At 45.4% G+C, this 58946-nt stretch overlaps 2 protein-coding genes across 4 annotated transcripts; both read right to left on the bottom strand.

The window, feature by feature from the left end:
* Nucleotides 1–594: 594 nt before the first annotated feature.
* NFAM1 (NFAT activating protein with ITAM motif 1) lies at nucleotides 595–55158 on the bottom strand. Its single transcript, XM_006120502.5, has 8 exons — nucleotides 55040–55158; nucleotides 28849–29220; nucleotides 25844–26194; nucleotides 24904–25016; nucleotides 21354–21455; nucleotides 11910–11996; nucleotides 5002–5094; nucleotides 595–3419 (listed from the first exon to the last, which is right to left on the bottom strand). Exons 2-8 carry the CDS (start codon nucleotides 28901–28903, stop codon nucleotides 3363–3365), a joined length of 858 nt encoding a protein of 285 aa, XP_006120564.1. The 5' UTR covers nucleotides 28904–29220; nucleotides 55040–55158; the 3' UTR covers nucleotides 595–3362.
* LOC102460336 (suppressor of cytokine signaling 1-like) lies at nucleotides 49244–55163 on the bottom strand. Of its 3 annotated transcripts, XM_025183294.3 has the most exons (3): nucleotides 55040–55163; nucleotides 53045–53335; nucleotides 49244–52279 (listed from the first exon to the last, which is right to left on the bottom strand). In XM_025183294.3, exon 3 carries the CDS (start codon nucleotides 52211–52213, stop codon nucleotides 51488–51490), a length of 726 nt encoding a protein of 241 aa, XP_025039079.1. In that variant the 5' UTR covers nucleotides 52214–52279; nucleotides 53045–53335; nucleotides 55040–55163; the 3' UTR covers nucleotides 49244–51487. The 3 variants fall into 3 exon arrangements, with proteins under 3 accessions (XP_025039079.1, XP_075791754.1, XP_006120561.1); XM_075935639.2 differs by having other exon boundaries at nucleotides 49244–53335; XM_006120499.5 differs by lacking the exon at nucleotides 53045–53335.
* Nucleotides 55164–58946: the final 3783 nt, after the last annotated feature.

Here is a 58946-nt window from a genome sequence, read left to right as displayed (position 1 = left end):
CTTTAAACTCTGTTCTAGTTCTAGCCTTCACAGCCTCCTGTGGCAAGGAGTTCCATAGGTTGACTGTTTGCTTTGTGAAGAAGAACTTTCTGTTATTAGTTTGAAGCCTGCTACCCATTCATTTCATTTGGTGTCCTCTAGTCCTTCTATTATGGGAACTAATGAAGAACTTTTCTTTATGCACCCTCTCCACACCACTTATGCTTTTATAGACCTCTATCATATCCTCCCTCAGTCTCCTCTTTTCTAAGCTGAAAAGTCCCAGTCTCTTTAGCCTCTCTTCATATGGGACCTGTTCCAAATCCCTGATCATTTTAGTTGCCCTTTTCTGAACCCTTTCCAAGGCCAAAATATCTTTTCTGGGGTGAGGAGATCACATCTGTACACAGTACTGAAGATATGGCGTATCATAGTTTGATACTTCCCCTCCTCCTTCTTCCTCTGGCTTCCCCCTTCCAGCTCCCTCCTTCCAGGTTTCTCCCTCCCCTCTCCCACCCTCTCTCTTCCCCTCTCCCACCTCCTTTTCCCAGTCTCCCCAGAGGTTAATCCCCCCCCCCAGTTTTGTTAAATAAAGAGAGTTTCTATTTTTGAACACACGTGTCCTTTATTTTGTACATCACGAAGGGGGGCTAGGGAGGGGTAAGTGGAAGGAGGTGAGGGAGGAATGGGGTACGAGCCCCCGATGGGGAGGACTGGGGTGGTTCTGCGGGCTCAAAACTCTCCTGCAGCCTCCCAATTGACACCCCCCCAGATGGCAGCCTGCGGCAAATGCAGCCGGGTTGATGGCCGAGTGCTGTGATGTGCCGAGTGTGGGCATTCAGGGCACTCCAAGCCAGGACTGCTTTGCTGTCCCTCATCGAGGTAAACAAGCAAGTGGGGAACCCTGAGAACTGTCTGTCCGGGGTGGGGGTCGGGTCCCTTTAAGCACAGCCCTCAGCTAGCCTGAGACAGCAGCTCCACGCTCTAAGTCCTAACCTGATGCCCTGCCGGCACCTGTTCCAGCCAGCCTTAACTTCGGTTCAGGGTCCACTCAATGTGGACATGCTAGTTCGAATTAGCAAAATGCTAAGTCCAACTAGTTTTTAGGTCTAGATGCACTAGTTTGAATTAGCTTAGTTCGAATTAACTAATTCAAATTAAGTTAGTTCGAATTAGTGCTGTAGTGTAGACATACCCCCACTGTGCTGCCAACCCTTGGTCTACCATCTTCTGACCACAGTACTGAATGAGAGAATTGTGCTATTTTACAGCCCCTTCTTTCAATTAAATTTTTATAATTTTTTATAACCCCAAGTATATAATATAGAGAGTTGGTCAGAGCTAAATATAGTTAGAGAAGAAAAAGCATAAAAGAAAATGATGAACAAGAGACTGAACAGAGAGAAGTTATCAGCAGTGGATTACAGAATCTTTGCAAGAAATTCCCAGTGATACATGAATTATTTAGTGATTATAAAACGCCATATTTCAAACAAAATTACAAATCCTTTTATTTTGGTAAGTTTTAACTCCTTGTCTAATTTATCAGCTCATCCTAAAGATTTTCTTGCCACATTGCACTCAATTTATATAATTTATCTTAAAATTTGGCAAGGACCTTTTTTTACTATAATTGCATCAATTTTGCAAATTCTTCAAGTCTATACCTTTCTGTTTCTAATTCATGTTTCCTGTGTCAAGGGAAACATTAAAACTTGGTGACTCTCAAATACTTATTTTAAAATTCTTTCACAATATGACCACAGGCATATTTATACATGGAAAAACAATTTAAATGGATCCTTGCCTCAATGAATTTCTAGACATTGGTAAAAGAAAAATATTTATCAATAAAGAATGTACAGATTCCACATTTGAAATCTCTTCTAATAAATGAGCAAAGCAATATGAGGATTGTTTCTCAAAAGATAGTATAGGAAGGCTGGAGGCCCTGAAAATATTTTCCATGGCTTTCTATCTTTGATATATAGCAACGTTATCTACAACTAGAGGGGGTCCTATGACATGCAGATCAGTTTTAATTTGATTTTCTTCTTTAAAAAGGTTTGTATGATTCCTCTCAGTTTATTCTACTGATTATTGTTTTGTTTTTTAAAAAATCTGAGGTACAACATCTTTGATCCATTGTTTAGATCAAGTTGCACAATATAATGCCATCAGAACTACAATGCATGTAAGTTTAGTGTTTTGGCTAGATCCATATGATGGGAAAGATAAGAGCTTGGATGGAAAATTCATGTGCAGGGTCTCCAGTCCATATATAATTAATTTGATAAACTGGTCTAGTTGCCTAAGTAATTTTTTTTATTACTACCCTAAACACCTGGCCCTACTGAAGTAAATGGCAAAACTCCTGCAAGTACTGACTTGAATTGGGTGAGAATTTCTCCCTAAGATATGATATCTACCCATGCCAGGGCTTAAAAACCCAATCACACCATGTAACAATACCTATTAAAAAGAAGGCTGTTAATGCCTCCTCTGAACACCCTTCTTGGAAGGGACATAACCTCAGGTCAGGGTTCTATACAGGACAGACTCCAGCAGGGCAGCTGCTCTTGCAAGCCCTGTCTCCCAATACTTTATCTTGAAAGGTACATCACCAGTGGGACATGTCCACAAGCCAGCAAGACTCCTGCTTCATTTTCTGCTTTCATCTTTTTTCATGCGGTCCCTCCCTATCACATGCTGTTGGTTCCATTCAAAGGAAAATACTCACCCTGCACATCTGCATCCAACAGACTGTTTTGGAGCAGCACAGGGCTGGACTGTACATCTGGCAGTGACAGCATAGGGTTACCAAAGTCACTTTGCTTCATGCCTCAGCATGTTTTAACCTGTTGTTGAGAAAGGGAACACAGGGAGGGGGTTCCTTGGCTCCCAACCAGGTCCTCAATAGACACATATTAAGTTCATATTGGCATGATGGGGAAGAGCTGAGGGTGGGATAATATGGGCTATATAGGTCAGGAGTGAGGTGCGCTGTTGAAATAGTGGCGTCCCTGTGTTGTACAACAGTGGCTATCAATCAGGACTCAACTGCATCAGAATAGCTGGAGGAGGGAAACTTGCACAGAACCTGACTACACTATCTCTAAAAGTCAGACCTATAAATAACTGAAAGCAATATTGTCTGAAGGAGCACCCATGGAGCCAGTGCCACTCTGAGATCAGAACCGAAGAATTCTGAGGTCAATAAGGGACAGATTAGAAAGAGAGTGGGAGTGGGGGAGTTAGTCAGGGCTCTGCCCTCAGTGTGCTGCGAGTCTCTGGAGAACTCAGATGGACACTAAAGAAGAAGTGAGAGGGCAAGTTCCCTCATACTCTGAGATGTGTAGTCCAAGCGCGATCAGTCTTTCCCCTTAGATATTCTCATACAGGGCATCAGAGAGCACTTCTGGAGTTTCTTGCTGAGATTTCTAAAAAAAAAAAAAAAAAAAAAGGGTAGGAATTAAAAAAAAAGAAAGAAAATTGTTCCAAAGAAGCCAAGCCAATTCTTAAGAACTATCTTGTGCAACTCACTCCACTGTCACGGTACATCTATACGGCAGGGCAAAAGTCGAATTAAGCTATGCAATTTGAGCTCCATAGCTTAATTCAGCTTTTGGCACTGTCTACAGAGCAGGAAGTCAAAGGAATAACACTCCTCCTTCCACTTCCCTCCACTGAGGCTTACAGGAGTCGGAGTAAGAAGTCCTCCAGCTCAACATTATTTTGAAATAATGGTTTGCAGTGTAGATACACTCTGTGTTATTTCAGAATAACATCAGTTATTCAGAAATAACACTGCTGTGTAGATGTACCTCAGCGGCCACTAGTGATTCACGGAATGGAATTCACTCAGTCAGCAGAATGCTGCTCCACTGGAGAAGAACATTAATAATAACCCTGTTCAAGGCATAAAAGTTGCTTCCTATTTTCCACTGTTCCAAAAAACCAAATAACCTGGGAAGAAAAAGGGGATTAATCTTGGTGATTTCAAAAGTAAAAATAAATCATTCTGGATTCCGTAAAAGAGGAATATCCTGATCTCCCCGGTTCTGTTTCTTCAGTAGCTGAATCTTTTCCACACCACTGTATCAGGCATAGACAAGGTACCCACAGACACAATGGTTGCATGTACAGCAGAGAAGCGACCTATTCATTACTAGTTGAACTGCTGGATAGTGCAGAGGTGCCGTGCTCCCATACTAGCCTTCTAGTTATGGGTGCCTGCAAGCCCTGCATCCACACATTGCTTTCCTTGAAAACACTAACACTAGGCTGTGGTAGCAACAGTGTGCACACTGGTCTAAACCAATCACTGGCATTTTATCCTCATGTTGCCTAGAAATGCCATTAGCAGGATTACTGGAAAGAGTGGTAAAAATCACTGGCAGATACTGACTACTAGCCATCCCACTGTTACTAGCATCGGTGAAACACTACCAGTGCTAGCGCTATGGAGGGTGAATCCAGGACAATCCTCAGTGTCAGTGCAGCAACAGTGGCCGGCCTTGGTCAAAGTAAGCGCTGTCCTAATCGCAGTGCAAATACTTGTGGAGTATTAATTGTAATGCCATGTCTGGGCATGTGATGCATTACAGGTGAGCTAGGGGCTGCAGTGGTAGGTAGCACATCTAGCACAGTGAAGGCAAGAGACAGTTTGGGCCAAATTTATCCACACTGTCTTTGAGGGAATTACATCACAGATTAAACCTGCCCACCATGTTTATCACAGTTTTCATTCATTCTTTTGTTCATTGCAGACAGAGGCTGGCACATAAGCAGGTGGGAGCTCCATAAAACAAACCTTCCCATTCTATTCCTAACATTGCACCTGCCAAAGAACCACCTCTCTACCCTCAGCCGCTCACATTACTGAGTCTGGACACAGGGCATCTGGTAAGGGAGATTTAAAACATTACAGCAGTGCTCAGTTCTTTACTTTCGGAATGATGCAATCAGCTGAATACAATATATGAGACTGCTTTTGATGGTGGAGAGCCAGAAGGCGCTTACCTTTTCTTTCTTCTTTTTCCTCTTCCCTGTTTTCTCGTAGTTTTCATTTCTACTGCCAACTGTGTCTGGCTGTGAGCTGATCATGTCTTGAACCTACAAGAGATATACCAACATCGCTCAGCAATAGCAGGCCATTTTGCCCTAGCGTCCACTCCAAATGCTCTAACCTCCAAATTAAATGGCTCGCACGTGGCAGTGTCAGGGTTCCAATAATACATCAAGTTGCTCCATATTTAATCTGGACCAACATGATGAATACACAACATCTCCACCCCCTGACTGAATCATTCAGATTGCCCAAAGAAAAGAGATTGGGACTAAAGAAAGGGATCTAGAGGACATAATGGACTACAAGCTAAATATGTGTCAACAGTGTGACACTGTTACAAAAAAAAAAAGCCAACATGATTCTGGGATGCATTAACAGGAGTGTTGTGAGCAAGACATGGGAAGTCATTCTTCCGCTCTACTCTGCGCTGATTAGACCTCAGTTGGAATACTGTATCCAGTTCTGGGCACCACATTTCAAGAAAGATGTAGAGAAATTGGAGAAGGTCCTGAGAAGAGCAACAAAAAATATTAAAGTTCTAAAAAACCTGAGCTATGAGGGAAGGCTGAAAGAATTGGGCTTGTTTCGTTTGGAAAACAGAAGACTGAGAGGTGACATGATAGCAGTTTTCAGGTATCTAAGAGGATGTTACAAGGAGGAGAGGGAAAATTGTTCTCCTTGGCCTCTGATGATAGAACAAGATGCAATGGGCTTAAACTGCAGCAAGGGAGGTTTAGGTTGGACATAAGGAAAAACTTCCTAACTGTCAGGGTGGTTAAACACTGGAATAAATTGCCTAGGGAGGTTGTGGAATCTCCACCTCTGGAGATATTTAAGAGCAGGTTAGACAGACATCTATCAGGGATGATCTAGATGGTGCTTGGTCCTGCCATGACGGCAAGGGACTGGACTTGATAACCTCTAGAGGTCCCTTCCAGTTCTAGTGTTCTATGATTCTATGAAAATCTACAGAAGAATGAATGGGATAAAAGGTAAATTGCAACCTCCTGTGCTTCCTGACTTAAAACACAAGAATAAGAGTTCATCAATGAAATTGAAAGGTGGCAAACACTTTCCGTAAATTAGTGTATATAACCCGCACTAGTGTATAATCCGCACCCGTGCATAACCCACGTTTTTTCCTGAATGTGTAAAAAAAGTCTTAGATAACCTGTGCACGTGTATAGCCCCTGGGTTATATATGCTACTTTAAGGTACCTGGTAATTGCACATACCAGTTGCAGCCTCCGGGATGGGGGAACGGAGAGCACAGCACAGGCAAGCTGGCCGACTTGAAGGAAGGGAGCCGCACTCGCACCCAGGTTTCGCGCAGCCACAGCCAGGCGCAACCCACCCTCCTCCAGGAGGGGGGAACGAAGAGCGCAGCGCAGGCAAGTAAAAATAAACTTGTATACCCCGCAGACATGTATACCCTGCGTGGGAGGGGGTGGGGGTTGTGGGGTTTGTAAAACATTGTTTAACCTGCGGGTTATATGCGCTAAAACACAGTAAGTGATAAAAGGAAATACTTTTTTACACAGAGCACAATTGGTCTGTGGATCTCACTGTCCCAAGATATTACTGAGGCTAAGAGGGCTGGTGTGTAAATTTCTGAGGTTACTGGATGGGGCTCACGCCAGTTCTTTGTTGGATGGGCAGAGAGGAATCCTCAGAGATTGAACCTGGCCCTGGCTGCTGGCAGAAGGGTTACAATAGTAAATAGATTTTTAACATAAACAAGAGTTTGCAAAGGATAGGACTACTTGTTTGAGGCATATGCCAACCACTAACTATTTGGGGAGAGGAGGAAATGAACTCATTGCTGCCTATTGCAGGGTTTCTCCCTCTGAAGCTGCTGCTGCTGCTTGTTGAAGACAAGATATTGGACTAGATGAATCACTGGACTGATCTAATATGGCAACTACTATTATGCCATGTTGCAAAGTCAATATGCAGTTGGAGGTCACACTCAGGCATTATCTACATTAGTGTCCACCATCAATCTAATCTATGTGACCTCAGCTACACAAGAAGCGTAGCTGAAGTCAACATACTTACTACAGCATCTTGTGTGCGGTAAGGTTGGCAGGGGTTGCTCTCCTGTTGACACAGGTTATGCCTCTCATCCTGGTGGAGTATCAGCATCAACGGGACAGCGCTTTTAGAGATCATTTATCACATCTGAGCAGATGCGATAAAGCGATGGCCAGCGGATCGATCACTGCAGCGTCGATCCCTGGCGTAGTGGAGACGAGCTCTAATGTGCCAGCAGTGGATTTAACCCAAAGGCACTGTCCATGTTACAGTTTTCAACTGACCAAAAAGGTTCAGACCCAAAATGTTTAGTAAGACAAGAGAATATGAATATAAATACTTCAGCTACAAAAAATAATTTCAATAATATTAAGAGTTTTGGGGCGAGGGATTATTTTTACAACTAAAAACTTTCCTCGTATCCTTGCAGCCCAAACACAGCAGTGCCAAGATTAAGAACTGGGGTGAAGGTGTGTGTGGTTAAGGCATCTGAAATGCCCAGCACATTCTAGATGCAAAGTTCCAGAGAGTCCGGCAGTGGAAAACAATTGGTGTTAACTGGATTCCGAAGATAAAAACAGAGCAGGCTGGAAGTAGTTTGTAAACAGAGGCCCTTTCACTCTGCTAACCTGATTTATTTTCATTGTTCCTTTCTGCCCCTGTTTATTGCTGTATTATTGTAGTTAATATGAGACATTATTTACTTATTGGATCCTGGACACACAATATGCAAAAGAATAAAAAAGTAAACACAGCTAGAAATGAGGCAAAAGTACTCACCAAACCTTGTTTCAAGACTTCACACAGAATGCAAAAGGTAATTGCAATGGGGTGGACCACCCTCACATTGGAGAGAAAAGGGGCTGCAGGAACAACTCAGGACCCACAAACTCCCTTCTCAGCAGGCCTGCAGGGCATACTTTAATTGGAGGAGGGACAGCAAGCCATGACACATGCCAAGGAGGGACAAGATGCAAGAAGGGCATCAACTGGACCATACATAGCAGATGCCTTCCCTTTGGTGCCCAAGAATGCCCTAAGTCAGAATCTAGTGAAGTAGGAGAGTCTGGGTTCCTGTACCCCTAACCACTAGGCAAGTGGGCCACCAGAGACTAACTGCCAAGCAGGGGCTCCACCTTCCTCACAATAATAAACAACAACAAATGGGAAATGTCATTGAATCCAAAGTATTTGCAGTAGCACAAATAAGAACCTAAGCCCACTCCAAAAAAATCAACAATAACCACCCAACCCACACAGTACAGGGAAACCTGCACAGGAGTGCACCAAAGGAAGTCTCTCTCTCCCTTTGAGATTGCTCCAGAATGTCTCCTACCATAGAGATAGGGTCAGATTGACTCTCCCATGGGCCCAGGGCTATTAGATTTTGGGGCTCCTGTATACAAGTATTTTTCCTATTTTAAAACAAAATTATCACAATTATGCCATCAAGGTTATTAACTCCTGCTAAACTTGCCTTTTAATGAACATAAAGCCATTCTGTGGTTACATTTCAGTCTTAAAACACGTAGAATATAGTTAATTCAGAATAGCCCACTTCTTACCTTAGAACAGCTATTATATTAGTGTCTTTCTGGGTGGGAGGTTGGGTGCAGGAGGGGGCTCCAGGCTGGTGCAGAGTGCTGGGGTGCAGGAGGGGAGAAGAGGGTGGGCTCTGAGGGGGAGTTTGGTGCAGGAGGGAATCCTGACCTGTGGCAGGGGGTTGGAGTGCACAAGGGGGTGCAAGGTGTAAGCACCTCCTGGCTGGAGTCATCACAGGCAGCTCCCAACAGGCTGCCTGCATGCTGTGGCCCCACACTGCTCGCAGAAGTGGCTAGCTGCTGGCAACATCTCTGTGTGCCCCTAGGGAGAGGGGGACAGCATGTCTCCCTGTGCTGCCCACTTCTGCCGGGCCTGCTCCAGCAGTTTCCATTGGCTGGCTCCCGGTCAAGAGGAGCTGTGGGTAGAAGCAGTGCATGGAGCCAACTCCCACCCCGCCAGGCATCCCAGAGACATGCTAGCAGCTGGCTGCTTCTGGAGCAGCATGGGGCCACAGCATGCAGGCTGCCTGCCCGAGACCCATGGCACCACTGGTCTTTTAGCAGTGCTGAGATCACAATTGACTGGCAGAGGATCCAGAATCGATCAGTTTATTATGATCAATGGGTTGGTGACCACTGATATAATTATGGATTTATTGTTATGGGAGCACTCCCCTGGTACCCTGCACTGCCCCTAAAGCCCCTGCATGAATCCAATCCTGCATACAGGGCACAATTCTGCTCCACTTTTATTAAACCACCTATAAAAAGGGAAATAAGAACAAACCAGGAAATTACAGCCCAGTCAGTTTAAATTCTGTGCCAGGAAAGATAATGGAGCAAATAATTATAGAATCAGTTTGCAAACATCTAGAAGATAATAAGGTGATAGGAAATAGCATGGATTTGTCAAGAACAAATCAGGTCAAGCCAATCTGATAGCTTTCTTTGACAGGGTAACAAGCCGTGTGGATGGGGGCGGGGGAAGCACTAGACTTTAGTAAGGCTTTTGATACAGTCTCACATGACCTACTCATTAACAAACTAGGAAAAAACAACTTAAATGGAGCTACTAAAAGGTGGGTGCATAACTGGCTGGATAACCATCCCCAGAGAGTAGTAATCAGTGTTTCACAGTTATACTGGAAGGGCAAAACGAGTGGGGTTCCACAGGGGTCGGTTCTGGGTCCAGTTTGGTTCAATATTTTCATCAGTCATTTAGATAATGGGATAGCGAGTACACTTATAAAGTTTGTGGATGATACCAAATGAAAGGGGCTTCAAGAAGATAGGGTCATAATTCAAAATTGTCTGGAAAACTGGAGAAATGGTCTGAGATAAATAGGATAAAATTCAATAAGGACAAATGCAAAGTACTCCATGCAGGAAGGAACATACAGAATGGGAACTGGCTGTCCAGGAAGAAGTACTGTGGAAAGGTATGTAGGGGTCATAATGGACCGCAAGCTAAATATGAGTCAGTGTGACACTGTTAAAAGATCCTGGAATGATTTTTTTATCAGGAATATGTAAGCTAGACACAAGAAGTCATTCTTCTGCTCTACTCCATGCTGATTGGGCCTCAGTTGGAATATTGCATCCAGTTCTGGGAGCCACATTTCAGAAAAGATGAAGACAATTTAAAAAAAAAAAAAGTCCAAAGAAGAGCAACAAAAATGATTAAAGGTCTAGAAAAGAACTAGGTTTGTTTAGTTTAGAAAAGAAGAGACTGAGGGGGGACATAATTTTCAAGTACCTAAAAAATTGTTATAAGGAGGGAGAAAAATTGTTCTCTTTGCCTCTGATGATAGGACAAGAAGCAAAGGGCTTAACTTGCAATAAGGGAGGTTTAGGTTGGATATTAGGAAAAACTTCAAACTGTCAGAGTAGTTAAGCACTGGAATAAATTGCCTAGGAAGATTGTGGAATCATCATCATTGGAGATTTTTAAGGGTAGATTAGATGCACACCTGTCAGGGATGATCTAGATCAGGGGTGGGCAATAATTTTCACATGGATAATTCATTCACTTAATGAATTTTGGTATGTGGTCACAAGCCTGTTCCACCCCTGAAAGGGATGGGTTCTGGAGAGGAAGGGGCAGGATTGGGGACTAGCCTCCTGGGGCCAGAGGCTTTGAATTACAAACACAGCAACGGGCTTGTGGTGCTGCCACTACTGCATTGCCTGGCAGCTGCCCATGGTTGCTGCGGCTATTTAAAGAGCTCGTGGCTCTGGCCCCGGCCCCTCCTGGGCTGGAAACCACAACCAGAAGCCATTTAAACAGGATCCTGCTGGCTGAGGCACCCCTGGAAATTTGGTTGCACGGGCAGAAGAATATAAATAGAGAGTGGATAGATGCTGTCTGGACCAAAGTGTTAGGCGGGCCGGATCCAGCCCCCAGGCCGCATCTTGCTCAGCCCTGGTCTAGATATGGCAGGACCCTGAACTTGATGACCTCTCAACATCCCTTCCAGTCCAATGATTCTGTTAAGCAACTGAGCTCTTGAACAATTGCTCAAGAAGCATTTCACTCACTGTGGTTTTCATTTTAGCAGTAAAGGGGAAACAAATTATATGGGGCTCAGAACACACTGAGCCCAGTTTCCAGGGCTAGCTGACCCACTCTCGTTATAAGACCAGAAATGTGGCTGCACAGTCCCTTTCCTGGATCCCCTTGGCTGCCAGGGTTTGCATCAACCCTGGAAGAATTTAGAGCGGTATCAGAGCTGCTTTACACTTTTGGCCCACGGTAATGGCCCTCGGGGGGCTGTTGCATCAGTTGGGGATGGCTGGAGTATCTCAGCCAAGCTCCTATGCAGGGATTTCTCCATGCTGGATGAATCGTCAGCTGTCTGATCTTGGCACTGCCTGAACAGTCCAAAAGGGCCATATGGGAAGCCCGGACCAGTCCATATTCCACAAAGGTCTGGTCTCCTCTGCATACAGGGAGGTTTCCCCTGCTAGAAATGATCTCAGATCTCCCACCATTCCTCAGAGCAAATCTGACAACACAGCACCTATATCAACCAGGCCTCCCTAAATGAATAATGTTTGATAAAATGATGGTTTAACCAGAGAGAAGCGAGACTGGAAATGCATCATCCCAGACTAGGAGCGGGAGGAACTCAGCCTTTCCTCTTCTGGGTGGGAGGAGTGGAAGCAGCGGTTAGATTTACAGCCTTTGTAAAGCACTGCAGCTCTGTGGCAGTTTCTATGCCATGCCCAATTTCAAAGGGAACCCCCAGCAGGGCAGGGTCAGGATTACTTGCGAGGAGACTTACCTTAGCAGTGGGATTCTTCTCAAGCGACAGGCTCTTTGTGTCATTCTCAAGGACAGAATAGACCTCAGCTTGATGGGATTCTAGGCACTAGAGAGGGGAGAGAAGAGGTTTGTGTCACATCATATAGTGCATAGTGCAGTGCATATAGGTTAAAACAGGGCTACTCCACTTTGGAAGCCCCAGGGGCCACGATGATACTCACAGCACATGCCGAGGGCCACAACTTAAGTGTGGTTGCATGTACATGCACATATATATGCAAATAGCTTCTTTCATACTGATGGGCATGAATATAAAGATTAAGGCAAGACTACATAACATGCAGGCTCCATTCAAGTCATTTCTGCTGATATTAATAAAATGCAATATTTACCCAATTTCTACCCATATGACAGCACTTTTCATGAGTAATGACAATCCAGGAATTTAACTACTAAAATGCATATCAACAGGAGGCCATTATATTGACTTGTCATTGTGTTCCCAGTGGAGGCCATGTTCAAAAAATCCCACCCACGGCCACGTGTTGAGCCCCACGTCAATACAAACCGCACCGCAGGCCGCAAACAAACAGGCCGTGGGCCGAATGCAGCCTGTGGGCCACGTATTAAATAGCCCTGGGTTAAAACATGCACAGTTGTCTGTTCTGGTCAGGGAGTCCCCAACATCCTAAATTTAAGTTCTGACGAGCTTATACCCTGTGTCTGCAAGAGATCCTAAAGTCTGCAAAAAGCCTGTTCTAAATCTGGTTGAGATGAAATTGCTTCCTCCCCATCAGGGCAGCCCCATCCTTGTCAGGATTTTGCATCACGGAAAAAAAAATTTTCTCCCTAGCATATAAATGTAAGAAAGCAGGACCCCTCCCTTCTGCCTCTCACTACCCCAAATTCTTCACATAATGCAGAACAAGACCCTCCAGTATGGGGGACTTTCACTGCCTAGTTGTAAGGGGACTGTTACCCCTTACTAAAACTCTGTGGGAGTTTTTTGGTTTACCAGCTTCAGAAGGGGAAGGGTTCATGAGACTGACAGACCCCAGAGACAATGGAAAGCAGTCAACACTCCAGCTCAGCCTGACTGGCAGGTTGTAAGTGGGGATTGTTCTGGCTCTCTCTCTGAGCAAACAGGGAGCTGAAAGAGCAGAGCGAGCTGTGTGCAGGAGAGGTCCTGCAAAGACAGAGAGCTGAGAGAGGAGTACAAGAAGAAGTCCTGCAGTGACAGAACCAGACACAGACAGGCCAAGCAGTGCAGACCCTGTGTTGAGCAGCAGACTGGCAGTGCTCAGAAAGCCAAAAGGAACAGAGAAGCAACACAAGAAGCTGGAACTGGCCAAGCAGCACAGCCTGCAGCTGGATGTGGTGAGCTACTGGGACCTGCAAAGTGTGGGGAAAGGCTCTGGACTGGGAGAGGGGTCTGGCCACTTAGAGACTGAGGCTGTGTGGTCACTGCCAGTGCAAGCATGTCCAGCCTGCAGCCCCTTGCAGCACATCCAGGGCTTCTAAGGAAGAGACTGTGAACTGTCCTTACACTCTGCAGACTGCTGTGTTGATGTCCCTGTGCTACAGAGCAGGGCTGTGTGTTCTCATTTAACCATTCTCATTGTTTCTTATTCTATTCTCTTTAATCAGTTGTTGTTTAATAAATTGTATTTGCTTTGAACCTTATGAAGTGATCACTGGGCCAAGAAGGCCTGCAGTGTAAAGAGAGCACCTCGGAGTGGGGACACCCTAACTCCTGCCCCTAGTGACTACAAGGTCAGGGATTAAGCCCCAGGAAACCTGGGCCCAGCCTTGTTGGGGTTTCAAGGGCTCTGCTACTCAGGAGAGTGGAGGGGGAGCCCTCAGGATCAGGGAGCCGTGGGGTAAAGGAAGTGGGAGCGGGGACTCAGATCCTTTCGCTGGTTCATTTCACCGGGGTGTATAGAAGCCAGGAAAGTTCCCCACAAGAGCGGGACCATTCCCCCGCTTACATAATTGGCGTCACGAACAGGATCCCATTCAAAGGGTCCATCCCATTGGTTTATTTGTTGAGTTCTGGTAGCACCAGCCAGGCCTGGTCGAGAGCACTACCATGGCTGGAATTGAAGAACTACAGACCCAGGTTGCTGAACTTCAGCGCAGATTATCAGACCAAAGTGAGGCATTACAGCAAGCTAGAGCGGAGCATAGAGAAGCCTTATCACTTGCCAAGGCAGTTATAGACCAACAGGCAGCAGAAGCTAAGAAACCCCCTACTATTTATGTCCCACGGGAGCGGAAGGTTGCAGAGTTTGGTGGCTTCCCAACTAGGCCAGGAGACATTACGGTAGAGGAGTGGGTGAAGTCTGTGAAGGCAGCTCTGCATGTGCTAAGAATACCTGAAGAAGATCATGTGGATTTCATAGAAGAGCACCTCAAGGGCCAGGCCAAGGCCACAGTAAAGTTTATGGCAATGGCAGACAAGAAAGATGTGAAAAAGGTATTTGAACTCCTCCTAGAAGTGTATGGAGACAAGGTACCTATTGGAATCCGGCTAAAGGAGTTCTTTGAGCGAAAGCAGGAGCCTGGTGAAACTATCCGGGCATATGCCTATGAACTCCAGGAGAGAATGAGCAAAGTGGAGCGGCGAGACCCTCAACGAGTTTCAGATGCAGATATGGCGCTGAAAGAACAGATGGTGTTTGGGCTCCGGGATGACTCCCTCCGCCGTGAAATGAAGAGAAGGTTGAAGGAAGAGCCTGGGAAGAAGTTCCCTGAACTCATGCAGGCTGCCATTATGTGGTCAGAAGAAGAGGAGGCTCCTTTGGAAGAGACCGCCAAGCCTAACTCCCGAACACGGAGTGGGGGCCTAGTCAGTGCAACTACTGGGGAAAAGGCCCTGCCCCAAACACAGTTAACGTTGGAAAGTTTAAGTGAAGCTATCCAAAAACTGGCAATCCAGCAGGGGGAGATGCTGAAAGTAATGACTGAGGTGGTGAAAGAAAAATCCACCTCCTCCACTACTTGGCCAAAATACCCCAGGACCCCAGGGTCCCGAAGACCCCCACTAAAGGATGAGCTGGGAAGGTACATTTGTTACACTTGTGAAAGACCAGGGCATACTAGTCGAGATTGTCCACTGAAGAGGGGACTGGAATCCCGAGCGTCTGGAATCCAAGAGACACCAAGATCGAGTAGCACATCAGGGGAAGGCCAAGCGGGGACAGAAGGGTTCCTACGGCTGTCCCTCGGAAAAGGGCAGCATGCCAGCAGTAAGGAAAAGGACCCCGATGATGCTAGTGCATTTGATGACTTCTGTGGTCGAGCTTTTGGGGACTGCTTGACAGTGATGGTAAAAGAGGTATCACAAAACCTGGTAGAAGGTGAGGATGCAATAATCTCAGGGTATTCGTGGGAAGAGATTCGCACCCTGCAAAAAGAAGGGGACCTTGGGCCAGTCTTAGAGGCAGTCATGAAGCGGATGAGGCCAGACCGGAGCTTTGGGGACAAATACCCTCAGGCTAAGAAGCTGACCAGACAGTGGGAGCGACTTAGGTTGCACCGTGGAGTGCTGTTCCGTGTAATCTGTCATCCTCGTGATGGCGAAGAAGTGTGGCAGTTAGTGGTGCCAGTGTCACTTCGCCGACAAGTTTATGAAGCCAGGCATGACCATGGAGGGCATTTTGGAGACAGAAGCACTCTTGAGGTGATGAGGAAGAACTATTACTGGCCTACAATGGCTAGTGATGTAACAGCATGGATCCGTCAGTGTAAGCGGTGTGCCCTAGCCAAGGATGTGTTTCCGCCCACTCGGGCCCCTTTGACCTGCACTAATGTGACTGCCCCAATGGAGGTCTTAGCAATGGACTACACTCGGCTAGAGAGATCTTCAGAGGGGTTTGAGAACGTACTGGTTCTCACAGATATGTTTACCCGATTCACTGTTGCAGTTCCAACTAGAAACCAGACAGCGCAGACAACGGCTGAAGCCCTCCTAAAACACTGGTTTATGTATTATGGTTGTCCAGCACGGTTACACTCAGACCAGGGGAGGAATTTCGAGTCAGGGGTGATATCAGCATTGTGTAAACTGTATGGCATAGCCAAAAGCCGAACAACACCCTATCACCCACAAGGAAATGCTCAGTGTGAGAGGTTTAACCGGACAATGCATGACATGCTCAGAACACTCCCACCGGAAAAGAAACGAGCCTGGCAGGAGCATCTCCCTGAGCTGGTGATGGCCTATAATAGTCACATCCATTCGTCGACAGGGTATTCTCCTTTTTATCTCATGTTTTCTAGAGATCCCAGGTTGCCATTGGATATTCTGGACAGAGAGGGCCCTGAGGAAGATGATGTGACCAATCTGGATGACTGGGTCAAAAGTCACCATGACAGGCTGAAGAGAGCCTGTGAAGTTGCTCTCAGTACGTCTAAACAGGCAGCCCAAAGCAGGAAGAGGACTTATGATCGCAAGTCCAGGGGGGCTCTCATCAGGCCTGGTGATCGTGTACTAGTTCGTAATCATAGACACCGGGGGCGTAATAAAATACAGGACAAATGGGAGTCGAGTCCTCACATTGTAGTTGCTCATAACAATCCTGACCTACCAGTTTACACCATTCGACCTGAACGCGGAGGTCAGGAAAGAACAGTTCATAGAGACCAGCTAAAACATTGCACCTTTAGTTCAGTCAGGAATCCTAGGAGGCGTAGATCGGGACGGCCTGAAGAGACTGAAAGGAGTTGGGGAATGGTTCTAGTCCCACAAACTGAATACCAAAGGGAACAGAGGGTAGCAACCCCAGTCCATAACGAGGATGACCAGATCCCTCAGGCTGACCCAGTATTACCCGAAGACAGGGAAATAGAAAATATGGGTAATGAACCACCTGTTGTAAGAAGGTCCCAGAGAACTAATAAGGGTGTATTGCCTGTTAAACTTAGAGATGATTATGTTATTGGTCCTATGTAATGGCTTAATGAGTGTCCGCATGTCCAGTAGAAATAAGATGTTAAGTATGTGAAATGTTTTTGTTAATTGTTAATGTTTTTTATATGGTGTGAATTTTGTGGCTGTGGTAGAATTCTAGCAAGGGGGAATGTAAGGGGACTGTTACCCCTTACTAAAACTCTGTGGGAGTTTTTTGGTTTACCAGCTTCAGAAGGGGAAGGGTTCATGAGACTGACAGACCCCAGAGACAATGGAAAGCAGTCAACACTCCAGCTCAGCCTGACTGGCAGGTTGTAAGTGGGGATTGTTCTGGCTCTCTCTCTGAGCAAACAGGGAGCTGAAAGAGCAGAGCGAGCTGTGTGCAGGAGAGGTCCTGCAAAGACAGAGAGCTGAGAGAGGAGTACAAGAAGAAGTCCTGCAGTGACAGAACCAGACACAGACAGGCCAAGCAGTGCAGACCCTGTGTTGAGCAGCAGACTGGCAGTGCTCAGAAAGCCAAAAGGAACAGAGAAGCAACACAAGAAGCTGGAACTGGCCAAGCAGCACAGCCTGCAGCTGGATGTGGTGAGCTACTGGGACCTGCAAAGTGTGGGGAAAGGCTCTGGACTGGGAGAGGGGTCTGGCCACTTAGAGACTGAGGCTGTGTGGTCACTGCCAGTGCAAGCATGTCCAGCCTGCAGCCCCTTGCAGCACATCCAGGGCTTCTAAGGAAGAGACTGTGAACTGTCCTTACACTCTGCAGACTGCTGTGTTGATGTCCCTGTGCTACAGAGCAGGGCTGTGTGTTCTCATTTAACCATTCTCATTGTTTCTTATTCTATTCTCTTTAATCAGTTGTTGTTTAATAAATTGTATTTGCTTTGAACCTTATGAAGTGATCACTGGGCCAAGAAGGCCTGCAGTGTAAAGAGAGCACCTCGGAGTGGGGACACCCTAACTCCTGCCCCTAGTGACTACAAGGTCAGGGATTAAGCCCCAGGAAACCTGGGCCCAGCCTTGTTGGGGTTTCAAGGGCTCTGCTACTCAGGAGAGTGGAGGGGGAGCCCTCAGGATCAGGGAGCCGTGGGGTAAAGGAAGTGGGAGCGGGGACTCAGATCCTTTCGCTGGTTCATTTCACCGGGGTGTATAGAAGCCAGGAAAGTTCCCCACAAGAGCGGGACCATTCCCCCGCTTACATAGTGGGTCAGAGGGGAACCTGCAATCAAGATAAGGTCTGGATGGTACAATATGGTATTGGAGTCCAACTTATTCCCAGGTTCCAGTTGTGATCAGGCTGGGCTTTTGGGGGTGAGAAGAGAGGCTGAGCTGATGTTCTGATGCCTAACAGGAGAGCAAAAGGCAGGAATTTCATAGCCACTTAAAATGGGGACAATTTGCATTTGTTTTTCACACCAGGAACTATTCTTCCTCCTTAGAATGCAGAAATAATATCAGAACAGATCCCCCCTCCCCCACATCCACACACTGCCTCACTCACACACTCCAAATTACATGCATACTTACATACATACACCCACACACTCCCCATGAATCAGGGCTTTAATTCAGCCAGAAGGCTCCAGAGTGGAGCTCTGGCAAATATTTTTAAACCTCTGGGAGGCTTCAAGCTGGATCCATAGCTGTAGCCCAGAGCCCCAAGTCCCAGCATGTGAACCCCACACAGCAGAAGCCACAAGACCCAGGGTCCCCCTCATGGCTGATGCCCCACAACTCTGGTGCACCTCCCCATGGGGCTAAAGCCCTAAGACCCTCCCACCCCATAGATGAAGCTGGAGCCCTAAATGGGGAGGTTGGGCGGGGGAGGGCCCCTGGGAAATACACTGTGACAATTTAAGCCCTGCCCGGAATGTTCACACATATGTACATGGAGAAAGACACAGACACACACACGCATCCTACGTGTGTGCACCGCTCCTTGTCCCTCAAATAATCGTGTCACTAAAAATGCATGTCAAATTGAATGATGCTCCAGATCTGCCTGCAGGTTCTAATATAACAATCAGAAGGACTTTTCCATGTGTATTTCAAGGATGACAGCAGGTTGCCACGGTGGCTGTTTCTCTGGCAACAAGAGGATGGGAGGAGCTTTGGCAGGCAGGAGGGGCTGGTGCTCTTAGGGAGGGATTGCGCAGTGAGTGAGGCTGTCGTGTCCCATTAATACAGCAAAGAGGAAAAAAGCAAATTGCTGGGGTCGATCCTGAGAGAAGCTGAGCATATATCACCCTATTCGTTTCCCTGCAAATTACAAATGTTCAGACCCCCTCAGAATCAGGCTAGAAGTGATTATGATTTAAAGGAGAGCAGGGTGTGTTGGATGACCTCCTGAGGTCTCTTCTAGCTCTATGATTCTATGAAGGGGGATGAACAGCTTGCCCTGGGACAGAAGGGGAAGTCAAAAAGAGCCAAGCATCATGTGGTTCCTACCCCCGCTCACACTTTAAAAGAGACAAACATTAACAGTTATTTCATCTGGCCACTTAGGCTACGTCTACACTGGCATGATTTTCCAGAAATGCTTTTAACTGAAAGTTTTCCGTTAAAAGCTTTTCCGGAAAAGCGCGTCTAGATTGGCAGGACGCTTTTCCGGAAAAGCGCGTCTAGATTGGCAGGACGCTTTTCCGGAAAAGCACTTTTTGTGGAAAAGCGTCCGTGGCCAGTCTAGACGTGCTTTTATGCAAAAAAGGCCCGATCGCCATTTTCGCGATCGGGGCTTTTTTGCAGAAAACAAATCTCAGCTCTCTACACTGGCCCTTTTGCGCAAAAGTCTTTTGGAAAAAAAACTTTTGCCCAAACGGGAGCAGCATAGTATTTCCGGAAAAATCACTGACGATCTTACATGAGATCGTCAGTGCTTTTCCGGAAATTCAAGTGGCCAGTGTAGACAGCCGGCAAGTTTTTCCAGAAAAGTGGCTGATTTTCCGGAAAAACTTGCCAGTCTAAACGCAGCCTAAGTGTCTTCAGCAGCCCCTTGTTCAGCACATACACACATGCGCACGCCCAGAGCGCCCCTCTCCTCTTCCTTGCTCTCAGGTCCTTTTCTGCAGCTGGTCACAGAGTCTCTTGCCCTGGGCATTTTTTTCCCAGCAACGGAGCCATCAGGCTGTGTGCACTACTGTGCCGTAACCAGCTCCAGCCCCACACAAGCTTCTCAGAGCGAAGATGGGACTAAAGGAGGTGCTTTTGGCCCTCCTACAACATTCCTTTTCACCTTGTCCTGGGAGATCAGCTAGATTCGCACCCACAGACGCCAGGGAATAGGAGAGCAATCTGTACCCCGGGGAGCTTTGCTGGAGGAGGAATTCATTCCAGGTTAGTGCCAGCGAATGGCACCTTTACGTTTTGGCCAAGGTGTCATAGGAACCTCAGCAGCTAACGTTTCCCAAGAGACATTAAATGAGTGCCTCTCCCACCCAGGGAGAGTAGCCTTGCTCCATTTAAAGCCAATCCCAACTATCTCTTAGAGACTGCCCTGGACAGTTTCTAGCTGCCCATGGAGCAGGAGCAGTGGGAGCCCTGCACCATCATGCCCAACAGCCCTTCCTTTCACAAAGCTGACCCAATGTTTAAAACTGTTCAGTTCCGGCCTGTTAGACTGAGCTTTGTGTCGGCATCTTCAAGAAGGTAACATGATGGAATGTGTAATTCAAATGGAGAGGAGGATGCCTGACAATGCTGACTGAGCAAGAAATTGATTGGAATATTTTGTTAATCTCCTTGCAGAAATCATCCACTTTTATGGGAAAATTCTCTATCTTGACTAAAAAGTTGAAATAAAAAGAGATTTCTAAAAGTAAATGATTTATCAGTTTAATTCCCCTCCCACAAATTATTACTCTGATATTTCCTGCTGGTTTTTTAACCTCACTTCCAAAAATTAAGAACCAACCAAACCAAACTCTATTCACCTCATAAGAACCATTGAAATTTGAGCTAGAAAAGCACTAGCTAGTCCATGCTCTTGACCACAGCAGCATCCCACGTTAGCTTTCCCTCTGGTAAATTCTCCAGAGCTTTGTCCAATCACAAATGATTCATGCAACTGAGCTTCCATCTCTCCCCTTGTGAGACTTATTCACTCCGTTACCGATCTCATGCTTAGAAAAGGTCTCCTGATATTCAGCCAATACCCGTCTCTGCTCACTTTCACCCTTTTGCTCCCCCTACATTTGCTCTGCTGACCATCTGAAGCAATTCCTTACCCACAGAGGGGAAATCAATGCATTGCCACAGTCAGGCTAGGGGAATGGAAACAACCACCCTGGGCCAGTTTCAGGAGAGTTGAAAGGATGCCAATTTTATTCTGAGTAGAAAGTTATTGAGAGGAGATGGCATAAGAAGATACCTCGCCTCCTCACCAGCCCTCTTTTTGGAATCAAATCCTCTCTTATACTGAGGTGAATGGACTGCATTGTCTCTCTCCTCCACCGCCCTCCTCCCCCCGAGATCATGCTGTTTCTATGGGTGTCATGCTGGTGTACACATGGGGTCCAGCAGTAGGCCACACAAGATTATGGTAATTTGGGTACTCACAGTGTAGACAGAACCAGATGGTTCGGAGCTTTCTGCAGGGACTTGGGCTCCAGTATTTAGGACTGGGTGCATCTGGAAGCGGCTCCTCACAGGACACCTCACCTAATTAGGACAAGAGCCATGAGACACTTAACGCCAGGTCTGCTGTAAACACATGGCCTTCCAAAACATGAAATAAATGTTTGCATAATTCTTGTACTTAACGGAGGGCCTGTGATCACTAGTGAATCACACTTTCATCACTATGAGAACAGTAGGCTCAACCCTCTTCTTGCACCAGTATAAACCAATGAAATCAGCCGAGTTACATTGGCATAAAGCTGTGTGACAGGAGCACCAGACTCCCTGTTTATGCAAAAATGATGACGTCTAGCACTGAAATACAGACATCTCTGGGGTGGAGTTTGTACCTGTTTAACAGCACATAGCAATGCTGTAGGACAGGAAACAAAGAATGCCCATCCCTCTTGTAACTGTAGGGAGAAGGTTAGGGGGCAGAATGCAAGTACAGTACTTAAAATGGAACTTGGTCAGGAAACTAGGGCTAACATTATTACAGTAGCAAGAGACCTTTTATGAGTCAGCAATACACTGAGGCAGTGGTCCAGTACTGATTTAAAGACAGATGTCCTCTTCTGGAATTTCCACCACCGTTTCCTACAGCAAATGGGTTTTTCATAGAGGTCTTGCATTCAAATATAGACCACACCTAACCCAGCTTAGTTTGTGAGATCTAACAAAGTCATACCCTCAGATACTGTGTACACAAAGGGCAGAAACAGAAGGTACAGCATAATACACCACAATATTGATCCACTTGATTCATGACTTTGTGGAGGGGGTTTGCTTTTGTGAAGGAGAGTGTCACACTACCAACATGGGACAGGGAAACCACCACTACCACAAATACACTCTGGGTACGTCTACACTACAGCGCTAATTCGAACCAACTTAGTTCGAATTAGTTAATTCGAACTAAGCTAATTCAAACTAACGCGTCTAGAACTAAAAACTAGTTCGAATTAGCATTTTGCTAATTCGAACTAGCAAGTCCACATTGAGTGGACTCTGAACAGGGCTTAAGGATGGCCGGAAGCAGTGCCGGCAGGGCATCAGAGGAGGACTTAGAGCGTGGAGATGCTGTCTCAGGCTAGCCGAGGGCTGCGCTTAAAGGGTCTCAACCCCCATCCCGGACAGACAGTTCTAAGGGGTGCCCCGCTTGCAAACCAGTCCTGGCTTGGATTGCCCGGAGTACCCACACTGGGCACATCACAGCACTCGGCCATCAGCCCGGCTGCACTTGCCTCAGGCTGCCATCTGGGGAGAGGGAGCAATCGGGGGGCTGCAGGAGAGCTTCCACCCCCAGAAGCCCGCAGAGCCAGCCCAGTCCTCCCCATCGGGGGCTCGTACCCCATTCCTCCCTCACCTCCTTCCACTTACCCTTCCCTAGCCCCCCTTCTTATTGATGTACAAAATAAGGATAACGTTTCTTCCAACATTGACTCTGTCTTTATTGAACAAAACTGGGGGAGACTGGGAAAAGGAGGTGGGAGAGGGGAAGAGAAAGGCTGGGATAGGGGAGGGCAACTAACATGATCAGGGGTTGGGAACAGGTCCCAGATGAAGAGAGGCTACAGAGACTGGGACTGTTCAGCTTAGAAAAGAGGAGATGGAGCGGGGACAGGAGGAGGTCTCTAAAAGCAGGGGTTGGGTGGAGAGGGTGCATTCAGAAAAGTTCTTCATGAGTTCCCATAAAGAAGGACTAGAGGACACCAAAGGAAAGGAATGGGTAGCAGGCTTCATACTAGTAAGAGACAGTTGTTCTTCACAAAGCAAATAGTTAACCTGTGGAACTCCTTGCTGCAGGAGGCTGTGAAGGCTACAACTAGAACAGAGTTTAAAGGGAAGTGAGATCAAGTCATGGAGGTTGGGTCCATGGAGTAGTCTTAGCCAGGGAGTAGGAGTGGTGTCCCTGCCCAAAGTTTGTGGAAGGCTGGAGAGGGATGGCACGAGACAAATGGCTTGGTCACTGTCTTCGGTCCATCCCCTCCAGGGTCCCTAGGGTTGGCCGCTGTCGGCAGACAGGCTACTGGGCTAGATGGACCTTTGGTCTGACCCAGGACGGCCATTGTAAGCTCAGGGCTCAGGGTCGGGGGTCTCAGTGGACCCCCTTGATTTTCATGCACACCTGCTCCTGGGTGGCTAGGCTGGCAGCTCTCCTGCCCTAGACGGCCACTTTCCTGTGCCTAGTGCGGAGATCGTGGACGAGGTCCATGATGTCCGCACTAGCCCAGGAAGGTGCCCGCCTCTTGCGGTCCAGGGCAAGCTCCCGGGAGCCGCCAGCCTGGTCCCGGGAAGAGGGGGTGGGCTGGGGGACATCGGATGGGTGGCACGATCCGTGCCAGGTGCAGGGGCTGGCTGGGTGCTGGCAGGCTTGCACCTGGCACGGGCACCGTAGCCAGCCCGTGCCCCTTTAAGGGGTCTGGGGCCGGGAGGGGGGCATAGAGTTTCCCTGGTGTTGGCCAGAGTGGCCACCAGGGAAACCTGGGGAGGGCTAGCCTCCCACTAGTTCGAATTAAGGGGCTACACACCCCTTAATTCGAACTAGCTAGTTCGAACTAGGCTTAATCCTCGTAAAATGAGGATTACCTAGTTCGAACTAAGCGCTCCGCTAGTTCGATTCAAATTCGAACTAGCGGAGCGCTAGTGTAGCGGCTATGAATGTTAGTTCGAACTAACGTCCGTTAGTTCGAACTAACATTGTAGTGTAGACATAACAATTTGTCTCATCCATGAGGGTAAGAAAAGACCAAAGTATTTGAAAAGCATTTCTGTCCTATATTTGGAAGAAAGCAGGATGACTTTTGTGTCATATCACAAGAAGATGATGAACCATTTTCCAACCCATTTGTAACTAGGGATAAACATTTAAATTTTCAAGCCTGGATAACTTGCACCAAGAAATTCTATGGCCAGCATTATACAGAAGGTCAACCTAGATGGTTCCTTCTGGTTTAAGAATAAAAAAAGAAATCTGCATTTGAAGCACAAGATTAAGAAAGTCGAGTATACTTGCCTACAATGGAAAATTGAAAAGCTTGGGAGGGAGCACTGGGAGCATAGTTGAGAGAGTCTTTGGGCTCTCAGTTGCTGGGCTTGGTGCCATAGCCCAGTCCGGCTGCTGTGAGAAGTGATTGCAGGGAAAGTCTTGCTCAGCCCAGCTGGGCTGGCACATGCTCAGTTGCTCTTTGGGGAATAGTGCTTGCACAGTCTGATTGACACCAGGAGCTTTTCAAATGAACAAATCAACGCATTCCCCCTTCACTTTGTTCTCTGACGTGGCTGAACCATTTTTGCTGAAACTTAAAAACCAAAACAACCAAAACCACCAACTAGCTTGGGGTAGACTCTTAGCATTTCAGTCCAAATAGCTGAAGTTTGGTAACAGTATTCGCTACTGAAAATGGTGTCTTAAAATGGGAAGTGTCAAGAAACCTTAGCTACAAGCATTGCTACCAAATCCCCCTGTAATACTTATCTTATGACTTGCCTTTCTTTTCCACAGCAGAAGAGCTGTTTCAGTGATGCTCAGAATGGCGAGGATAGTGGTAAGAGCGATGAGAAATTTCCACAAGTTGTAGGTCGGCTCTGTGTACCCTTTGTCTGTGAGGAGGAAGGCAAAGGATTCATGGGTCTGGTTCATTTTTACCCCTAAGTTTTCCATACAGTAGCTGTCAACGGGCTAGAATTCCCAAGCAGCGCTGAAGAATGTATCTTTTAATATATATTTCCTTTTAAATCACATTCTGGGTGAACATGAAAGGTCCTAAAACTAAGACTGGTGGTGCTGGACAGACTCAAGTACAGGTAGACCCCTGCAAGCTTTCCCAGCCTTTCCAGCTTTGCTGCTGTATCTCATGCCTGACATCTCACCTTCTGCTGCTCCACTCCTCAACATGCCCCAACCAACAGTTCAACACAAAGGCTTTGTGGGAGACGTAGACTGAGGGAGACAAGGGTGACACGGTGGAGTGATGGAAATAGGAACATATGGCAGGTAGACAAGCCAGGAGGTGGAAAAGTCATGAAGAGCCGTGAAAGTGAGGGCTAAAAAAAAGGCAAAGAAGAGGATATTTGCAGTTACATTCTGTACAGATTAGAGTAAGGTGGCACTTTTAGCTGATATAGGTACATTGGCAACATTTTGTAGTGTAAACCAGGCCTTAGCCTCTCTGTGCCTCCATTTCCCCATCTGTAAGACAGGGATAATGCTGTTTACATCCTTTGTAAAACACTGACATTTATGGATGAAAAGTTCTACACAAGGGCTAAGTATTACTTGTTCCTAGCGTGTGCTAATGTAAAGAAAAAATGGGGGGGGGGGGGGGGGGGGAGTCACCATTTCATGGGGAAACTCCAGCCAGATTTTAGCCTTTCAGACTTCCTCTTCTGATCTCTCACTGGCTAGTTGGGGCATGGTGGGAGCTTACCTCTAACAAGGATGAAAACCCCATTTCCTGTTTTCGTTGTGCTTTTCCACATGACCTCACAGTAGTAGGTGCCAGTAGCAGCGGAGTTTTTTAGTGGCCCAATTTTCTGTTCATAAGTCATCTCTACTGTCTGATTCTCCTTTCCAGGTGGGATTTGCTCAGATACTTTACGTGATGTAGGTATGAAGCTCTTGCCTTTTGAGTCCATTCGGTAATACCGGATTGAGAAGCTGGTGTATTCCTTCATATAGGGGTAGCTCACCAAGCACTTCATAGATACTTCTTCATTGGGAAAAGCGACCTGGACCAGAGAGTCTTGTTGTTTGACCTTCAGTCCTGCAACCTGCCATCCTATCCAATAGGAGACAATCATTAGCATCCCCCAACACACTCTCTCTCAGAGGCGTACACACAGCGGAATGCATTATCGCAGGGGTTGCTCCCAGCTCTGCAGCATCCAGGATTGTCAGAGGCAGGATGATACAGGACAATATGGACGTCTGGCCTGTTTTGGCAAGGCAACTCCTGTATGACCTACAGAGTCCTTTAGCTGAACAGTGTGTGATTTTAGATGCACTTGCTATTGCAGGCTTCTCTTTTTTCTTGTGAGTTCTTCTTTAGAACTCTAGCATGCCAAAAGGGGGAAGGAAGGAAGTGGACTGATTACTCAGTATGTGAGACTATGTTCTGGCTGACAAAAGTGGAAAGCAATATTCTAAAATTAAATCAAGTTGGATGTTTTGGATAATGCAGCCACTAAAATCCTAGGCCTCTGTGTCAGAGTGCCAATGTGCATATCAGTGTCAATGTGCATTTGGGAATGTGAAGTGAGAGTGAGGAAGGAAACTGCACATGCTGCACGCAGGCCAATATTAGACCATGAAAAATGTTAAGAGGATGCAGCTTCATCACTCAAAACTTTTGCCACTTTAAACAGCAAAGCAAAGGATGAATCAGCACATCAGGTACAGGAACTACCGGTAGAACTGTGCAGATCTGACACAGCCATGTGGGATAATCTCTCTTAAAGAGAGAGGAGAGACAGTTCCCATGATTGTTGCCAGGCTATTGGAAGGCTATCTGCTGCTGCAATTCACCAAGTGGTGATATATAGGAAGTTACAACAGAGGCTGCAGAAGCAAAGAGGAGAGATCACTTCTGGGCTCGGTTTTTTTTCTTTCTTTATGGTAAACAAAAGAGGGAACAACAGGGAAATGCCCACAGAAAGCCCATTTCACAGGGTAAAGGCCCCCGTCCTTTTTGCATTGTGAATCAGGTTTTAACCCCAGACAACCTTTGATCTGTTTATGTGAATACCTGCTGTTCCCAGTGCAAAGCATTTGACATAATAATGAATAGAGAACAGGAGTGGAGGAGTGTTGAAAGCATTTTCAAAGTTATCAAAAAACCATCAGTGCAGTTCCAGCCAACTGCTTTTTCTTTCTATTTACCAGTGGAGCTAGTTTCCTGCCACTGTTCTCACAATAAGTAATAAGGAAAGAGAGATCTCTGTCACCACCATACTTGGACTCTGTGGACAGATCAACTGAAAATTAGCCCCTCAAGATTCAGGGTATCTGCTGCCCTTTCCTCTAGAGTCTACAGACAGATTGCACCATGTTCCAAACTACACATGAACTTTAGTGGCCTAGGAACAGATGAGGAATACTGAATACCGTGTCTGAGTGATCTTCTCTCATTATCCCCTTCAGACAGCGAGTCTGAACTTTATGGGTAAGTCTGTTTACTTTACACAATAGGAATTCTGATTCTTTCAGTGATACAAGAACTGGAGGACAGAGATACATAGAGACAGCTAACTGCTAAGTGGAGTTCTGGGGTGGCGTGACGAAGGAAGAACAAGGTCAGTCTATATATATCTTCAGGGTAACCATCCCAATGAAGGAAAGGCTTCAGCAGATGACATAACAAGGAGTAGTGGGCAGAAGTTAAGGAAAAGTTTACATTAGAGCACTAGGAAAAGTTTGTTCCTAAAAGCAACTGAGCTGCAGGCTACACCAAGGGAAATGCTCAAAATATCATCATGGCAAAGTCAGGAGCAGGCGAGAGACTAGGGTGTGTCTACACTACATGGCTTCGTCGACAGAGCCATGTAGATTACCTTTGTAGACATAGGAAAATGAAGCGGCGATTTAAATAATCGCAGCTTCATTTAAATTAAAATGGCTGCCGCGCTGTGCTGATCAGCTGTTTGTTGGCACAGTGCTGTAGTCTGGATGCTCTGCGGTTGACATCAAAGGCATTTGTTGACCTCTCCAGTATGTCTTGTGAGATGAGGTTTACCAGAGAGGTCGACAAAGGCCTTTGATGTCGACGGGGGAGAGTCCAGACTACTGCGCTGTGCCACCAAACACAGCGCGGCAGCCATTTTAATGTAAATGAAGCGGCAATTATTTAAATCGCCGTTTCATTTTCCTATGTCTACAAAGGTAATCTACATGGCTTAGTCGACGGAGCCATGTAGTGTAGACATACCCTATGTTAGAATGAGGAATGTACTGAAAGATCATCCAAAATGCAATGGTGATGCGGGAGGAGCAATGATTTGAATAGTCTCTTCTGGCCCTTCTGTCAAGTCTAGAACATGATTGCTCATCTTTTTCAATTTATCCTGTCCAGTATGACAATGCCAAGGCTTACATGAATGCAGCTTTCAAACAAGCCACTACAAACTGCCACTGTCACAGTGCAGGGCTGACACCTCCCTTCCTATGAATACTTGGAGCCATTACTTTACGAAGAACTAGCCACAGAGGACCGGAATCATTTTATTTAGGCCACAACACTACTTCCCTGTTCCCCGTCCCTGGCTGGTTTTCTTTTTGTATTCTTACAAGACAGACGGTTTAAAAGACAGAAAGAGCAGTAATGTGGAAGTTCCTACCAGGGGCTCCCTGGAAATTAACAAAAAGACACCAGCTGAAAAATTATGGTAATGTGACCAAAGGAGAGCATAAACCAAAAGAACAAAAAACACTTTTTACCTCTGAACTGAAGGAACCCGAGAAGAAGGAAGATGACATTTAGACTGGAGGCCATAGTAGGGTCAAAGACTGTAAGAAACAACCAGATCGAACACGCCAACAGACAAGAGATGTTGTTTTTGGTCAGGTATCTCCACAACTGAGGTCGTTTCTTCCTTCCTCCTTGCAAGGGAAGAGGTGGGAGAGGCAGGAGGATGGGCACACAATGCAACAGGCAGGCTGTTCCTGGTAGACATGGCTCCCTTCTGCTTTTCAGCTGAACTCCTCCCTGCCTCTGTGGTGGTTAGAAACTGCTGCGCTGGTATTACATCAGTCAATTGATGAACACAGCTTCAATGGCTTGTAATCACAAGACTTTCTGTCTGCTGACATCTGTAAAACATGACACACCTTTGTGGCATATCCAACTGCCCCCTCATGGCAACTGCACAGCCTTGATTAGGTTATGCTGAAAATGTTGCTCCCCACTGCTGCAATTGACCAGTAAGGTTGTTAGATGATAATGCTTTGCCCCTGGAGCAGGGGAGGAGCAGTTATAACTGTGCAGTCTTTTAATGGCATGCAGGTAAGATGCATATTGCAAGGAGAGGTGGTATAGTGAGTGCAATGTGAAGGAGGATACTGGCTGTATTCTGAAAGCAGCAGTGTCACAGGTTTCAGTGAAATGCTTTTATTTAACCATTCCTCCATCAGCAACACAACAGGTAAAACTTGATTGGACACCTGCAACACCCACAAGAGGGCACCAAGCCCTGCTATCTCTGGCCCTTGCTAGGGCAGTGAGTTGGCTGGGGCAGGCGATAGGAAAGCAGTGTCTGCTTTGCATACTGGAAGGGGAACTGGCGACATATAGGAAGGCAGATTTGGCTATAGGTTACCATGTGCTGTCTTCACACATCATTTTACTGATTTTGAGTGGTTGTGTGACTGAGATTTGTTCTCACGCACCCTTTAGTTTAGCAACATCCTATTCCCAACCTTGCACCTCTAGCAATCAGTACACTCCACTCCCTAAATACAAAGACTTCTCCTGGATAGCACTTAGAGCTGACAGATGAGGAGAAGGGAAAAGCAGAGGCGTAGTGAGGGTGTTATGCGCCCGGGGGCAAAAGTAAAATTTGCATCTCTCCTGCTGCTGCACAGTGGGGCCCCGAACCTAGCACACAGCTGAGCCCGACCCTGGTTGGGGGGAGCTTGTACTGTGTCTTCCCCCACCCCCTCCAGTTTGGGGTTGGGCCCCTGCACGCACTAACTTGCTGGCAGAGATGGAGGAGGGAGGGGCTGGCGGTGGAGAAGCAGAGAGGAGGCTCCAGCCAGTGGCGGTGGGCAAGGGAGGAGCAGGTGAGCTGAGGGATGACAGGGAGAGCGGAAGGGGACTAAATTGGCACCCCCCCCAGCATGGCGCCCGGGGGCAACTACCCCCCCATGTGCCCTTGCTACACCCCTGAGGAAAAGCAATGGTCTGGCATGCTGTGCAAGGCTGGTGCAGTAGCTGTATTCCTTCAGGGGAGATTTGGCTCAGATTAACTGGAATTAAGCCTTCCACCCCCATCCCAAGAGCTGAGAGAAGTGGCCCTGGGCTGGTCTCAGCTGGAAATCACTCTTTCACAGGCCTCATAGCTGAGCGCCAAGGACAATCAAGAGTGGCAATGAGACACTCAGGTCCATTTGGTATTTCTGAGATGCAGGCATGGACTGGGCTCCATGCAGATGTGGAGTCGGCATGACACATGACAGCATCTGACCAGCCTGAAGTGAGTCCTCAGGGTGTAGTTTGGGGTGGGAGTGTTACACCCACTCACGGAAGAGCTTTGTTGCACCAGATGAAGGGTGATGGATTTCTGTTATTTTTATCCGCCTGTACCCAGGAACCTTTGCATAGCCCAGTGTTGATGACTTTCTGGAGCACAGCATGGGCTGATTCTGTCTTTGATGTGTTTTCACTCTTATCAGCATTTATGGATGTCAAGAATTCAGCGTGATGAGTAAATGAAGTCGGGTGGGTTTGTGGGGTGGCTAGAATACACCCCCCCCCCCCATCTACAAACAAGCTCTCTGCCACCCTTTGTGCCCAGCCCCAGAAATATCACTATGTAGAATTTTGAAATATCTATATACCTCTGCCATTTCAGACGAGATTGCACATGAGAATTATCTGTGGGACCTAGAGGCACTCTGGACCAGAAGTACGTTCCGTGCTGTCACTGGCTATGACATGGCTGAGAGCAAACAGCTTTGATATGATGACCAGCAGCTAATAGCTGCAAGGTAACATTCTATTCCTTAGAACAGGGCTGAGGAACCTTTTTTGGGTTGGGGGCCAGTGACCCACAGAAAAATCAGTTGTGGGGGGGCTGCACACAAATGAGAAGCAAAAGAGAGAAAAAAACCCTCTCTGATGTGGCCCCTGGCTGAGGAGAAAGACACTCCCCACATTTCCCTCACACACCAAAGCCTTGGGGAGCCCAAGCAAGTAGATTTTGTGTGCTCCAGCCCAGTGAGGGAGTGGTGGAGTTGCTGGCGCACCAGTGTGAGCTCCCTAATGCTGAGGAAGGGGGGAGCCCTCAGACTCAGGGGTTGGATCCAGGCAAGCCAGGGCCTTTGGTTCCCCACCCCTGCTTTAGAGCACTAGTGGAGCCCAAGCCTTTCCATGTTAGACTCAAGTTCAGTTTGCTTCTGGAATTTTGGACTAGACTATTGACCTGGAGATCTAAACAGAAGGAGGGGAAAAGTAGGTGAGTCTTGTGCTTTTGTATCAAGCCACTGGTGGGCAGGTATGAGGTTATTTAGTGTGGTTCACCCTAAAACTCCTGTGGAACCCACTTAGGAAGGCTCTGCTAACAGAGGATTGTACCCAGACAGCAAAATACAAAATTGCTAAGCGCTGGGTAATGTTGTTGTCAAGGCTCCTTCCCTTCTCTGGCACGATAAATGCAGAAGTGGAGGCCTGCAAAAGTACCGCAAAACCTTATCTACCAGGCTTTGGTGAAACCTTCCCCCCAAAATCTTAGCAACAGATTTTGGGGATAAAAACTCCACTGCCACCACCCAAGTAATGATAAGAAAATCGGGGGAGAGATCACTTAGGAAATCTCATCCCTAAAGTACAAACCAGGACACAATAATTAACCAATACCAGGTTAAGACAAAGAAAAGAGAAAGAACTTTCATTATTACCACAATATTGGCATAATGACTAGATGGTAAAGTCACAAAGTAATATACTCATGGGGAATTCCACCATGGGCCCAAACTTAGTTGCAAAAGAGAGAAAAACCATAAAACAATAAAACCTAATGGATTTATCTAAACATTACCCTACTTACAGAAGAGTGAAGAGTCTATTCTTGGAGGGAGACATTCTGTCTGACTCCCTCAGTGGCTGAAGAGAAACTGCCCCAGAGACAAAGGAGGGAAACCCCCAAAATTCCTTTGTCTCAGTTTGAAATTCCTACCTACACTCCTATTGGCCAACTCTACCTGGGTTAGGTATAGTGATAGAAATGTAGCCGTGTTAGTCTGGGGTAGCTGAAGCAAAATGCAGGACAATGTAGCACTTTAAAGACTAACAAGATGGTTTATTAGATGATGAGCTTTCGTGGGCCAGACCCACTTCCTCAGATCAAATAGTGGAAGAAAGTAGTCACAACCATATATACCAAAGGATACAATTAAAAAAATGAACAAATATGAAAAGGACAAATCACATTGCAGAACAGAAGGGGGATGGGGGGGGAGGGGGAGGAAGGAAGGTAAGTGTCTGTGAATTGCTGATATTAAAGGTAGGGAGAGTGGGATGTGTGAGTTAATGGTATTACAGGTGATAATTGGGGAAACTGTCTTGGTAATTGAAGCAAAATGCAGGACAATGTAGCACTTTAAAGACTAACAGGTGATGAGCTTTCGTGGGCCAGACCCACTTCTGCCCACGAAAGCTCATCATCTAATAAACCATCTTGTTAGTCTTTAAAGTGCTACATTGTCCTGCATTTTGCTTCAACTACCCCAGACTAACACGGCTACATTTCTATCACTATTCTACATGTCTTGGTAATGGGTGAGATAGTTAGGTATAGTTAACCTCTTAGTCCCCAGGCTGCTGGCCATCTCTCATGATCATGACAGTTGTTATCATCATTGATATATGAAGTCCTGTAGGGAAGATACACTTCAGAGTGTGAGCTGGCCATTTGTAGTATTATCAGGGGGCCAAAAGAATGTCTGGGCACCTGGGCAAGATGGGGGGGGGGAAGAGACAGCTTCATGCTTCCGTTAGGGATGGGGCCTGGGTGGAAGGAATGGGGGCAGCCAGCCCTCAGCGCTGCCTGGACTGCACCGCATCCCCTCAACCAGCCCTTAGCACTGCCTGCAGCAAGTTGCCTGAGACTCCCATGGCAATTTAAACAGCCCAGGGACTGCTTGCCACAATAGTGGCACCTGGGAGCTCCAGGCCCTTTTGAATCACCAGGCCCCCAGGCAAATGCCCCTTTGCCCCCACCCCTATCAGCAGGTCTGAGTGTGATTAGTAAGCAACTACACTTCCCCCACCTCCTGTGATAAAGGGTTACCCAGATTGGCCAGGTACATTATAGTATAGGTTTGTTTTTCCTCCGAAATATCAGATATTGGCCACTTCCCAATACACCTTCCAGGACTGGCTCTTTGGTGCAGGCTCATGTGGTGCCATTTCTGTGCATAGCTCTAAGGAACCCAGGATTGTTGTAATGAAAGGGGCCTGCTGTCCCTGCAGTAAAAATGCATTAGCACAAAAGCATGTTGTGTTGCAAATCAGGCACAGCAAGATCTGAGCCCCTTCGAAATGCCTGTTTCTAGCTGAGCCAGATGTACGTGTCCCAGCAAGTACATACATACCTTTCCAGGTGAAGTCTTTTATTCAAGTGATCAGTCAAATGATAGCAAAAGCAGCTCTGTAGAGACCACAACAAAGTCTCTTTATTGCAGTCACATTTAACAGCATAACCAGCCGAGCAGAAGCAACCATGGTGCAGAGAGGGGAGAGAGCAACTTAATAAGCTTGATTGCAGATGCTGACTGATAACATGTCAGAGGGCTTTCCAAAACCACCACAGCCTAACGTTGCTGTAATTTCACAAACCAGCTATATTCCATGTCCCTCAAAACCCGGACCAGAGACCATGCCAGCATCTCAACGCCGTCAGATTAGTTTAGACCTTTTCTATACTGGACTTTATTGCTTAGAGCTTCCCTGTAGCGGCAGCCATGGTGGATGTGCCAGTATAGACAAGATCCAGGCCAAAGCTGGGATTTTTACCATCACTTTACCTAGATCAGCTCTGAGCAGTGTGAGATGGCACAATAAGAAGAGCAATGTGCTGTCCACACTAGCATTATCACCAGCAACCCCTCGCTGAGTTCTGGTATTATATGGAGGAAGACGCAGTGAAAAAACTAATAGAAGGGAAAGGAGGAAATGAACTAGAGAGCAGTCTTGCATGGCAGCGGCCAGAGACCGTTGACAGCTCTGAGTAGTGTATACTGAACCACCAGGTGGCGCCCTATCACAGAATCTGTACTTTTGCTTTGCCAACAACGAGTAGCCCTGAGGCACCTTAGAGAGACTAACAAAAATACGTTTAGTGTCATGAGCTGTCGTGGGCAAAACCCATTTCTTCGGATGAACTGGGTTTTGCCCACAAAAGCTCATGACACTAAACGTATTTTTGTTAGTCTTCAAGGTGCCACAGGACTACTCATTGTTGGTAAAGTTACAGACTAACACGGACACCCCTCTGAAACTTTTTCCTTTGTGTATGTTACTTTTGGAGGTGGAGGTAGCTGTGTAATTCCACTGCCTTCAGAGCCATCCAGTCCATAGGATGGATTGGAACAGCCACTCTAGAATAGGGATGTTAAATATCAGTTAATTGAATAGCTGATTAACCTCATGAATTCTTATTGGTTAATCGACTATTCTATAGTCCCCAGGGGTGGGGCTGGCAGCCAATGTGCTCCAGTCTCAGGCCCAGAGAGCCTTCTGCCATCCTGCGCTGTTGCCTCCCTGTCAGAGAGCAGAAGTGCGGGGGGCCAGGCGAGAGCTGGTCCGCAAGGGAAGCCAGTTTAAAAACCAGCTCCCCTCGTGGACCAGCTACGTGCCACCCCGTGTTGCTGATTCTGATACAGAGGCAGCAGCACAGGGTGGCAGCAGCCCCTGTCTGGGGTGGGTGGTCTGACCTCCCAGACCCAGCACAAGCCAGAACTGAGCTGGGCTGCTGACTAGCCTGCTAAAAAAATTACTGGTGGGAGGTGAGGGAGGAAAAATGCATGTAGTCTATGGCATTAACCGATAAGCTTTTGCTTATCGGTTAATTGGCTATACTATTACATCTCTATTGCAGACCCCATGCTTCTGGGGGCCCCATAGCTGCTGCCCCAACCATCCTAGAAGGAGGGACCAGAAGATTACAGGGAGTCATGCCCCTCTCCCCCACTCACCATGGGGGGGGAGGAGGCCGGAGCAACCCAACAGCCCTCCACCCTGCCGCACCCCTCTCCCGGCCCACTGCACTCAGCTTCTCAGTGGCAGTGGGAAGCAGCGCCCCGGACCCTCCACCTTCCACTGCTGTGGAGAGGCGAGGTACAGGCCACTCTAGCTCCTGCCACCCACATGGTGAGTGGGGAGCGCCCCCTACTGCTGCCATGCCAGGTCCCCCATAGTGTCCTGGCCTATGTTGCTCGGGGAGGGGAGAATGAGATTGAGCAGGGGGCAGAGCAGGGCAGGGCTTGGGGAAAGGATGAAGAAAGGTGAGGGTAGGGCCTGAGGCAAGGAGGGGGTTGTCCCAGGCCCTGCACCCCCCTTGGGATGGCCCTGATTGCCTCCCCCCGCCCACCCCTATCTTAATCAACTCTGCAAAAACATGGCTCATTTAGTCTGTGATCCCTTTTTGTTAAGCATGCATATGGTTCTATGAACAAAATATGAAATTTCATATAAAGAGTGAGGCGTAGCCAGGACACTGAAGGGAGATACATTAGACACACTCTATCCTTAGTTTGTTTATCAAACAACAAAGATCCCTCACCCACCCAGCCCACCTTCAGACCTGGGGAAAAACCTGCAGCTACTCTTCTCTTTCGGGATGGTATAATGAATCTTGGGGGTGAGAAGGTTATTTTTTGCAATGATAATTCTGTCTCTGATCTTGCTTTGCTAATACTGAGGCTAAGGGGGGGGGGGGGATGATTGAGGTAAGATGATACACACATACACTTTCTCTCCAATCCAAGGCTATTCAGCCATCTTTCTCTGCAAAGACATACAGCAGAACTACAAACAAACAGTATGTGGTATTGTATTTACAGCCCAGCCCCTGGCTCCTGGGGACAAGTGATTACATGAGAAGCTCAGTTTTCATTTACAAAAAGGATGTTTTTAGCTGTCATGGTTGCAGGAAGAGGATTGTGAATGTGATCCAAGCAGTGTACATTGAAGGCTTAGAAATCAGAAAGCAAGTAAGAATGCACATTTTCTTAAAAATCCATGAGAGTTTGTTTTGTTTTTAATTTCATGATTTTTTAAAACATTTTGGGTTGGAAATACTGTAAACAGCAAGAGAAAACCTGAAAGACTTGTGAAGACCCTACTAAAACCAGAGAAGCGCCATTTAACCTGCATGCAGCACAGCAACAGAATCAGAAATGCCAATTAGTGTCTGGTATTTACTCTGCTGAGTGCCTTCTCTGTGCTGGGTCTCTGATGTTTTATGAGACCTCCCTCTGCAAACAAAATAGCACTTCCCCTTGGTTTCTAAATTTTGCCTCTTTGGTTCTTTTAATATTATAAAATATATCTTATATAGTAAATAGAACTGATTTTTTTCACCTCAGGACAGATTAACATTCAACCTCAACTTCCATGCACATGAAAGTATTTTTTGTTAACACAATAAAAAGCTTTGCACCTTGCACAGTATCTGGATTACATGCAAGGTAAAATGCCAAGCCCATATCCATAGATGTGAGAGAAAAGCTTTTGTTAAGTACAGGCTATTCTGATTTCCCTTTTCCCTCCCACCATCTTACTTTGGCAGAATTATATAACCCAGGATATAAGCCATAACATCTGTATTTTGTACTCTACAGTCAAACTTCCATTTGAATTGAAAAAGCTCTTCCACTTACCAGCACCAGAGTTATAACCCCAGAGAAAAAGAGCACAACTGGAACACATGGCAAAAAATAATGCTAATTAATTGTAATAAACAATTTAAAGAACCAACATTTTTTACTTATCAAGCTGTAGATGCTACTGCAATGGTTCACCCATTAGACAAAAATAGAGCAAACATGGGAAATAGAAGAGGAAAACCCCTTTTCTCACTCATTCTAGGTCAGGTCTATGCTAGATGTTTTTGCCAGTGTAGCAGTGTTGGTTAGGGGGATGATTTTTTTGATGAAATTTTTATATTGACAGGGTTGTTTAACATAGGTGAGGCCTTAGTCACAAATTCTCATGATTGCTATCAAGGAGTGGCAGGCAAGGAAAAATAGAAATTTTGCTTTACTGATATGTTTTACTTGAAGAAGGAAATGATAGCAAAAGCGGATTAAGCATCCCTTATTAGTCCCAAAGCCCAACTCCATATTCTGGAATTAAGAAATGATCCCAAAATTACCCAGTAGCACTGTGTGAACAATCTGCTTCCTTAACTGATAAATGTCTTCACTGGCTAGTTATCTGGAGTGTGCTTAACTCAATTTAGCGATTAGGGTTCTCACATTACTGGGTTGGCTGAGAGGCCAGCTTGATACTTGGCAGGAAGAGGCCACACTGCTGTGAGTAGGGATGGGAACAACTAGTCAATTATCCAATAAGGAAATAATTATCCTCAGACCCTGGGCTCCACACAGCGCAGCCGCTTTGAAATGTCGTGTGCAGCCCTGATGCCAGACCCTGACAACGGGCTCCCCGCGGCATTTCAAAGTGGCAGCACCACATGGAGCCTGGGGTCAGCAGGGGACTGCTTGAGTGCAAGGACTGCTCTGGGGCTGTTGCTACACTTCAAAATTGGAGGCGCCCTTTGCGACTAATCAAATAGTCGATGCAAATTTCATCGACTATTCAATTACCCAGTTAATCTAAATTTAACATCCCTAGTCTGGCCAGGAGGAAGGGTGCAGAAGCAGATGGGGGGTAGGTTGCCTGGCCAGGGGCAGGAAGATGGGGGCAGGGAGTGCCTGGGGCTAAAACTGGGGGGGCAGAGTAGCTGAGGGGGTTTTGGGAGATGGGGGTCAAGGTGCCCCTTGGAATAGGGCTGGGGTCAAAATGGGGTTCAGGGAAATGGAGGGGCAGGGAGGCTTGGCATGGTGCAGCAAAGTGGGGGTGGGCAGGTAGGTGACCCTGGGGTGGCACCCTCAGGGGGTGGATGCTGAGGCAGCTTGGCCCCTCCCCCGAGACTGAGTCCCTGCGGGTGCAAAGCCCTGAAGGGCCCTGAGCCCCCACCTACCTCCTGCATGTGCAGGGTCTTCAGCCCCAGCGTTGCCTCCTCCCACTGCTGCCAGGCACAGTGCAGCCCAACCTGCCGCTGGGGAAGGGGGGAACACTGGCCGCTCAGGCACCACGAGAGCCCGCCCTGCCTGGCTGGGCCCCATGCAGCCCTACTGGCTGCCTGCCCTGTGTGACCAGCTGAGGGACATGCTGCTCTTATCATGGTGGCAGCAGTCTTCTAGTATAGCTTCATGCCTGTGCAGGGTGGGGGGTGAGTTTGCTTGCTTCACCTCACCACCTGCTGGCCAGAGCTGGTACTGCAGCCTCGTGGCTGCACACCAACTGCGAGGCAACAGCAGCAGTGCGGGCTCCCGGCTAGGTGGCCATGGACCACTCCCTAAGATTCAGCCTTTCCTATCTCTCCACAGAGCTATAACTATCATCTGAAGTCACAATTACTGCAGCATCCTTTTCTCCAGCCTTGACAAAGGAATCTTGTTCCAATCATTTCCACTCCGAATGCTGCAGCAAAGATCATTTTCCTAGCTGGTCACTTTGAGCATGTCACCCTTCTCTTTGCACCCCTCCCTCTGTCACATCAAATATAGGTTACAGGTCTTCACTTTCAAGGCCCTCCATGATCTATTCCCACTCTTGCTGTTATCTGTCATACACTATCAAGATGTCCATTCCTGCCTCCCATCAGCCCATAATGCTAGTCTCCATGGCCTACTTGTTAAATTTTCAAACAAGCTCCTTTGTGCTTTCTCCCAGGCTGTCTCACGTGCTTGGGAGAAGTTCCACAAAAACACCTCATTATCCTCCTTCAAATCCCTCCTCAAAACTCCTTGGCTGTGATGCCTACAAGAATCTTGACAATTGTTAGGTCACTGGTGTCTCAGGGCTTTAGCTATGGGGCACATCTCTTTGTACTCCTTCTGCCTTTCCATTTGCATTTGTTCTCTAATTTTATCCTTAGATTTAAGTTTCTTGGAGCAGGGAGAGTGTGATGTATGTGTAACATCTACAGGCTCATAAGCAGGGGGGTGTATGGAGAGGGTGCCAACTCACCCCTATAGTCTTCCCAAGTAAGTGTGAGGCTGGTGCTGTGCATTGTCCCAGCCTCCTTCCCCCATGCTCCAGCCAGGAGAAAACAGGAGTGGCGTGTTAACCCAGACTCCTTCCCCCATGCTCCAACCCAGGGACTCTATAAAAAGCAGAAAACTAATTCTTAGTCTCATTTGTAGCTGCCTTTTCCTATCCAGCCACTCTAGCTTCTCCCTTAGCACAGGGTTAAGGTTCTTAGGTTTTTCCTCTCTGAAAGTCCAACTCTGCAAAATTCAGTCAGAAAACAACTTCTAGCTAGCCTTCAAGTGCCTTTGACAAGAGAGAGACCCTTCCTGACTCTTCTGGTCACACCCAGAAACTGATTTGTTGAGGCCAGGTATCTCCTTTTATCCAGACCAGCGGGCACTGATTGGCTGTTGTTAGACCCTCTAATCTCTGGAGGACCAGCACTCTGTGGTTTTTAAAATGGCCACTTCAAAGAGTCCTTTCTAGGCCAGTTTGGAGGACCCACCTTCATTGGCCTTTTCCTCTGAGCTCACTGCTTCTTGGAACAGGGCATAGTATGTTCAGGGGGCTTCCATTAAGGAACCACAAAGACTAAATGCACGCCATCACTAAACACTTATGAAGGTTCTTGATTGTGCCAGAAAATGGCCATGGGAGTAAGCTTTTAAAATAACTGTATTTGTTCAGCTCTCTCACAACAGGTATACAAACAATAGTAGGAAAATGTAGAATTCACACACATATAGCATGCCTATCTTAGGAAGCAAGAGGCAAGGTCGAGAAATGGAAGCTGGGTTTCCCAGAAAATGGTGCAGAGCACTACCCACTAGACAAGTAGAGCAGGGTAAAAGAAGGCATTTTGGCTTTTAGTATCTTCTGGAACCTAGGGAGTTTAACAAGTATCGGAAGACAATGTCTGAACAAATACATCTGAGCCTATCCAGTCAAATGAATCTAACGAGTTTTTAATGGCTGCTAGTTATTGTTCTCTATAAAATCTAATAATATTTGAAATAGCAAATAAGTGTTGCAGTGACTGAGTCAGAGGGCTTTTTCATATAGAGAAAGAACTTCAAGAAAAAAGATTGAATGGAGGGATTGTTGTTCCTTATCAGGGTTCAAGCCTCTATCGCAATATTTTTATGTGTACCACAATCAATACAATTTTGGTAAGATTTTGGGTTCATTAACTCCCTCCTCCCACCCCCACAACAGTTTCATCACTCTACAGCCCAAAGAGAGCCCTGCTGTAAGCTCATAGCTTTCTGGGGACATCCCTCCACACACCAATCCCCCCCCCCCCTACTTTCCTTCATTATCTCTGCCCAGCTGTGGTTTATAAGTTGTTTAAATCTTTTCTAAGTACAGATAAGATCACAATTACCCAGAATCCAAAAACACAGTCAGCTCAAAGTGTGGTTAGGCTCTGCCCTACTTTCATTGACTTAAGATGAAAATGCTCTGTTTGAGGAGTGGGGGAAGGGGGAAAAGACAGACAAGAAACCCACTTCGAGAAATACAGCTGCATTTGTACAAACCACATAGCCCTTTCCTGCTGTCCTGCTTTGGACCTTATGTGAATAGAGCAAATTCTTTTGAGATGTGAAACCTGAGACAGAGGCTCAGATTCAGCATAGCTCTTAGCACACACTTTCCTGAACAGAGATACCACTTAAGTGTTTTTTTGCATCACGGTCAGAGAGAGGCCCAAATCCTTGAAAGTGATGTGCATAGCAGGTGCTGAGATGCATTGGCAGAGTAATCACCCACATACTTAATATATTTACCCAGTAATGGCTTTCATCATATTATGTTTTTCTTTTCTCTTTATCCCTGCATCTGATGAAGTGAATTGCAACTCACGAAAGCTTAAGCCTTAATAAAATTGTTAGTCTTTAAGGCGCCACCAGACACCTTGTTGTTTTTGCTGAAACAGCCTAACATGGCTGCCCATGAAACCTGTCATCATATTAAGTTTAGTCAATTAACCATGTCCAGAGAAGAAATGCAGTAGAAAAGAGTCCTGGACTTTCCTTGCTGTGACAAAACCTCTCTGTGGGATGCCTGCCCTTATTTATAGAGGTAGCACCTGGCAATGTTTGTGCTTAAAAAAAAAAAATCAAAGGCTAAGTCTACATGGGTACTTTGGAGTGCTGTAACTTTCTGGCACAGGCATGTGAAAAAAACACACTGCACCCCCAAGGACAGCAAGTTACAGTGCTATAAAGCACCAGTGTAAACGAGGCTACAGCCCTGGGAGCTGCATTCCCAGCACTGTTAGCTACTCCCTTTGTGGTTTACATGGAGCACTGGGAGAGCTTGTGCTATGGCAACACTTTCTGTTTAAAGTGCTGCTGCAGCTGCGCTTTAAGTTTTTAAGTGTAGATGAAGCCAAAGTAACTGTACATCTATACTGCACTGTCTGCATCCTTATAGTGTGACACAGCAACAGTTTGCAGAGATTAAAATATCACTATAGCTGAAGTAAGTGTGGGAGACCAGTTATGTTGCACCCCATGTTCTTTATGGAAATATACAGACATATCTCGAATATGCTTTATACAAAATATTTCATATAGCATATCACTGGAAAGCTTGTAATCTACTGAATGTGTATATTCTATTTGTATGCATGTACCATTCCTGCATCTGAAGTTAGGCATATCGACTGTAGATTTATTATCAATGTGCTTATGCTGGGAAAAAGCTATTTCCAGCCCATCGGGAACAACAGTGAAGAAGCCAGACACAGAGCTAATTGCCCATTATCAAGAGACAATTGAATGGGGGAGAACTTCCTGCAGATGTCCTATAAAGATATGTGTCCATGTCACTTGAAGCTGGAATCCATCTTGAATATTGTACTTTTCCACAGAAGTGCTAAGGAATTGGAAAATGGCTTCCCTCCCTATATGAGACAAGGGAAGTACACAATGATTGTCTTCAGGTGGCTTTACAGACTGCTCTGCAACTCAAGAGGATACATGAGAAAAGGAGTGGTAAAGAACTGTTGGATTCAGTTAAAAAAGAACATCTCTGGCTGGAGAAGAAGTTCACCTGAGAAATTCTGATTTGTAAAATGTTCTTAATGTATTAGGCTTTGCTGAAATGTTTTTGTTTTATTTTGCTTAGCAACTTACTTTGAGCTATATGTTATCACTTGCAATCACTTAAATTGTACTTTTTATGCTTAATAAAATCTCTTTTGTGTATTAATAAACCCAGTGTAAATAATTGTTACCTGGTGGGGAAACAACAGTGGCGCAGCTCTCTTGCATTGATAAAGGGAGTTTGGTCTGTATGCACTTCAGTAAGATGGATTTCTCTGTGGGGGGTCTGATTCCATTGGGGTTGTGCACGTTGGTGCCATGTCAGGTCCCTGTGCTTTCCCAGAGCTGAGCAGTTCTGCTCAGTAACCCCAACTCTGTGCCATTGCTGAGGGAGACCAGAGGTTCTGGTTCAGCAGGACAAGGTGGTGAGTTGCCCAGAGAACAGGTAGGCAGGCTCAGTGGTATTTTCAGCACATCAAGTGACAGTCTCAAGGGGATCTTTGTGATTGATCCATCACAAGACCCTTTAATTTTCCTGCATAAAATGGGTTCACAGGTTGTAGGATGGACCTGCAATTTTCAGCAGCAAGGTTGCCTGCTACCCAGATATATCGGACTCTAGACTGGAACATGCAGTTGCAAATTTCTCAATACAGTAGAGTCCAGATTATCCGACCTTCAGTAATCCGACATTCCGCTTTATCCGACCCTGCAGCTCCTGGGGATAAAGGAGACACCGGCAGGAGTGGCATCAGCGGCTGCAGGGCGCGGGCCAGGCGAATGGCCCCGCTCCCTGCCCCATCGCTCTCTTGGAGCTGCTGATGCTGATTCTGCTGGCACCGCTTCGTCCCCGGGAGCTACAGGCATCAGCGGCTCCAGGAGAGCAACGGGCAGTGAGCGGGGCGGGTGCCCAGGAGCTGCAGGGAGGGAAGGGGCCAGGGCCAGGCAGGGATGGGGACCATGAGGCTACAGCAGAGTCCCTATCATCCGACATTTTTGATAATCTGACCACCTGTCGGTCCCGTTTAGGTCGGATGATAGGGACTCTACCACATTTTTTCAGAACTTTCATATCTGGACTCTGTCAGGCACAGCTGAGGTTTCACATCTCTGGATCTATTGCCTTGTCTAAGATAGCAAATATTTGCTAAATTAGCTCACTTTTTCAACTCCACCAGTGTCAGCAATGTGTGTGGGAATACTAGCTATGGATGTAAGCAACTAGTCGACTCTGATAAGCATAAGCCTATCAGAGAGAGGCAGCAAGGTGGGGGAGCAGGAGCTGGTGCTACGGGGGGGAGTTGGCTTAAAAGCTGGTTCCTCCCAGCACCCTCTCCATGGGGGAAAGGGGCAGTAGAGGCACAGTGGGAAACGGTGGGAGTGGGGACTGACGCCGAACCACTCACGCCGGTTCTGCTGCGATTCTGTTTTTGAGATGTACAAGGGCTCTTGTACATTTCAGAGGTTCAGGTGCCACAGGGAACACGGGGCTAGTGTCTCACTGGCTCTGTGCTGCCTGTGGGGCTTCCACTTTTGAATGGTCACAAGAGCCCCGGAAGGGTTTTTGCTACAGTTCAAAGGCAGAGGCACCCTTATTGACTAATCAAATCATCAATGGAAATCCCATTGACTATTCAATTAGTTAATTAATCTAAATTTCACATCCCTAATACTAGCATAAGCAAGCCAGGAGCCGCTTGCACTTAAGCACTGTGGTCCTTATGGGAGCAAGGTTAAACACAGTACTACACCAGCAGCACTGTATTCACACTACTACTCCCACTGGTGGAACTGAAATAGTAAACAATAGTAAATTTCAGGGGGGAAAGGCCTATTGTTGTGAAGCCAAGGAGAGATTAAGAGGATAGTGTGTGAAATATGATGCACTCATGGATAATATTTATTAACACCATTTACAAGGACCAGCTCATACAGTCTAGGAAGTGTGGATGACAGAATACCCAGAAAATACATTAGGAGACTCTGGTGGGAAGTTTTTCATGCTATTGGAAAAATGTTACAAACAAGAATAAACAGTAATGATAATGTACTACAATTATGCTTAGTACATCTATAGCACTTCTCCTTGGGATCTTCCTCACATTGGCCCTATATGGATAACATAGAAATGATCTGTCTGTGTGGTTTATTTTTATAACAAAGTGTAAGTTAGAAGTTGCATTAATTTTTTACATATACCCTGCAGGGTCAGTTGTGGTGGGAAAACACCTGTGCTTCCTTATTCCTGTCTCCAGTCCATCCCTTCCTCATACATGATCCTAGAGCCTACAGTTTCTCACAAAGGTGAGGGGGTAAAAGGGATGCTTGCCCCCCCCACCTCCAATCTCACAGATCTAGGGATACAATCCAAGCCCAGACTTTGCACCCTGTAGTATTTAGTTTTGGTTGGGAATTGGAGAATCAGGATGCTTACAGTATGACTGGGTTTATGTACAGAGCTAAGAAGCAGAGATGGGACATATCCCTAACATTAAGCTGTTGTATAATATTATGGTTCACAGTCTACTGTCAAGACAGATACCTATAGAAGCAGGGGACCTGACAGCCTCTGTAGGCCCCTAGGCAAAGTGTGTGTGGGGGGAGGAGGGGCTGGTTCTGTGCTCCTGGAAGGGGTAGGGCAGCCAGCACTCCAACACCCATCCCCAGTGCTGCATGGAGCACATGGCACCATACTCTAGCAGCAATTTAACAGGCTGGGGGCTCAGGGTGCTGCCTGCCTCTTCTGCCCTCCCGCCCCCATCAGCTGGCCTGTACAGTAGTAAAAAGCTAACTGTTTCATTAATTTTAAAATAATTTTGTGCACCATCAAATTTGATGGGAAGTTTTCTTGAGAATGTGCAGCTGAAGGAACTTTAAACAGATTTACTTGTGCAGACAGGTTCATATGCTGCCTTAATTGTAAATTAGTAACCAGCATAGCTGCATAGAAAGGAAAAACAGAAAATGAACATTTTAGCTCTATCCCCAACTGGTAGATAAGCATTAGTAGAAGAATTCAGGACTAATAATTTCAGATGTATGAAACAGGAATCAAAGAAACAGAGATGAGGGATGTGATGTGTGTGGGTTTACACTATGTTTAATGAGAAAGAATGCATCAGGCTCTTTAGGATCCTTCTGGATGAAACAGGATTTTAGATGTGTTCCTCATCTGAGATTGTCAGATTGGCTTGTTCCTTCTATGAGTCCCAATTCAGCAAAATATTTAAAATACATGAGTTTTATTGAAGTCCAAAGCTTCATTGACTTGAATCAACTTTCTTGCATGCTTCTATACCTTACTGCATCAGAGCCATAATGAGGTGGGTTCAATTCTAATTTATTCTCATGAATTTTTAGAAAAAAATGCAAGCACAGAAGTTTATGAAAGATTTTTATTATTTTTAAAAATATACAAAATATAGTTTATACAAACTGAACTGTTTTCAGCCCAGGGTTCATAGCATCACATTCATTAGCTTACATCATAGGAAAGTTTCCTTTTAGATTCAATCCATACAAGAGACAGAAAGAATGGTTTTATCTTTTAAGTGAATTGGTGCAGGAGTCTTCTCTATGCCCAACCAGGTATAGTTCAACCAGTAGCAGTCCTAGTCCTCTCCTCCCCTGCACACTGTACCGCTGTATCACCATGCCTCAGTAAAGAGCCACCTCTAGGGAAGCTGAGGTCATTCCTTGGCCTCTGCACTGGACTGTCAAAAGTGGTGTCATTAATTGCCATAAATTTCCTGATGTGTACATAAGCCAGGAAAAAATTCTGTTCACTTGGCCACAGGCAGGTAAGATTTCAAAAGCTGGCTGTCTGATTAGAAAATGCAGTTGTCCAGTTTCCAGGCTGTTAAAAGCTTTGTTAAAACATGCAGGTGCTTGTCCTTTATTACAGATTTGATGCATTAGTGCATTTTGCAAGTAAGCCACTGGCAAAGCATTCTCCTTTTTCTCCACACTTTGGTTAAGCCCTCTAGCTTTATCATGGCTGGACATTTATTAGTCCCAGTCTTGTCCCCTCTGACTGGCAAGGGTCAAAGCTGTTATTTTGTAATGTATTCAGCCTGCCACTAGCCTTCCTTATTGTCCTGGTCTAACAGCTAGGAAGCTTTACTCTGTTTGTCCCAAGCAATATGCTTTACCCCCAGCCTATATCTGTGCTTGTCTACTAGGCACTAGCCTGACTCCCTGCCCCCCCCCCCCCCCCCATCTCAGTTCAGAAAAGCAGATGATAACTTTTGGTTACTACAGACATAGTGGTGGAATTAAATCAGTGACAGAGGTAAAGGGCTCAGAGTGCAATTCTGTTGTGCCATCCAGGCCCTTCCCTTCTGAACTGATTTCAAGGGAAGTCAAGTTTTGGAACTAAACAATTTAGCTTAAATCAAAATGAGAATTTTTCTCACAATCGTGCTATTAGGTGCACTGACCCAAAAGCTCAGACAATTCTCAGGAAAGGAATCAGGAGTTAGCATGGCTCTGTCTCACTGCCTGTTTTTGTCTTTCTTTATGAGATCTATTCTATCTTTTACACACCCTCCCTAATCTCTGTCTCCTCTTCCTGTTAGGCACTTGCATGACAAAAGCAGAAGATTCCATCAGTCCACATATACACATGAACAATACTAATGGGGTTATACACCCAAGAATTGGTACATTTGGTGTAAAATAAAAAAACTGAAGAAGTCATATAGACTAGTCCCTGAGTTTATCCTTGTAATTTATCAGTTCTAGCAAGTTATGAGGCACTTCTGATGCAAACATACAGTTTTCAGTAAAATGGTCAGAGGTCAAATCTGAGACATTATTGCAAGTACTGTATAGGAAAAAATATATTTGAAATTCTGATACTGTAGGGGGACATTCAGGAATCCAAACATTCGTAATGCTCTAATGCTATGCAATATATGAGATGCATTTGTGTGCACTCTGTGTTTCTATGTTGAGGCAGATTCATAATGAATACAGACACTTTTATCAGAGGTAGTGATAATACAAAATCCATTGGCTGGGAGGCCCCTGCTGCACATGTGTACACTGAGAAGCAACTAAAAAATTCAGCCAAGGACTGTGGGAAAATTTCAACCTGACTGGTTAAGATTCACAAGCATTATTAAAACAGCTAGTGAGAGTCAGGTTACTAATACCATCTGTTAGGAATTTCCAGTTTCCTATGCTGTGCTTGTGACCTGTTGGGACTACAACTCCAGCACTTTAAGACTTGATATTCAGAACCTCTTAGGAGTCCAATCAACTTTTAACTTTTTCAAGCAGCAAGAATGCTTTAAAAATTGATGTGTGCGTTTATATCATTTCCTAAGCAAAATGAGGTGTGCCAGTCAGACCTGAACCTACCTTGTATTCCTATTCCCTGAATAGGGTTTTGAGAGCCGTAGATAAAGAGAGTACTATAAAAATATACAGACCTGCGGACATCCAGAGAGGCACTAGCGTTCACGTCAGGAGGGGTTCTCTCATTCTTGGAGTGGGGATGGACAAATCTACATTCAAGGCGTCAGAAATATCTCCCAATAAGTGACAGCAGCAAAATCCTTCTTAACATAACATATTTTACAGAGAGAGAGATACATTTAAACACTTCCATTGGCAAACACGTATGTTTTTACTTAATCCATATTTTCCATAGATTTTAAAATGGTTTTTCCATAATTCCTGGGGGTGGGGAGCAGGAAGGAAACATCATCTCCAAAATATTTTACATGCAAATTGCTACCACACTTTCCCACTCCATAGACCTCCCAAAGTTGGTATCTTTCTCCCACCCTATACTCTGAGAGAAGTTTGTCTTTCGATTAACTGGGACAGACATGCATAACATCTTTGTTTTAGACATTAATAATAAAACAATACTTAGCACTTCTACATTAGTTGTCATACTCAGAGCTCAAAACAATTTCCTATTGGCTGCACATGAATTAAACTATTTATAACAGAAAGACTTAAGCATGGGCTATGTGGTTTAGGTATAAAGCACACACATTAAAGTGAACTAAAAGATCCCTTTAGTAGGAGCCAGAGTATTTTATTTACCCTTAATGTAATTTTCAAATAGAGGAATCCTGACCAGTAACAAAGGAATGATTCAAGACCTGCTAGCTGTTCAACCCAAGGTGCTCATTTTTACGACAAATAATTAGATAACAGTTCACAGTAAGAATGTAAAATCCTGTTTAATTGGTTAACCGAGAAAAGGGATGGTGGGAAGGCTGGAGTGGCACTCCTGCTACAGGTAGGGGCTGCTCCAGCCTAGCTGGAGCATCCGCTGCCTGCTGCATGCCTGAGCAGCCGCGGACGGGAGCTGCTCCAACCTGCACCAGTTAACCGGAATGGTAAGCATCACCCTTTAAGGGTGATGCTTACCCATTAACCAGTTAACCTTTCACATCCCTAGTTCACAGCTGGGACAAAGCAATGGAATGAGATGGCTCTTCCCTTAGGGTGTGTCTACACTTGCACTCCCTTTTGAGAGAGGGATGCAAATGTAGACATTTGAAATTGTAAATGAAGCCAGGATTTAAATATCTCACACTTCATTTGCATAATCGCGTAATGGTGCTATTTCAAAATAGCGCTATTTCGAAATAAAAACGCTGTGTAGATGTGGTTATTTCGAAAGAAAACTCTTCTTCCAAAATAACTCTTATTATTTGTAAAATGAGGTTTAACAGCTATTTTGGAAGAAAGGTTTTCTTTTGAAATAACCGCATCTACACAGCGTTTTTATTTCAAAATAGCGCTATTTCGAAATAGCACCATAACATGATTATGCAAATGAAGCCTGGGATATTTAAATCCTGGCTTCATTTACAATTTTGAATGTCTGCATTTGCATCCCTCTCTCAAAGGAGGATGCAAGTGTGGACATACCCAAAAAGTGTTATATATCCACAGTAAAACAGCCATTCCTGAGCATAGCTGAAAACTTTAATGAAATAAGTCAGTTCCTTTCCCTTGCATGTGGAGTAAATAGAGGAGGGAAGCTGGCATATTTCAGGTGTTGCATTTGTAGCAGAGCATAGGAAAGGAGTGAAATGCCACATAGGGAGGACTACGTCCCACCTGTCTTCCAGAAATGGGGAGAGTAAGGGAATGCAGAGCACTCCACAGGGCAGACAGGTGGCATTCATGCTTGAGGAAGGAGCACAAGGACAGTGGTTCCACAGCAATGCACAGAAATAAAGAGTGCTTGGCCCTATAAACTAGGAACACTGATGAAATTCAAAACAGCATAAAATATTGCTGTCACTGGCTGCCTCCTGTTGGCCCATCTGCCTCTCCATCTACTTTGCAGTCAGTCCTGCACAAGAGGGACAGAATATTTTGATTGTGCTGTTGAGGACCTTGTCATGCCAATTTCACTGAATAAGTTTCTTTTAAAAAATCCTGGCAGAGCCTGGGGCAGGACCTATTTCCGCTTTTCACTTTGAAGTGTGCAGCAGCCCAGGACTCTGACCATTTAGAAACTAGTGCCAGAAAAAAAATTGCAAGCTGTTAATCAGGAGAACACCTTGCCTCTCTGCTGCCTGAGACATTAAAAAGATGTGTGACTTAAAAGGTACAATAGAGCCTACTTATTTGCACGGACTTTGTTATTTAACTTCGTACCTATGGTAATGAGGCAATTTAAGCTGTTTTCTCTTTTTAGAGGAAACTGTTCTGATGGACCAAATTTTCAAACATTTGCTTTGAGGTAACACAGAAATCCACATGCTGAAATCAACACACACACAATATCTTCTCTGCCAGAAGCATCTGTTCTCATAGGTACATTTTTAGGGGCAGAGTTTAAATGCTGATGTCACTCAGATTAACCCAATCTTTATAGACCTTATTTTCATAATTCCGTCTAATCCCCATGTCTGATCTCACCCTCACCAGCTATGACACATCTATAGTGTGTATTCGTTGCATCAGGCTCATGTATAAACAAGCCTTTCTTTGAGGCACCTACCATAGTATTCAATGCAATACAAACATAATATTTGAAATCTAGGACTCATATATATTGAAACAGTGTCCTCCTTGTGATACCTGTATTTTAGATTAATACATAAAAAATGCAGAAATTAAACTGACTGTTTTTAATGAATCCTTTTTTCATTTTTCACGTCACTCAGCATGGTCAGTGAATCTTTTATTCTCATGTACTGGCCCAATGCTAGTTTGGTTTTCCAGCACTGCTGAATTATTACATTTTTGAAAGCTCCTTTTACAGACATTATGAAAACACTTTTATTAATAGTAAGTTTTATTAAGCATGTCTCCATCCCTGTTAGACAAAAACCTAGCTTTTGTAGAGTGCTCCTTTAATGATGATCTGCAGGGGGCGGTAGCATACTGCCAGATGACTGTACATGATGGCACATCAGACACATCTGTTGATACCATCAATTGCATAATGGACTCCCCAAACCAACGCTTGGTTGGCTGAAATATATTATCCCACAACAGTATAGTCAAGGTGCCCATAAAAAATGAAGCTATGAAGCCCAGCTTCCAATACAAGCGATGCAGAAGCTGAAGGAACTGTGTACAATACACATCTGCAACAGTTTCCTCCAGTGCAAATATTAGACAGTCCTTTCTTGTATTTCTGAAGTGGCATGTTGTGAAATCTTTCTCTCTCCACACACACACGTGCACGCACACAGAGTAAAGTTTCTTTGGTATCAGAGATCAGTGTACAGTTCCTGATTGGCATTAAATCAGTGCTCATCAAAGTCTTTGAAATTCAGCTGGACCTTTCTGCAAGGAGAGATTTTCCAGAAAGAAATTGCTCAGGCACTTTGGAATACAGGGGAAGAGGGATGTGCTAGGAGGACAAGCATTGCCCTTGTTTCTGAAGCTTATGCATTACAGTAACTGGAATAAAAAGTGCTGGATTGGGACAGTTTTACTCTGCCACAGGGAAAAGCTACACATTGCTACCTCAGGAGGGCAGCTTCTGTAGTCAGCAGATTCAAGCTATCCCTCTCCTCCCCCCAGGAAAAGTACAATCCAATGGCAGTGGCATATTCAGTTAGCGTGTCACAGACACTTGCTCAGTTTTGCCTGCCACATGTACGCAGCTGTCTCCCTCTCTATGTAGATGGTGAATTCTGGGTGATATTCTGCCTTGTTCCTCTCCAAACTGCAAAGTAACTGCCCTTCCCATGTGCCTCTCCCAGTCTCTGAATCTTTGACTCTCCTCCCTTGTCCCACTGTAAGCTTCCAGGCTTTGTTGGCAAAGTTCCTGCAACTTGGGCACAACTCTGCGGTTCCTGCAGAGGGGTACAGAGAGCACCAGGGGGATTCCTCCCATTTCATCACAGTGGAGAGGGTTGGTCTGGGTTCCTGCCACCACCATTTCCAGCAGCCTAACTACACAGTCCGAGAACCAGTCCTTCAACCAGAAGTATCCCTCCCGGAAGGAGATCCGGAAGCTGACTGGGCCTCCTGGCATCCGAACACTCACACTGAAGAGGCAGTTCCCTTGAGAGCTGTCCCGCACCAGATAGGTCCCCACCGGCTCCTGCTGCAGTTTGGTGTGTGCTTCACTCACAGATAAGGGACCCCAGTAGAAGCCACTGGCCTGCAGGCTACTGAGTGATCGCTCCACTACCTCCCACTCACAGCTGCGGAAGGCCCGGTAATGAGTGGGTAACCTGGATGGGGCTGGAGCGTGGGGAGTGCTCTGATGCTGACTTTGTGGAAGAGAAAGGTTCTTGTGTGCATTCAGTAGATCATCTGGCCTCCCTCTGATCATCTCTCAAAGGGCCCATGGATCCCAGAAAGATGTTATCTTTAGTATACTTTCTTCTTTGCATCCAGCCTGGAGAAGAGAATGAAAGTGAAGCCGGCAGATGGGAGTTTTAGCTTCTTTCTAATTGGATAAATGAAGTTTCAGACAAAGAAGGCTTGGGGGCAGAACTCTATAGAGAGGAAAGGGTACTCAGAATTTACACAGCTGCAAAAATTAGTGATTAAAAATTGTTAGGTAACTCATACTCTCTGCATCCTGGCTCTCATCTCAGCAGATGCAGGGTTATTCCTTACAACAGCTTACTCTAGGCTTAAGTGACTGCAGCAAAGGGGCTTTCACCACTTCCCTCAACTGACTATCTTAATCTTTGGCAAAGCACACTGCTGGGAATTTTCCAACACATTCCCACAAGTTAGAGAATAACCACAGGCCTGAAGGTGGGAGCTTTCCTACCCAGAAAATCATCTTGTCCATTATAATTTAATGGCTGATCAAAGGAATTCTCATATATGGCTCCACTCTCTTCTTCAAGGACCAATATGGCTGTGAAGAAAGAGGAGCTGGCAAGGACTGATCCCCACTAATACCCACAAGCCCCTGTAATCAATGATTCAATTATAGACTAGCTGTGCTCAGTACAACAAAAGAAGGTGAAGCTCTCTGCCTCAGGTCCCAACAATATGTCCCAAGTTAAATTCCTGCCTACATCTGATGATCTGTTTAACTCTGAACATGTAGGTCAAAATCACCATGAGTTCGATTTTAATCCCATTTAAACAGCTAGGTACTGCTGGATTCCATGTACTCATCCTCTCCCCAATCCCAGCCCCTTACCTTTGAGTCTCTCTTCTATCACAGCCTCTGGAGAGTTTTTCCCCTGAGCTCCATCAATACTGTTGAATAATTCCGGACCATATGCTTCTGCCCTAACAATCCGTATCTTGATAATGTATGGCTAATTGTTTGCTTGGTACTCCTTCTGCCTCTGCTCACACACTGGAATAAGAATACTCCTCTTTTTCACTATTATGGTCTCTTTCTTGGTTTCTGTGTTCCTATCAGATTCCCTATATTTAGCGCTGTTGATTCCTGCACCTTGACCCGCTGCTGCAGACATCAATCCATCTAAGTTATTACAATTACAAAAAATATATATACTGTGTGTATATATATATATATATGTATATATACACACACATACATATACAAATATATAAACATAAAAACCACAACTTGAGCCAGAGGCTTATTCTGTATGAGAAGTCTGAGCTGTTACATACCACTTCCCCAGGCGTTCGAGTCAGTAACTCACCGCCAAAACCTTGCCCTCAATCCTCTGACATGCTCCATTAACCCAGTCACTCTCTCTTTTTTATGACAGAAAATGAGGGGGAGAAGGCATGCATGTGAGCAGACTAAACAGCCCCCAAGCAACCTATAAACTGGTGAAGACACATGGTTCAGTCTTCTCACTTCACCTTGGGAATCTTCAAAGCATTTCTCAGGCATAAAACAGTATTACAGCAACAAAAACCAGCATCCATGTTCCTCCACTCCATCAGGCTGGTCAGGCAAGCCAAATGCTAACTAGGGATGTAATAGTGTAGTCAATTAACCAATAACCACAATGTATAGGTTAATGCTATACACTATACGCATTTCCCTCCCCACCCCGGACATGGGCTACTCATCACTGGTACTATTAGCTATCCTCCACCTCAACTGAGTGTCATTTTGGGAAGAAAATTCCACTTTTTCGTGGAGAGAGGGAGGAGGAGAAGTCAGTCACTGGCAGGTTAATTTTTATTTATATACTTATTAAATAAAGCCAGATGTTAGAAACTGCTCTGGAAATTTGAGATGTCAGAAGAAATCCAAGGGGAGATTGATCAGTGGACAGAATGCAAGGAATACAGTCAAAAGTGCAATATAAATCCAACTTATCCCAGAACTCACCACCACAGATGAAAAGTAACAGACAGGTAGCTGTATTAGTCTGATCTTGGTAAAACAAAAAAAGCAGTCATGAAGCACTTTAAAGACTAAAGAGATAGTTTATTAGGTGATGAGCTTCTGTGGGGCAGACTGAAGAAGTGGGTCTGCCCCACAAAAGCTCATCACCTAATAAAATATCTTGTTAGTCTTTAAAGTGCTACATGACTGCTTTTTTTGTTTTACCATAGATGAGGCAAAGTTCATACACCCACAAGTTATAGGTGTGTTTAGACTACAGGGATTTTTCAAAAATAGTTGCCTTTTTTCGAAAAAACTTCCCCTGCATCTAGACTGCTGCCGCATTCTGTTGACAGTAAATTGAAAGAACATGGCAGTTTTTTTGAACGTGGAAAACTTCGTTTTACAAGAAAGAATGCCTTTTTTCGAAAGAGAGCATCTAGACTGCCTGGGTGCTCTCTTTTGAAAAAGCAGCTTGCTTTTTCAAAAATACTGGTTGTAGTCTAGACACCCTTTTTTTTCGAAAGAGGCTTTTTCAAAAGTATCTTGCAGTCTATACGTAGCCTTAATGGGGAAACCCAGTCTGTAAAGTGCTTTGAGATTAAAGGCACTCTAGAAATGTATTACTACCACTATTTGCTTTCCAGGATATAGTTACATCATTGAGCTGAGAAGGCAATGACAGAATTTCGCTTCTTTTAATTGCACCCTTTTTGGCAAAACACAGAGCTCCAAATAGCATTGCAGCCATGTCACCTCAGCTATAACATCTGACCTCAAGTATTGCCAGGGTTGCAAAGAAAAGACAATTGCAACTTCAAGCATATAGAGCTGATTTTTCTGCACCTTTGCATCCAAACGCCCCGAAATGCTTACCTCTTTCAATTTGCCTTCCATTGGGATAAGCTTTTGGACATAAAGCCCAGAGCTGTCCATTTCCAAGAGTTCCAGGGCAGCACTTCCTAACTTTTGCAAGTCTCAAGCAAGAATCGCTCCTCACCTTGAAATGCAAGAGAGACATCAGTCAAATTGGTGATTGAGTTCATCTGTGAAATAGTGTGCCTAGACTCATGCTCTGCAGTACATTTCAGATGGTCTCCATCTCCCTACCCCCACACACTATTGTGAATGAACAAAGTATGCCTTTGTGAGACATCATTTAAAAACTTAATTTGCTGATAAATAACATCATAACAAAAAGCAGTGTTGTTTGTGAAATTAAAAACATAAACTGAGATTATGACTAAAGTGGTGTCCAGAATAGCACTTTTGTCGGTATAACCCTCTTGCTCGTGGGTATGAAAAAAACCACACCTTTCTTAGCACCATAAATTACTGACAGAAAAGCTAGTGTGGGCAGCGCTGTTTTGGCAAGAGATACGCTCCTGACAACATAGCTACCATCACTAGTTGGGGGGTGATTTACCTATGTCAATAGGAGAGCTGTCTCCCATTGGTATAGGGCGGCTAGACAGAAAATCTCGTAACAGCAGAGATGCCTCACTACAGCAGTGCCACTGCAAGGTCTCCCCTAAAAGTATGTTTTCCAGAGAAGTGTTCGGAATGGCCATACCAGTTCCTCAGAGATGAAAGACAAGCTATGCCTCAGCTACATGTGAACAAGGCTGATGGACCATTACCTGTGACTTTTGGCAGGAAGAGGTGCAGGAGCAAACACAACTATATTGTGGCAAAGAACAGCATAGAGTTCCCTGGCATGGCCATGGGGATAGGGCATTAGCTTAGAAAGTAGAGAATGGGCAATTCAAGTCCTGGACCCCTTCCCTGTACTATGCAGATTGCCTATTACCTTACTCCCATCTAGAAATGTTCCAGAAAGGGCAACAGAGCTACCTCCTTGGTCTGCCCAATTGATTGACTACACCAGAAGGGACAAAGGCAGCAGCAAGTCAACTGAAGAATTTAGGTCAGTAAGACTGCTGAAAAATGTGGTGAGAAATCAAATTAGGTACCACTTGCATTTTATCTTTATTTTTCTTGCAACCATTTCTGATTTTATGCCTCATTGCCTGTACTCACTTAAAATCTCTTTGTAGTTAATTCACTTATTTTATCTAATCCAGTCTATTTGAATTGAAATGTCTGAGGAAACTCCATTTGGGGTGGCAAGTTTTGTGTATATTATTTCTATTAAAGGAATAATTGACTATATTGTCCAGGAGTGGGCTAGACAGTACTAGGCATTTCTGGGAGAAAAAGTCTAGGACTGCGGGTGTGTGGGAGTCACACTGCAGTATAGCCAAAGATGACGAATCAAAGTATGGCTGACTGTGGAGCATACACAGACATAGCTGGGAGTGACTTGCCATGCTGGAGCGTATTTGTGAACAGTCCAAACTGGAGGTTACAACCGCAAAGATTTGTAAAGAGCACCCCATGTTAGAGGGCAGAGGTGACAACTCATTAGTCTGGACTATAACCTGGGTATATCACTTGTCAACAGCCTTGTGATAGCTTTGTTATCACTGCTTTCTATGCTCTGGCCTGTCTAGTAATCCAGTGTACATGCTGGATAGAATACCTCCAAAATAGCTCAATTCAGAGGCATCAGGAAGAGTTTTGAAATTGCCATTGATTTTTGGAACTTAAAAATTGTGAAAACTGAAAGCATCTTCTAATTAATTTTAAAAATTGTTCCGGATCTCAGAGGTTATGCTTAACACAATAACAAGCTTCAGGTGGTAGTTGATGCAGTGCATAATATGAGAAGCATCTTGTCTACATCTGTTCTGTAGGCCATCTGAACAGCCCATATTCACTACTCAACCATCCTGAATGCAGCCCCAATAAATTTTGATTTGAGCTCTTCTGCCTTGAGTCCCACCATTTCTAAAACTGCCTTTTACTCCTTCTGCTGGCCCCAATACCAAGGCTGCTATGCCAAGCAAAAAGAGCATACATCCCAAAAATATAACGTACAATGACTTGTTCAGCTACATATCTGTTAATGGATTCTTCAACAGGTAGAAAAATAAACCTGGCTTTCTATATTTATTTCTGAAGCACTTTGCTAAGACCACATATACACAATAGAGTTTCATTATTTCTATTTAACTGGACTGCCTTGTAATGTTTATAGTCCACACTATGAAGGTTATAATTCAATCCCAGAAAATTATATCATGAGTTATGCAAGATGGCAGCAGTGATAGGGTGGCGAGTGTCCCAACAGAGAGCCCAAGAGTGAAGCAGGAAGGGAGACCTATCCAGAATGAGCCAAGTAAAGAGCTGTATACTTTTGGTAGGCTATCTGTGTCACCACAAACTCCAGCCACGTTAGTGCTAATCTTACTCAAAGTGTCACTCCAAAACTGTAGTATCCTTTGTCCACACCAGCACGAACACAACTGGATTCAACCAAGGTTGACTCTGGTGGGTGTCAAACAAACAAACCTAAGCGGAATAGTACATACAGTGGTGTGCATATAGAAGAAGAGGGTGTTACTGATATGCTAACAGTGTGAACTGTAATTAATTTCTCTAAAACAGTGGCAAAGTCTTAGGCCTGTCCTCTTTTTATCATTCACTCTGTGGATATAAAAACACAGGTTGATTCAAGAATGAGACCACTATTTACTGATTGTTGATTAAGGCCATTATGACTGGGAACTTAGAGTATTCCAAAACTGAAATTGCATTTACTGACTGTACAAACCAATGTTCAAGAGGGAGGCAAATGTATAGCTCTCCCCTTGTATTGCAATCTAGTAACAGAAGCCACATGTGGAGAGAGTGACATTTCCTGCTTCCAAGTATTGCACATCAGCAGCAGAACAATCATGTACAGAGAAGGAATCAGTTCCACAGGCCTTACAAAAGGATTGCTCTTACTACAGAGCTGTTCATTAAGATACTTGGCTCTAACAGCAACAGGTTTCTTACAGTCCTGCAACTGCAAAATATCAGGGAGGGCATTGCTCTCCTAAAAGCCAAAACATGTTTTGCAAGACCTGTAAGCAATCAGTTGTAGTTTAGTTACTGCAAACCCGATCTGGTTTGGTTGTTTAATTTAGTTATCACTAGCCTTTCTGGCAAATATTTCTTTTGGATTACTGAACTCTGGCCTACAGCTTGGAATTATTCCTCCCTCATAAAAATCAAACTGTTTCCCAGTAGGGTTGCCAGGTGTCTGGTTTTGAAGTGGACAGTCCAGTATTTGAGCTTTCTGTTCGGGAAACAAATTGAGAAAATATAAATGAGAAAATGTAAATGTCTGGTATTTTCTAAATAGGATTTAATGTAGATTGTGATGTAATGTCAAGTGTGTCCGGTATTTTTGTTGAAACCATCTGGCAACCCTATTTTCCAGCAGCCATATTGGCAGATGCTAAGTTTAGACATTAATAACTGCTACTTAGCCTACTCGAGCCTGATCAAAAAACTGATTTGTTGCTTGCTTTTCTAACTAGCTTGCTTGCCTTTGCTGGTAGCTGGCCAGTTGTAGCATTGTCAAAATATTGTTTAATGGGATTTTTGGCCTTTGCTGGAGCCAGTTTCACTGTGACGCAAGAAGCTCCAGCCTTCACACAAATTTCAGCCCTTCCTAGAGGAAAACCCCTGTGATTGGCTGTCTTCACCATCTCCCCAGGGAAGAACAGCGAATATAGCTGCGTTAGGAAGAAAACAGTTCTTCCCACTCCTCTTGAGAGCACAGGGGAGTTTTGAGTGGAGGACTGGGAGCAGGAGAGGGAAAAAGTAGCTGACATTCTCACAAGAGGGGAAGAGGAAGCAGAAACAACCCACCAGTTCAAGGATGGCTCGG

Source organism: Pelodiscus sinensis, chromosome 1, assembly GCF_052426305.1.
Source record: "Pelodiscus sinensis isolate ZL-2025 chromosome 1, ASM5242630v1, whole genome shotgun sequence".
Classification (NCBI taxonomy): Eukaryota; Metazoa; Chordata; order Testudines; family Trionychidae; genus Pelodiscus; species Pelodiscus sinensis.
This window is presented reverse-complemented; position numbering and strand designations above follow the sequence as displayed.

Coding starts and splice junctions, on each gene's coding strand:
- NFAM1 (XM_006120502.5), bottom strand. CDS start 28,903: ATGGCCTCCAGTCTAAATGTCATCTTCCTTCTTCTCGGGTTCCTTCAG. Junction 25,017..25,843: donor GGTTTTCATCCTTGTTAGAG/GTAAGCTCCCAC, acceptor TCCTCCTCACAG/ACAAAGGGTACACAGAGCCG. Junction 3,420..5,001: donor GGAAAAAGAAGAAAGAAAAG/GTAAGCGCCTTC, acceptor TTTTTTTTTTAG/AAATCTCAGCAAGAAACTCC.
- LOC102460336 (XM_075935639.2), bottom strand. CDS start 52,213: ATGATCAGAGGGAGGCCAGATGATCTACTGAATGCACACAAGAACCTT.